The sequence below is a fragment of the Mytilus trossulus genome, chromosome 14 (assembly GCF_036588685.1).
Source record: "Mytilus trossulus isolate FHL-02 chromosome 14, PNRI_Mtr1.1.1.hap1, whole genome shotgun sequence".
Taxonomy (NCBI): domain Eukaryota; kingdom Metazoa; phylum Mollusca; class Bivalvia; order Mytilida; family Mytilidae; genus Mytilus; species Mytilus trossulus.
The window spans coordinates 12,946,411-13,018,499 of NC_086386.1; the positions used below are offsets into that span (position 1 = coordinate 12,946,411).

The window sequence follows — 72,089 nt, forward strand, 5'->3', positions numbered from 1 at the left end:
TTTATGTGTCATTTTGGTCTCTTGTGTACAGTTGTCTCATTGGCAATCAAACCACATCTTCTTCTTTATATATAAAATAGCAATTGCCATTTTCCGGACTTGGTACAGAATATTTTAAGAAACAAATGTGGTTGAACTTGGGTTTTTGTCTAGCCAAGCTTCCCGCTTAAATAACAATGTCAAATATAACACTAAAATAACATCACATGACAGGACTGCAATACAAACGAACGAAAAAAACATTCATGATAGAGGAATACACACATTAACAATATTATAGAACATATCGACAGTCTTATAATTATTAAAGGTACCAGGTGTATATGAAACATATATGTAACCTTAGGTACTATACCTGTACAGCAATGGGGACCAACCTCACAAAACCCTCACCTTTTGCTTCATGTTAGAGTCTTTTATAGCTAAATATATGATATGGGTCTTTGCTCCTTGCTCAAGTCCTCACGGTTACTTGTAATTGATAGCATCAACATTTATTAATTTGGTAGAATCATACACAGGCTTAAAGAGATTCTTTAAGCATTGTGGCGACCAAATGATTGATCCTATAGTATATCCTCCTTTATTCACCTATTGCCTGAAGGCTTTAAAATTGGAATATCAGACGTCCGAAATCAATACTTTTTGATTGAAATGAACTGTTATAAACATGATAATATTCTGGAAAGTGTTTGTAATATTTGGAACGCTATAAGGATTTGCCACCTTTATTCGTATTACATCTTTATTTCTTGTTAAATCATCTGTTACAAAGAAAGATATTTAACAGGAATACTTTAGCCTTTTTTTGTATAATGAACCACTGGACTTGCAATACAATACTTTTAAGTGGTGTGTTTGATTTAGACTTACATTTCTACTTGTATTCAATTTAAGTGGTGTTCCAATACTATATATGTATATCATTGTAGCCTTTTTTTAAGTAAAGACCATTGGAAAATACGGTGACTAAAATACTGGTACCAATTATTATGGGAATAATGAAAGAAGACAACAGAGAGATTGACAAGATCAAATGTGTACTTTTACATAAATTGAGAAGTGCCATTTATTTCGAGATCTTTGTTAAACTTTAACTATGCGGTATAAGTTTTACTCTTTGCTGAAGACCAAACGGTCATATATGATAGTTGTTAATTTTTAAGCTTCATTTGGTATATTGTTGAAAGGTGTCTGATTGGCAATCATTCCACATCTCCCTATTTTTGTATTTCTAAACTTTTCAAGTTAAAGTCCAGACCTGACAGTTTAATTAAGTACATTTCATCTGCCTGTTATAAATAACAGTCTTGAATAATTCCTATGAGGAATCGTTGTCTATACAACGTAATTATGGTTACGTTCGATATTTATATATTTTGATTTTTTTCTGTTTATTACATAAGTTGTGTCTGATTTTGTGACGTAACAGATAATACATGACAATGAATAATTATACGTAAATACCAGCAAACAAGGAATTTCAATATTTGTTCATTGTAACTATCTCTCCATATTGATAATGTGTATGATGTGTGTTACATGTATTTGATTGTTCAGTGAACTATTATTTGTATATATTTATGCAATATTCATTCTCAGTTCAAAACCCTCTGTCTGATCTTGTCTGTCTGTGCAATGCAATATGTTTCAATAATAAAGCAAACCATAAAGGAGTAGGTCCGGTAAGGATCGGTTGTGGCCTCATATTTCAAGTTCATCTGACGAAAGATTTTGACCACTATTTAAACACTTTAAAAGTGTCTATTTCATTTATTTAATGTGAACGATTTTAATTTATTTAGTCATTAAAAACGATCCGATTCAAGCTCTAATATGAAAAATCTACCAAATATGCCGAAAAACGTCACTTTTCAAAGTGGTTTTGTCAAAAATGAAAGTGGCCACATTCGTGTTTATCCTCAACCTTTATATATGGTTTACAGTATCATAAAATACAACTTCCATTTCAATATCAAGGATGAAAACGAATGTAACCACTTACGTTTTACACGAAAACCGTCTAAAATTTAACTTAAATGCCTTATTGTGAAGATTTCAGTAATGTAACATGATTAATGGTGCTAGTACCCGATATATGTGCATTGTATTGTCAAAAACAGTCCACATTTATGTACCAGAAGCATTCTAATGTCCAATAAATAACTAAAATTTTACATTTTAACATTTTTGTAAAACTGCAATATTTTAGGGCCAAAAAGAAATCGACTCCTTCGGAACAACATAACATACACGCATTAAAAAGCATATAGACAGTAATAATAACAACGTTATCTTGTAAGGTTTTGTTTTTCTTGAAATTAATAACTCATTTCAAAATTTAGAAACTTTAGATGATTAAAAGGTTGTGTTCTACCGCATCCTAGTGTGTGATTTACTCGCTGTGTTGAAGACCTGCGTGTAGCTGTTTTCTATTTACACCACTGGGTCGATGCCACTGCTAGTGGACGTTTCATCCCCGAGGGTATCACAAGCCAGTAGTCAGCACTTCGGGGTTGACATGAATATAAAAAATATGGTCATTTTTATAAATTTCCTGTTACAAAACTTAAAATATTTCGAAAAATCAAAGATTTTCTTATTCCAGAAAAAGGTTACCTTGGCTGTATTTGGCACAACGTTTTTGGAATTTTGGATACTCAATGTTCTTCAACTCTTCGTACTTGATTGGTTATAAAACTATTTTGATCTGAGCGTCACTGACGAGTCTTATGGAGACAAAAATGCGCGTCTCGCGTATTAAATCATAATCCTTGTACCGTTGATAACTATTCTGATCTTTGGTTGGGCTGTTGTCTCTTTGACACATTCGTCATGTCCATTATTAATTTTATAAGTAAGTGTTATAAAACTCACAGTGCATCACAGATTTCAGTGCGTCACTTTTAAGTTTGACATTTTTTTTGTTTGACTCTGGTGTCATTGTGTATCTTCGATCTGGAAACGAGATCACCCCCTATTTTTATTGGGGTTTGTGTTACTTAGTCTTTAGTATTTTATGTTGTGTCTCGTGTACATTTATTTGTCTGTTTTTCTTTTTCATTTTTAGCCATGGCGTTGTCAGTTTATTCTTTATCTATGAGACTCAGTTTAAATGTTCCTCTGTTATCTTTCGCCCCTCTTTTATACACATTTGCGTTTTTTCATACCTTATGTGTTATAAACATTCGTTCTATTTTCATACGTATACCGCAACCAATAAATAAAACAAAAAAACATCGTTTTTCACACTCTTGTTCGATACTTCTTCTGGTGTGTTACTTTTAGATGCCAAGGATATCATCAGTTCAGAAGTTAGTGCGTGCGTTCTTATGAAGGTATACTTTTATAAATTGTAATTTTGTTTTACTTTTATAACAAACCATATCAGTGTTCCCGTCTTTTAAGAATGCTGTCTTTTATATGTGAGTTTTATGTGTCTTTTTTATCTGCAGAAAACCATTATAACTTCAATTTTTAAGAATAAAAGTCACCATTAATTACAGACATTTTCAATTTGTTAATGGAATTCTTGTTTTTAATGAACATCTCAAAAAGCAGTTCAGATTTTTTTTTTATCAAAGATAACTTTGTTTGAAAGGATTTCCGAATCAAACTTATATTCGAGTCTTGGAGATCTTCTATTCCTTAATGATTCATAGCTTTATAATTAATAACATATTGTGAATTGTACAGTTGAACGTCACCGGCGTTTCTTTCACAGAGCATGCTTTGAAGAAGATAACAATTAATTGGATAAAAAGCGCTTTCATATTGTTCGACCATATAATTACGCTTAAAGTTCGTATCTAATTAGTACGTCCCTGGAGAATGGATCATACTTTAAATATTTATCTTTTCAGCTTTTGAATGCTTTTGCATAGACAAAAAACATCATATTTAAAACACAAAATACACAAATGAATGTGTACGTCGGGAATCTTGCTCAAAGTAACTGTCCGGTCCTTTTATAGCTTGCTATTCGATGGGGCTTATGCTTATTTTCGAAGGCCGCACGATGACTTATAACTTCTACCATCAACCTTTTCTGGTATCTCAAAATTTATTCTTTCATTCGAATCATACCATATCTTCTTATTTCTTTGTTTAGTGAGGACGCAAACCACACTCACTTTATCAAATAATAATTTGAAAACAATTCACATCATAATTAATATAATTTATAATTGTAATGGTATGAACAATGTATCTTGATATAAAACTACTTTGACCTAAAACCTTTTAATACGTTTTAAAAGAAAGACGAACAGAACATCAGACGAATGGTCAGAACTGAAATATCATGCACCTATATTATATTAGGCGGAGCATACACATTAATGTTTTCACAATCTACATATGTTTATTAGATCTACATGCTCGGCATTATACATACAGAGATATAAACATCTGGATTCAAATTAAGATTTTATTTATAAGTATACATATTTCGCTTTATAACAACAAAACAAATAAAAGGTGCACATAATTGTTAATTATTTCATGATTATTTCTTTTTTCACCGTTTTGTTTGTAACATTCAATATTTTTAATTGAGATACAGTTCAATAGTTGCATTTCCTTTCCTAAAGTTTACTGCAATTGACGGACAAAAACACATGTCTTACTGTAAAACAAAAGCTGGATGAGCACAACCTACATGTAATGTTTGTGATTGTTTTTAATAAGTTTAGTTCATGTACAGTGACTCATTATCAATGTAAAAATGACCAGCAAATGTGTATGATGTATCTGGATAAAGACACGATCTTCTAGTTGAAGCTTTTGTCAGATGACGTACCCAATGAATATTCGGTTTTCAAAAATACTTCGATAGGACTTTGTTTCTACATATAGCGGATACGTTTTCAAATTTACAAACTTGGCCAAATAATTATATCGATATCGGTCCTAATTATAAACAATCACAATCGTTCAAACTTGGTCCAATATTGATATCGGTCCTAATTATAAACAATCACAATCGTTCAAACTTGGTCCAATATTGATATCGGTCCTAATTATAAACAATCACAATCGTTCAAATTTGGTCCAATATTGATATCGGTCCTAATTATAAACAATCACAATCGTTCAAACTTGGTCCAATATTGATATCGGTCCTAATTATAAACAATCACAATCGTTCAAACTTGGTCCATTATTGATATCGGTCCTAATTATAAACAATCACAATCGTACAAACTTGGTGCAATATTGATATCGGTCCTAATTATAAACAATCACAATCGTACAAACTTGGTCCAATATTGATATCGGTCCTAATTATAAACAATCACAATCGTACAAGATTGGTCCAATATTGATATCGGTTCTTATTATAAACAATCACAATTATCGTACAAACTTTGTCCGATATTGATATCGGTCCTAATTATAAACAATCACAATCGTACAAACTTGGTCCATTATTGATATCGGTCCTAAGTATAAACAATCACAATCGTACAAATTTGGTCCAATATTGATATCGACATTTGTCCCCAACAATAATTAGTATAACTTAATCACTGAACTCTTTATACACAGTATCATCTTTCGATCTTTGTCGGTTCATAGGTGAAGTGGTTGAGTTTAACTGACTTACTTCAGTACACGATCTACTTATTGTTTTAGATTTTAATGTACAGCAACGGAAGACTCCTTTAAATGCTTTTCTAAAATTTTTGTTCATAAAACAGTAGGTAATAGGATGTATGCAGGATGATGTGTACGATAATAGCAAAACAAGGGACCAGGCTATATCAGACATGCGCATGTGTATATCTATATAGTCGACCAGTTTCCACGTGTTCAATATGTACAATGGCGACCAGCAGATGAAATATTCAAAGACCACGACAAACAACATCTTTATCACTCGTTTTCGGTTACTGTTGCTAGAACGCTGGTTTGACTGACGTAAGCTTATGTTAATTGTTCCATTAATCTTTTTGAAGTTTGATTCAGATTCGTTTTTCACGTCCAAAATTCTGTCTGTAGACTCTACAAAAAATGAACGAATTAATTGACAAGGTTTAAAAGGAAACTTTGCTTCAACAAAAATATGTTAATTTTCTTTTCCAAAATGTCCCAGTTTGTGATAAATTGGTAAAAGAATAAGTTGAATTAAGCATGCGATACATCATGATCAAGTGGGCAATATAATTAAAAGAGCGTTATAAGAATTTCCAAAATGGTATGAGACTAACTTGTTCTTACAAAGTTACGTAGTGAACTGTTTCTGTAGTGCATAAAGTTGCAATTTGTTTTTTCATTTGTATTAAAATCAATCGAGCTGCTGTCTTCAAATGTCTTAGTTTAGTAGGTGTAAAATACCACGGAAAAGAAACCTTATAAGAGATGTTTTACTTCGAGGATACTAATATAAACGGTTATCGATTGTTGATGCCTACTTCATCAAAATGTTTAAATCATCCATAAGCATTCATGCCCTCATAAATAAATGGTTTGAATTTTGAAAAGTTATTTTTGTCAATTTTCTTTACATCGACAGTCATTGTTGAATATTATGTGCTAGCATATTAAATTATAATTGTATTATCTTTGATACAAATGGTTTGATATTATTGATTTAAGGACGTTTTCCTCCGCAATGTATCATATGAAAGTGTTTAGTGTTTATGTGCCGATATCAGATATAATTTGTAATACTATTGTATGCAAATAATTTGTTTTAAGCTGATTTTGTCATTCAAATTATTTTTGATTCGAGCGTCAAACATGAGTCTTATGTGGTGAAGCGTATTTTACTTCGAGACTTTTTTCTTTGTTTTTTTTTTTATTTGAATCAATAAAGCTGACAAAAACTAAGTCTTCCAATCATCAAAGAGATTTGGTTTTGAAACGTATATTTTGAATTTAAATGTTAAATGATAGTGAAGAACATTACGTTATGGTTAAAACGATATTACTGTTAACCATCTATTACCTGACTTTATCTGTACTTGTTGTTTAATAGTAAACCAAAGCTTATACGATATGCCTCCATACGCTGATCCCATCACAAGAATTGGAATGAACAGTAAAATCACGACTAGGGCGATACTATATACAAAAAATAGTGATTTCAGCTTAGTCGACCATATCTCCCGGCAGGCTTCTTTCCCATTTTGAAGTGGTAAAATTTCTTGTGCAGCGGCAATTGGTATCATTAATACAAGTGCAAAAATCCATATTCCAATTATAGATTTATACGCATGGGACAGTGTCTGCCACCTTCTTGACCGGAGTGGGTAGCAAATGGCGAAGAAACGTTCCATGGAAATAGCAACAAGTGTATAGCAACTAACACAGACTGAGACAGCTGAAAAATAAAAGTAATATTAGATTGAGTTTACAATAGCATTTTAGAATAAGTAGTATAAACTCTTAAGTATGTGTTTGATACACGCTATCAATTTCAAAATCAATAGGACATATAGGAATCTAAAATGAAAGACACAAACTATTTTTCTTATAACAATATCAGTGTACCATCATATTAATCGCTCAAAGACCCCTAAACGAATTTTTTTTCGCCAACATAAACGATTTTTATTACTCTGTTCTTAAAAAATTGCAATGAGAGTATCCTTGTACTCTATATTATTAACCTGAATTATTATTGACAAATTCTGTTTAATAAATAACAATCAGTAGTAATGTTTAATTGGATAGTTAGGACCAGCAATTAATTGCTTAGTTAACACTATATAATTTCTTTCTTGTAGTACCACTGTTCTATGATTATTGCACGTAAATGTAATGGTAATGCGATCAAATGTAATATAAAAGTTTTGTTATTTGGAAAATATTTTTTGAATGTCAGCTATTCTTTGATTTTCGGTTAAATTTGAGGATTAGCAAATTCAACAGATCAAAAGTATATCCAAGGTCTTATAAACACGTACGAGCCATTTTCTAGCCGGCAATTATGAGTAGCCTTAGCGCAAATTATAATCCATTAAAGTTGTGTTACAAGAGTGAAGCAGGAATGACTTCTTTGAATAAGCGCTTGGTTCCCCTTAGATAAGAATTATGTTTGTCAACTTTTAATTTATTTTGTTGTGTTGTGTTTTGTTAGCTGATATTTTATCGTTTTAATTATGTTACATTTGTTATTTCGGGGCCTATTGTAGCTGATTATGTTGTATGGATTTTACCCGTTGTTTAAATCCTACGATGATCTATTATAGTTTTTAATTTCTATGTGATGTGGTCTCTTTCTGAGTGTTGTCTCAATGGTTATATAACCACATCTTCTTATTTTTATTGTTTTTTTTTTTTATTGGAGTTTGTTTTGAACAATATACTTTGTAAAATGAATGATGGGTTTTAGCAAAAAATCATGTTTAAGATATTATCTCTCTGATTTTAATAAATTCTTAATCGGGAGCAAAATGATCTATGGTAAATATAATGGTTTATATCAATTCTATCTTATGGTTACATATTTGTCATTAATAAGGATGATGTTGAGAAAGTTGATTGCCGTATTCTTAGAAAGGGATCATGAAATGGTAACATAATATCCAAATTAATTGAACTGTCATTTTTATTCTATAAAATTGATAAATGACAATAATTTCCATTTGTAGTATAACATCAAGAGGACTAAAACAATTAGACAATTAACATAGGAATATCTAGGTGAAATACCAGGTGTAACACGGATGTAGACCGCCTGACATCAAGACAAACAACTAAAGGACTAAAACAAATAGACGATAAACATAGGAATATCGTGGTGAAATACCAGGTGTAACACGGATGTTGACCTTCTTACATCAAGACAGACAACTAAACGACTGAACAATTAGACGATAAACATAGGAATATCGTGATAAAATACCAGTTGTAACACGAATGTTGACCTCCTAAAATCAAGACAAACAACCAAAGGACTGAATAAATGGGCGATTAACATAGGAGTATCGTGGTGAAATACCAGGTGCACCACGGATGTTGACCTCCTGATATCAAGACAGACAACCAAAAGACTGAACAATAAGACGATTAACATAAGAATATCGTGGTGAAATACCAGTTGTAACACGGATATTGACCTCCTGACATCTTTAATAATTTACGGAATTCTTCAAAAAGATAAATTTGACCAGTGATCAAATACTTTACTAAGAATATTGCTATTGTACACTTATTTGCAATTGTATTTGTATGGTTCATTGTTGTAATACATTCTTACTTTAATGAACAGAAAGAGTTAGAATTGTAGTCTATGTTCGTAGCATTTGGAACAGAGAATCATCAAACGTTCTGATTCAAAGTGTTGTTAAATCACTAATTCATTTCCGTCGACCCGGAACTGCGAGAACACAGACGTTAATTAACATAGAGACGTTAATTTATGGCCGAAGTTCTGATTTGCCTCTTCCTTGTTACATTTTATGGATCTTTTACAATCTTACAAATTGATTTCAAGATCATACGTATAATATTAACATTAGCTGAACTTACTTTTTTCCTGCAGTAATCTATTTTAACTCTTTTGAATATAAAGAATGTTTACTATCAAGAACTTTCTTTATATTTCATTTGAAAATCAAGTTTCCTAATGTTCATGCTATTTTCACATTTCTCAATTAATGTGAGAAAAATATTTTTAATCTCTTGAGAAGACTTTGTTCTCGGCAAATGATAAGTCGAAATTATATATCATCATGCAACATCGCTTGTAAAGTTGATTTTGATTGGATAACGTCACCAATTTCATGGCATCAATTCCAAAGCAAGTAAGCGCAGACGACCTTTGCCAGATTTGGATGACGTATATGATTTGACGTTATTTTCTGTCAGTTTCATTATAATGCAGATGGTCGCAAATAACCCGTAGCCAGTGAACTTAATTGTCCACCATCAAATCACCAATTGATGCCGTCGGAGCTTAATATGTAATACAGTTTTCGGTTTTTTTTTCTTCTGAATTTACTATTGTGACGTCATGAAAAATATGATAATTTCTAATGACGCCCCAATTACAGAACATAACTCCCTGTACATCGATTAAAGTGAAGGGTAATCTTTATTTAGATATTGTCTCAAAATTATTAGAAAAGTATATTTCACAACTACATGTATATTTCGTGAATAACGATATTTATCAACTCAACTCAGTAGAATTTTGAATACACACTCGATGCAGTGGTAGAATCTATATATATCGTTAAAAGATGATAACAAAATATACAATATTCTATAGTTCAAATATAACATTTTTTGGCAAATTTAACGTGGACTAACGTTATGCACTGCATTTGTAATTGCTAAAAGCGAATTAAAAAGCATCCTTCAACTTCAGAAAGATACCATGTTTCAATATATCGTTTAAAGATAAAAACAAAATGTACAATATTCCATAGTTCAAATATAACAATATTCGCAAATTGAACGTGAATTCACGTTAGGTAATGCATTTTATGAATAACCAAAATTGCGCATACAAGAGCTTCCTCTAACTTCAGAAATATACCATTTACGGAAGGGATACTAATAATGTTTTCCATGTTTCAAAATATCGTTAAGAAAGAAAACAAAATCAACAACATTCCATCGGTCAAATATAACAATATTTGCAAATTTAACGTGTACTAACGTTATGGCCTGCATTTTTTTACTAGTAATAACTAAAGTTTGCGCATACAAGAGGTTCATTTAACTTCAGAAAGATATTATATGATGGAAAGGGATACTAATAATGTTTTCCATGTTTCCATTAGGAATGCAACATGCAAGACATTTTGACGTCAAAATGTAACAAATATGTGTGGTTTTGTCATAATAATATATCAGGCTTTTATAATTATGTAGAATGAAATTGTATTATTTATTATATTCCATGTGGGATAATGAAGATAAGAGCTCTAAGTCATTTTAAATTGAAATTAATAGTAGTGTATTTTGTACCTCTAATGTTTACTTGTTTATTCCCGAAACACCTGTCGCTGACACAACCGTCAAATCATAGCCTACACTTATTTATCATATTATAATGTTACGTTATGTCACAAAGGTATAATTAATATTTCAAATATAAAAAGCAAGAGCTCGTCATTTGTGAACATAAAGTAATCGAAGGAAACAAATGACTATCACTTAATATAACAATAATTTCATAATTCCCAAACCAATAGTATCATAAAAAGGCAAATGTTAAACATTTGGATTTGCCTCTGACATTACAAAATGATTATTGTCTCAATTTTAACAACAGGTGTGAGCGAATATATATATTAGTCATGGGTAAAAACAAATCATCTAGACAGTTATAATCTGTATACAGGGATATTCTGGTTATGTCTACAGGGAAAAAAACGAAAACAACACTTCATATCTTACATGCGTCCGCAGCGCTTTTCTGGATTCACCTGCATCAAAGACAACCAAGGCCGATTATCTAAAAGCTGAGTGTATAGGAATCTAAAAGCCAATTAACCTTCGAAGAACTATATAACCTAAAAGGAAATAATATAGGCAAATGTATCAAAATTATAACCCAAGTAACTTGTTAAGGAACACTTAAGTAGCACTTACAATCAGGAACATCTAATGGTCGTACATTCTTTTTTGTACTTAAAGCAAGATGTTGACAGAAATATAATGATCAGTGTTTGGATAACAACGACATCTTTTTGAAACCTACATGGTCAAACGAAGTCAAAATAATGTTAAAATAACTTAGGGGCCAGCTAAAGCACGCCTCTGGCTACGGAGTTTTCTCGCTGTATTGAAGACCCATTGGTGGCCTTTTGCTGCCTTACGCCCTTTGGTCGGGTTGTTGTCTGTTTGACACATTCCCAATTTCTACTCTCAATTGTATTGGTAAAATAGCAGATTCAAAAGTCGAAATGATTTTTCATCTTTAAACAGTTAAGTTCAGTGTAACAAAAGAATAACAGTCATCAAAAATCTAAAAAAAAAAATAAGGTGATGTGGTATAATTGCCGATGACACATAAATTAACACCTATAGGTCACCATACAATCATTAGGTAACGCGCTTATGCCAGACCATACAAAGTTGCTTACTGTTGTGGGTGTTTGTCTTCTTACACAAACTATATTATATGTGAATTGTGAAACACATAAACCACTTTAAGTCTAATTTCTATGGATTATTTAGATTAAAGGCAACAGTAGTATACCGCTGTTAGATAGCTTTTAATCAATTTAGCAAAAACAAATCTGAGTCACAAACCAAATCTAAGAGAAACACATCAACTTTAATAGGAAAATAACAGAACAACAAAAGAAACACTGAATTGGTACAAAAAACAAAACATACAGATCATATCTATTCCTTGTTGTAAGTCGGTATGTACATTGTGGTAGTTAATGTATGGAATAAAAACAGCTTTATGAATATAAAACTTTTGTTTTCAAAAAAAGTTGCGTTTGAATGTGTATAATTTACAAAATAACAAAGAGGTGTTTAAATCTGTAAAGATATTCATGATAAACATCTAAGGTATAATATAAAAAAAAACTTTTACTATGAATAAAAAATGTGGCGGAAATGAATAGAATTTGTAGTAAAGCGGCATATATATTTTTCTTCACCTACATCTGAAGACAAAACAGCAAAGTTCTAAAAAATCAAACTTTATCAGACGAATATACGCACTATGTCTGAGAGTTTTAACTTAATACACATTGGTATTGCCTGAAATCATATAAAGCTGTTACGTAATTTGATACCAAAACTAATAAACTATTGCTATATTGCCATAAAGACAATCTTCATTGACATTCTAACGTAGAAACGATGTTTTATATCGTCAGATATCAAATAACGTCATAATGATATACAGAAACAGTGTTATTTTTATTCTGATATAATTAAAAAGTACAGATGAATATTGCTCTTTGTTTAACGATAATTTAGGCACGCTTATCAAATATAAAAACTGAATTTTCTGTTTCTTTCTATGCAAACGCTTTTAAAACGTGTTAATGTATAGAACAGGAGAACTTTCAGAAGAGGGACATACATACCATAAATTGTAAAAAAACAAAACAAACATGAATTTAAAGATTATTAATAGAGAGGTACATTTAGATCTTCTTATATTTTAGATCGTTTCTCAGAACCGTACTTAATTTCGTTTTGTTACAGAGAGGTGTACGTACACTGTATCTTCCACTCTGTGTTTCGGTACATTTTCGTATGTTGAACTGATACACAACTGTCCAAGTTAAAGGAGGAGACACCTGCAAATACGTCCAACCCTATCATATGTATATGTGCTTGTTCCAAGTTCAAGGCTTGTAATTTAGTAGTTTTCGTTTGTTGCTGTATATCTTATCTGTTTATTATTGTTCATGTTTTTACACACTGTAGATTTTTCAAATGGACAATAGCTAGAAATGTTAGCGGATCGTATAATGCAAAGGGAAAATTATTTGCTCTAAATGTAAACACCATATATTGTACACTGCCATCGCAACACACTTCCTGTTTTTTAGGATTAAATCCATTTGTCTAATGTGACCACTTAAGTCGAAAACGAATAACAATTTAAGGCTGTGAGTTAATTCGTACAGTTTATATGACCATAAACTTTTCAAAATGCGTTTTGTCTAACAAGAAATTGATTTATCAAAGACCATCAATGTAATTATTTTCTAAAAGATTTCAAACTTGCATAGCTTTTTTACAAAGTACAAGTACACCGCAGATTTATGTAATGATCTTAAATGTTTCGTTTTTGTAAATGAATGTGTAAGAAATCAAATTTCTTAAATTGGAAATGAATCAAACTAGACAAACACTTTGCATTCAGAAAGAGACTTTGACAGCATAGTTAATTTTTTAACAGCTGAGGCACATTTTATTATTCATTACACTGACAGCTGTAACATATCAGCTCAGAATTCTTATTTGACACACTCACATAATTCGTATTGAAACGAAATATGCAAAAACTAAAATCAGATTCAGAAGATACTCGCATTCTGCTGTACTAACTTTGTAATGATATTTGAATAAAGGTAAAAATAAAAATCACGAAAGCATCATATATTGCACTTGAAGAAGCAAAATTTCTGTCATTAACATCACGAAGAAGTAACATTTTGTTTAAATTAGTTTTCTTTTGAGATTGAATTTTGTTTTGTGTAATAAGTAATTAAACATTACAAATGAAAAGTGAAAATAGAAAGCACACACCATCCCAAAACCTTTGCCGTTAAAATCATTGTTGTGTTTATATTATAAAAAGTAAAATAGCAAATAAATTTAACTCTAAGGTAAATTCAAAACTGAGAGTTCATGTAAAATGGCAAAACCAAAAGCTAAAACACGCCAAACGGACATTGGTGAAAACTGACTGCATAAGAGGGGTCCCGCTCCTATCATGCTTCAGTTATTTCTTATATAATCAACAGCAAAGAGACGGTCCTCCTATCCCCTCTAAATTCGCCTCTGAACAACTGTCATTTTACTGACTTGGTACATTGCATAAACACGTAAGCGTTTTGATCACTTGAACATGTTCTAGTAAAATAAAACTTTATATGTCTGCATAAACTGTAAAATTATTGTCTTGCACAAAGCAGAACACAACAATAACAGTCTGACGTATTGCTGACTCAGACCGCCTACATCGTAGATATATGGTTATCAAACCATCCGTTATACGACTCATAATGTGTTAGATTTAGGTGTGTATTTAATGTATCAATGTATGGATACTCGCGTTGTTGTGGTCTATAATTGTAACGAGTTTTGATGCCTGTACTATATTATCCTCAAGTCATATCATATGTTTCAACAATTTGCTTTTACGTAACTCTAAATAAACAGTGGTTGTAATGCATCAAATAACTAATGACGTCATTGAAATAAACAAAAGAAATGTTTTTATAATAGTCCTGACGGCTCAATAAAGATGTAAAGATAAATGCCATGATGATTTTTATGACAATCAAGGAATACATTAGACTTTATTGAACTCGTGCCTTAATGTGCTTGAAGAACAGAATATATTGGCTGTTTTCCTGTCATTACAAAGGTTTTTTTTTCTAGACGTTTACACATAACCGCTGATTATCAGAATTTCTTTTAATCATTTCGCTAATTCACGGTTTGACAAATATACGCATAGACTTCAACACAAATATTGAAGTGTTTGAGTACCTGAAGTCAAAGAGAAAATTTGAAAAAAAACAATCAGACGGAAGATTTTTACAATTTATCTGTAAATATTGAGGACAAAATTCTGAGAAAGACATTGTTTCGAGCAACCACAAAGTTAAAGATCGTTAGATTTTTATCAGTTGTTAAAATGTATATTAAAATGTCCTCAAATTCTTCAAATAAACAAATATTAAAAACAATTGTTTAGAGAAATGAATAGAATTGAATGTAAAGTCTTTCTACATTACATTTTTCGATAACTGATCAGAAGATACTTTTGTTTTATTCATAGTTGCTGTTAGCATTCTATCATTGATTTATTTGCATTGATTGCACTAAATTAAGGAAAGTGTGTGATTGTATAATACATTTTTCACTTTTGTCGTTTTAAAAAATGAAATTTCCATTTTAATCCAATACAGTTCTGATGTTAATAATGTCGTAACTACCATCCTGTCCCCTTTTCCACAAATGTGACCAACCGTATACAATGGGAGACGTATCACCAGGTAAAAGTCCGGGTTTGTACTAACATAATCAACACGACGGTTGCTACATGGGGAGCAGAATCTTCCTACCTTTTCTGGGAACTTTCGATCACTCCATTAATGTTACTCAGTTTTCTGTGTTTTGTGTTGTGTTATGTGTGCTATTCTACTATTTTACCGTTATGTCTTTGTGTATTGTGTATTGTTGTTTGTCTGGTGGTCTTAATTATTTGTAGCCATGGTGTTGTCAGTTATTTTTTCATATGCGTGTGACTGTTGCTTTTTTATCATTTGTCACTTTTTTACATGTGTTTTACCCTTTTCGAGATGTTTTTACCTGTCTCTGAATTACATATTATATTGGCCAATATATATTTTGAGGCGTTGAAACGACCTTGCATTTAACCATGTTACCAGTGCTATCTAAATATAGCACATGTTTTCATTTAACCAAAACAACCTTATGAGGGTTTACTTTTTATTTTAGGATTAATCATGTTTATATTGTGAAATATTAAGATTATACAATGACAGTTGTGAAATTCTCCGGAATATTGTTAACATAGTTGCTGGTTTTTCTTACTAACGCCTCTGGTAGCCTTGTAACTGCCTTTGCATGTGTCATTGACTTTTAGGTCCGACTTTTAACATTGTTTTGTACTTCTGGGACTGTTTGTTTTAGAAATAAAAACTGACACAAAGAAAAGTGCACGTTTTTTAGGTATTTAAGGCTGTCAGTGTGAAAAGGCAATCTGTCTCAACTGTTTTGATAATTACCTGGTACAATTTAAATAATTTACGAACTGTAGGCTAAAGAAGGATCAAAATCCTCACGTATTTGCCAATTCAGAAGAAAACATAATGAACCACATATGTTTGATGTCTCTAACAAGGATCCTCGACTCATTATGATACAACCTCTATTCTGCTGACCGCAGGATACAAATTAAAGTTGTGTCCTTCATCTGCAAGGCATAACAATTTTTTTTTCTAAATTAAACCACATTAATTATCACTATATCAAATTACCGTCACCCTTGATAAACAATTAAACGTATATCCGGCAGTTGCCCGACTATTTCAATTGCATCTCTCTGGCATTTTAAGGATGATCAGTTTTTGTTGGCTATACCTTTGTCATTTTGTTTTTTTTTAAACAATTAAATCATCTTCATTGCATTTTTTTTTGCTATACCTTTGGTGTGTTGTCGTAAGACCAGCATAGTTGTAATGAGTGTTTGCTTTTCAAAAGTTTTTCCCCAATATTCATTGAAATCTTTGTTTTTTGTGGTAAAATTGGTCTGTTTGAGGTTATGATTACAAACAGGTCGATATTTGTGCTAGAAAAAAGACTGCATTGAGGGTGTCATGACCGAAGTTATCCACATCTGCTGTAATCAACACAGTAAAATTAATAAAATAAAGAAATGAATCTCGACAACGCATAGCTCCAATTTCTCATATAAAATTACGGTGTACTTTTAGTGATATTCGGTTACACCAGCATGTCATTGTTCGTATAAGAAGTTATGATATGTTCAATTATTTTGGCTTCGAGTATCGCTGGCGAGAAATAATTTGTTAAACATAGAACCGTCTATAAACATTGTGATAGTAGTACAAGTGAAACCAGACATGTTACTGTTTAAAATTGGCAAATTAAAAAATTCATAAAACTTTCTACATTAATGCTCAGAAAAAAAATATATATATAAAGAACAAATAAAGTAAGAAATTGAAGAGCATTAAAGAACAACAATTCCATTACTAATATTAACTATTCCTATGTAAAAATTCCTTTGGATTTTTTTAAAATATAGCTTTACACAACAGGACTCTACTGTTAATATAAGTACAAATAAACCACATACTTATGGTTGTTGCAATTTGATGGATTTCTTTCGTTTTCTTGAGTAAATAATTTTTATGAGGCAAACAAACGTATTTTCATTCTTCAAATATATATGCATGGCATGTCCCTTCGTGTATGTAAAATCACTTTGTGAAGTTGGAAAGAAAAAAAGAAAAGAATGATCATGATTCATCGTTTTAGAATCTTGTGCATTCTTGGTCTGAAGAATACATTATTATTTCAGAATAACTGAAGACTAAATCCCAACACATATCCTAATCTAACGAAAACAAGAGTTAAAACTTGTAACGCATTGTTCGCCTTCATTACTATACACTCACTTGTTGGTGACCATTGCAAGCCAAACATTTCGAAAAATTATGTCAGTAACAGCAACAGTAGTTTGCCGGTGTTAAAAAGTCATAAATCAGTTGAGATTAAAAATTAAGGAAACAAACCAAAACTGAGGAAATCACATCAACCATAAGAGGAAAATAAAGGATCACTAAAGTTTAACAAATACTAAGGGCAACACATGTAGAAACGAACTATTTGATAACAACTGAAATATTCCTGGCTTAGTAAAGGCCATTTTAAGAACAAAAATGGTGGATTGAACTTAGTTTAATGCAAAACATAAAGACTAAGTCCAGCTACTTGATATGCATTGGAGCTTGTAGAGTGTATTAAATATTTCAAATACTGAAATTTGATAGAAACAGTATCAAAACATATTTCAGGTCAACACAGTGTATTATTAAAAACTATATTATTATCTTTTTGTCGTAAAGTTATGTTCCCAATCTACCGCCATCGTCATTTTGTTTTTACCAAGAAGTCTTAAATTTGTCCGTAGCATTCTTTGCTTCAGGTTTGATGGAATTGAAACTTATATTGTAACTAAATGCTCAGATTGCAACATTTGATGATAAGGATATCAGCCAATAGTTTTACAGTTCATATATATTAAACAATTTCATTTTTAAAGGTTTTGTTACCCTTTTGTTGATTTGTATTATTGTCCTGATTTCTCAATATGTATTTATACTAATTTTCATTAATTGCTATGCAAGTTGCAGAACACGTGTATATTTTCTAAGTCTATTCGGCACAAACTTCCGTATCACTTATTTCTGCTGTAAGTTGAATCAATTCAATTGCAAGGAAACGTGATTTGATAAAAACCAGCAAACATTAAAAGTCCTCTTCTTATGCAACATCGTTTGTAAAGTTCATTTTAATTGGATAACATCACTAGTAATAATGCATCATTTGATTATATAAAAACGTACCCGCATACGCACACAACGTATGACAGCTTTAGAATATATGAATTGACTTAATTTTCTGTCAGTTTCATTAAAGTTAAGATACCAATGTTGTATTTGAAGCTTCTAAAGCATCAATTCGGGCTTTTATGGTCTCAAATACCTGTTTATTTAGTTCAGAAAACATTTATGGTGAAAATCGTATTTATGATACAGTTAGGTTGCAGTAATATTTAACGGAATTGAAAACAAAAAGATCGAATTATAATTATTTTTTCACTAAACTCAAATTAAAACAATTACCACGTATTTCAATTTATTGATTTTTTCAAAGATTTCTCTTTACCAACATCATAATAATATAATTCAAAATGTTCAGTACAATTTTAAACTGAACGACTAACATTAACGCAAACAAAACAATATTAATTCTGTTGAAAACGATGACGTCAGAAACTATAGTACACTTTTGAAAACTGTTGTTTTCCCTTCATGTGACACGATTTTCACATATGAAGGTATATCAATAACAGTACGCTCTGGGTGTTCATAGAAGACGTGTCCTTCATTTTCCAATGAATGAAATCTTGTCTCTATTACAAGATATTTCAATACGGCGATTGTTAACATTAGTATAATTAGTGTTACAAACAGAAATAGATTGAAACTAAATAAGCCTCAGTTTACAACATATATATTTAATTGCAAATGTCATGTCTCATAATAGGCATAACAAGTAAGCGTCCAATACACCAAAACATCATAGCATGTACATTGCATGTTGCAACATACCATCGACAATTTAGGATATTAACTTTAGGCCAATGTTTGACCTATTAAAATGGACAAAGTTAATCATTAAATTTTACCACGTATTATGTTCAAGAAGTTCAAAAACTGTTCAATGCAAGTCCATATTTCACGAGCGATATTTTACTTTTCTATCTGTTTTGAATGAAATTAAACTAAACTGAATGCTAAAAAAGTTATATTGTTTTATGCCCAATAAAGGTAACATTAGTATACCGCTGTTCGAAATTCAGAAATCGATGAGAAAAAAGAACAAATCTAAAACTCGTTCGTACGTCCGACTGTTCCGCTTCAAGTTTAAGTTTTGGGTCGAGGAAGTTTTTGATGAAGTTGAAGTCAAATCAACTTGAAACTTAGTTCATGTGTGCACTATGGCATGATCGTTCTAATTTAATGCCAAACAAGGATTTTGTCACTAATTTCACGGTCCACTGAACATAGAAAATGATAATGTAAGTGGGACGTCCATGTACTAGGGACACATTAAATAGAATCCTATTCAAAAGTTAATGACACTTTTATGCTTATGATCCTTTCACACGGTTAGGACTAAAATGAAAAACAAAACACTATAAAAAGTGAATTATGTGTTGCCTACGCGTATAGAAAGCCTAGATTCACGAATACGTTTTGTTTATTGATATTATACAAATAACAGTTTTCGCGAAATCAATATTTTAACCAAAAACAATGTTGCTTTAATTTTTAATTTCAAAACAACACATACTATTTTCGTTATAATCTAACCCAAACTACCTCTTCTGATATAATTACGTTCAAATATATAACTTTTATCCTTATGGGAAATGTTAAACGCTAAGTGTACAGCTGTGCATTAATCTGAATGATCCTTTACATGCATCTATTTATCAAACCTTCATTTCGGAAGCATTCAGTCTATGATTATCATTTGAAGCTTTAGATTAAAGGAAAATTATAAGTAATTGTGATGCACTTAGTGACAACTAACACACGGATTAAAACAAAAAGAGAAAAAAAAACACACGAACTAATTCAACAAACAAATTAAATAAGAATGAAAAAAGAGTTTATACATTTTATGAATGCACGTTTTTTGTTGTTGAAACATTGGAAGTTCATGATACTTCAGCCAGCACAGTTTTTATGATTCGACAAGAAACGACATAGCACAATTTTCGTTCTACTTGTGTAGTCAATTCAAATTATAACAAAGACTTGCAGATAACATTATGATATAAATTGCTAAAGGTATATGATAATGCATAAGGTATTTGATTTTTTTTTAAATAGTAAATAGCATATAGGAAATATGATATGTTGAGTCTTTTGTGAGGAAAAAAGTCTCTCGAACGTATTTGAGACGCGTCCCGTTCGTATCTGGGACGATAATGCGTGCTTTCGGTGTGTCTGGTACGATTTGTTATTGGTTACGACATATCTGCATACGTTGTAGTTAAAATTGAACTATGCGTTTTTAATTGCCGAAATTTGGACCTTTGTAAATCTAACTTTTTTGATAGTTGTCTTAATGTCACATGATAATTCAGATTCAATCTTGGCTTTTTCGGTGACGGTTTTATTATCAGAATAACCTAAATCAATTTAAAATTAAATATTACAACTATTGAAACAATGGGTTTACTCATCATTTTCTATTCAAAACGTTTAATACTCGTTTTAAATTGTGACTGTCATTACTAGCCCATCAGTATAATAACTATAAATCGTTTAAGTGTTTATTACAAAAGTAATATAAAAAAACAATAACATGCCATACAAATTAAGAAATAACTATAGTGCAAAATATGTAACTGTCCATTCATTCTTATATATCATCTTGTTATAAACAACACAGTTAAACTTTTACTAAAATGTTTGTGTTGCTTAGAAATCCGTACTTACGTTTTTTCTGCATATGATAATTTTTTTTAACAGTTGATTAAAATATTTGTAAGCCAAATGATTTCATATATTAATATATTATTGTATCCATCGTTGTGGGATCGGTCACGATATATGAATAAATACATTCAGCTAACCGTTTCATAACTTAACCTATGCAAATCTTATGGAAGACATTATCATGTTAACGAGAAGAAGCATGATTTAATTAATAAATACTGCAAATAGGCTTTTTCTATATCAAATAATAAACGGAAATAAAAATTAGATAGATCTTGGTTTCTAACATGCAATTAATGGTTACAGTTTACACATTAATCCACATGGTATTCAATTAGTAAATACAATATAAATTGAATTCATAAAAAGTGTAATTTGGAGATATAACGGTATAATTTATAATATGCTAAATTAAGGCAACAGCAGTTTAGCGGTGTACAAACCGAATAAATCAATTGAAATGAGACAAAGCAAGCTAACAAAAACAAAACTCCAGAGGGAACAAGAAAAAGCAAGTTACGTAGACAAAGAGCTAACAAAGCTTTAACTAAAACTTAATCAACGAAAATGTATATTTCGACAAATGTCGTCAAATAGCATCTGAACGATTAATTTCAATGGAAAATATATCTAACTGTTTTTAAATTGTTCAAATATTGGTGATTAATATATACTTCGAAATCATGAAATAGCGCATTTGACGTCACCAGTTAGAATCTTGAACTTTTTAACTTCTAAATTAATACAAAATTGAAAAGCATTTCAAACCGAAAATTCCCCAATGTTGTGCAAAATGGTACCAAAACAATCTATACTTGGTGAAGAAAACACAACTGTGATGTAAATGTAACATTATAATGCGTTCGGTCAGCATGCATAATATTAGAGGTTTATTAAGTATCGGCAAGTTACGATACTTTAGTTTCATTAGTTTGAACATAAAAAAATTATGTTAAAACCTTTCCTTAATGTTTACAATGTATAGCAGTTATTTATGTTCCGTCATATGGTATGTTAAAACTTATGATCTAATCACGTGTCTCAGTGTTGTTTGTAGACGTTTGAAGTATCGCAGAGTTTATTAGGTTTCTTTTAATACTAATTTCCAAATTGTACACAAGAAACTAATATCAAAATAATACGAGACTAACAAAGGCCAGAGGCTCCTGACTTGGAACAGGCGCAAAAATGCGGCGGGGTTAAACATGTTTGTGAGATCTCAACCCTCCCCCTATACATCTAACCAATGTAGAAAAGTAAAAGCATAACAATACGCACATTAAAATTCAGTTAAGAGTAATCATACAATCATCATGACACGAAACAGTATTAATACAATCAGATTGGATTGAAAAAAGACAAAACTAAACTACCGAGAGTTATGACAGATCAAGATGAAATATAGAAGGAAATGTATTGGTTAAGAAATAACACTAATTGTTTTACGTATCTTTCGTTTGAACATCTGTGGTAACCACTTATAGGCAATATCTTATCTGTTAATGATAGCTTGATTATCGGAATGAGATGATTAAACTGTTTCACTAAGTTCTCCTTTTGGTATTATGCTATTCAAAGAGAAAAAGGGTGAAACCCCGAACTTATCACATACTTCACCTTATGTGTATATTTGAAGTCTCAGATTTGATGCATTTTCATACTTTTATTTAATTTTTCTTATCGTTTAAAATTTGTGCCTCAGGTTTCTTTCCCTCTTTTTTTTACAAGAGATACCTGACCATTCGTCATCTACTAGATTTCCGTTATATTTTTATCATATTGGGTAAAATTTGAGTTTGACATATTGTTAAAACACATGTCCGTATGGTAATTTAAAGATGTTGATCTTTTGATTTAGTTGATTTTGCTGTCTGACTTGTTAATTGCCATACTATTGCAATAACTGCAAAACTGTTATCAAAGAACTAGACCGATTGTGATCTGCTAGATTGCAATCCAAGATGGTGGTTTACAGGTATTCTACCTTGGTCCAAAATAAGAAACAACCGGTAAACCAACAGATTAAACAACTAGTATTGTATCTAAAGATCCAACACTGCGAAGATAAGTCGAAAATAAGTTAAGACACAAACATCATGTGGTCGACAAATTCGTTATGTTGACGATTGCAGTTGTTTTTTCTCATAGTTCTATTGGAGTATTTTTTTCTGTGAGTACATCTCGGTTTAATGATGAGCGTAGCACATTTAAATATATTTGTAAATTTTTCTGTGGTATGTTACTACTATGAAATTGGTGGTTATCAATTTAAAATTTGGAATCATCCTATTTGGTCATGATATTCTTGCTTTAAATGGCAATCTGTGTCAATCTTGTGAAAAGAATATGGATATCAAATCAGGATATTTATTTAACAACAAATACAAATATCAAGGGACTTGACATCAAACAGCTTATAACAATGATAATGATATTTTAAGAAATTGTTGCAATATTTGATTAGGAAAGCATATTATTTTGTGGTATCTTTCTTACAGAAAAAAATTCTGTTTGATATGGTTAATCGTTCATCCTATGTACTTTATTAATAGAATTACTGATTTATACTTTTACATTTAAGGTTCCAATATTCTTTAATTACGAAACAAAGATCCGGTGATTTGAATAATGTGTTTTGACGTAAGTTGTACTCACAATTGTTGTTTTTACGTTTTCAATTTACTGATTGTCATGCCATCATTTCTCATAAGAATACAAATCAACGATTATACAAGTTTTATAGCGATTTAAACAAAATAACAATAAGTTTATCAATAATTAATAAGTAAAAATAGGTTTGCCTTACTTTCTGATAAATACGGGAATAGAAAACATTTGCTAATTGTTAGTGATAGGAATCTATCATCCATCTTTTGGGTTCAAAACTTAAATAAGCAACATTCAAATAACAAAATAGGTTTGTCTTTTTGGTCTTCGGATAAACAATCTCGCATCGAGTGTAGGAAGTTGAGGATTCGATCTTAGGCTGTGTTATGGTTAGACTTGTGCATTGGTATGAGTTACGACTCTGCTGATAATGCAACAAAGATAGTTGGATTTGTTGAACAAAAATAATGTGTCCGATACAAGTCGTCCTGTTGACTGGAACCTTGTCTAGCATTTATACACCAACGACTCTTTTCATAAACAAGCTTACGATTAAAATTAATCGTAAGTTATACTGAAATGTGTATGACTTATGAGTATTTTTACTCTGAAGATTTGTTTGTAAAAAGAGCTGCAGTCTGGTAAAATTAATATATTATTGTGCATGTAATGTTTACTTCTGAATTCACACATCTATTCATCATCATCTTATCAATAAAATCATTTTTATAGAAGGAAATACTTGACAGGTATATCCTGGAGCATGTATCGTGTTTGATAACTAATACAGTTGATTATTCTTTATAGTTTTCCATATCTGAACATAAAATCATAATCATTTTAACACTTCCCTGTACTATTCATCATTGGAAAAAATACAATTTTTGATATTTTTTTATTCTTTTCCCAAATCAAAATTGTTTCTACATAATACCAAACTTCAAGGTGAGTAAAAAAAAAGATGACGTCCATAAAATCTAAAAATATCAAATGCTCGACTATATCAATCAATGAAAAGATTAAAATCATTTTCCGAAGCTTAGTAATAAAACCTCCTTCTTCTATGAAATGGTTTAACCATCGTCATTGTTTCGTCTGAAAAAAAATTGTTTCAGCAACTAAAACAAAACATAATTGGTTAACGTGACAATCCAGGGGCCACAAATATGTAAACAAACATAGATATGTAATACATTTTTGTAAGAATCAAAACAAACGAATAATTAATTGAACAAAGCGACAACGAAAATCGATTATGTAGTTGATAGCAAAATATAGTAAAACTTCATGACATATTATTACTCGTGCAATGTTTCATTTTTTTTGTCAGTTGACAAGAGGTGTTCCGTTTTAAATTTTCTTTAAATCTCGTTTTTTGTTGTTGTTGATTTATTTTGTATACATAAGTTCTCAAAAATATATATATATATATAAACCAATTTCAAACATCCAATTTGCCTCCCTGGACCCATTCACAACGATCCTAAAAAAAGCAGCTAGGTAGACATATTTGTCAAGAAATGATATCTCGTACAGCAATTTGTAACATAACGAAACATTCCACAATCCCGTCGTCTTTCTCTGGAGTGTAAAATCACCGAATATTACTTATCATAATTTATGTCTACTTTAATAATAGCTTTATGAGATTTGTTTATCGTTTATAAACAACTATTGCCTTGAATGTATAACATGTTTTGGTCTGTCATTAGAAAACATCGGGTGCCTCGTAGTAACCTGATAATGATTACTCTCCTACATCGCCTTTTGATGAGACTTGGGATGCTAAGTATTAAACTTGAATACTATTTATTTCAAAATGATAATAACTGTACATAAGATAGATAGTGAATTGAATAAATGATAATAAAAGTTCTACATACAATTATCAAGATACAAAAGGACCATTAAACATAACATAAGCAAAGCGACTGTTACTGGTCTTTCTAGTATCTGTTGTCCCTCTTTTACTGAACAATGACATATCGAATGTAAGGAATCAATTGTAATAAGACCTATATCGACATTTCAATAGCAAGTACCTTGAAGATTGATCAGTTATGAGACGAAAGCGCATCGAAAGTTCTTAAATTCAAATACATTTTCCTGACAGAAACTTTGTATTCATGTTATCTCTATATGTTTCATAACTGTATATACTCTGCTACTATCATTCGACTTGAAATTTATATTTGTCTTGGTGATCACTGAAAATGTATCAAACCGTATCTTTCTGATGGATCCTAAACGATGTTACGGTTGAATACCCATACATATTATAGAAAACCACGTCTCTTTTATACTTCATTAATGAATAATGTTGTTGGAACAGTTATAAGAATGTGAAATATTAATACTAAATGAAAGTGTGTTAGTGTTTTTCAAATAGATAATTTAAAATCAAATATGATTCCTTTTAATTGAGAGCAATGCAGTTTTATGGGACATAAAACTATACTAACTGCTTGAAATAATAACTTACCAGACGAATCTTTTTGAAAAGTAATAATTAGTTATTTGAATGACTTGTATTAAGGCGTTGATGCATTCAAAATTGTCTACTAATTGTACAAATAACTGCGTGTTCAAATATTAAAAAAAAAATGCTTTCAAAATACGAAACAGTATTTGCATGCACATGATTTTAAACAATTCAATTCAATTAAGGTTATAGGCTATTAAGATTATCTACTCAACATTATGTATGGTTTGAATTATATGACTTTCATATTTAACAATACTAGTTCCACTATACAGACAATTGTAAGAAAACAATCAACATTATAATTAAGGCTGTAGAACTACCACATTTAGATCAACCTTGAGGACGTAATTATGGAATTACATTATGGTCAGCCGTCATACTGTATACGTTCAATTAAAGTATGTGTCACAAAATAGGATAAAAGTGACAAAATATACCAAAGGGACATTCAAACTCATAAGTCGAGAATAAACTGACAATGACATTCATATCCACAAATACCCCTATAGTAATCTCGATGGAAACATATTTAGGACATCTACTACTTTTGTTGCTCCTACTTTTTCAACATTAAAAAAAGCGTGATATGGTGCACTCAACTACTTGGTTTTAATGAAATGTGGATTCTTGCAAATATCTGAGGTATACTCTAAAAACGTTCACCAACATCGTAAGTTAAATCAGAGTTGTACATATTTCTACAATTTATAACGTCAATATTTCCAATGAATGTTGAATTGAAAGCTCAAATTCATCTACTCATTAAACAGTGCTTTTATACAACATATTGGACTTGTAAACACAGATGCCTTGCTTACGATCTTTAAAATAATTTTTTTCTGTCTATGAAGAAATAACATCAAAAATGTAGTGCATAATGAACAACTTGCGTTATGATTTAATTCTTAATTTCATTTTAAAGCGGAGTAAATCTTGTAAAAACGTTGATGACGTCACGGTCATATGACAAAATCATATATTTGAACTGGTAATCAAAGACGTGTTACCCCGTTCCATCCAAAATTAAATTATTGATATATATCTGTTTTTTGGATAAACCACACTGATTCAAGCAATACATACACAGAAGATGTAATCAATAATTTTGGTCAAAAATAAATGTTAATGATGTACAAATGTAATGGTGAAGCAGGATATACCATGTTCATAGTTCTGACACGATGGCCATTTGTTCTAGATAATGTGTATTTTTAAATTTAAATTAACCTTGCCAAAGAGAACAGGTTTATTTCACAAATATAGCAGTTAGTTCAACGAAATTATCTCTGAACCATCTACAAACATTTGAAAATCAATTTAAAATCTCAAATATGCACTTTTGAAATATCTTCTGTTCGTTTTCACATTTTTTGTTATCATTTTCAGTAACGGTTTCGACTGTAGACAAATGAAACATGCGTGTCTTGTTTGTCGGAATATCTGAATGTATTTTCCAGAAAAATGCATGACGTCATTTACATTGACACCATTACATATGGATTTTCTAGATAATTTATACTTTTCTACAATTTAAATACCATACAAGAATGATGTGACAAAATGTGAGAAAATGTTTGTCTTGATATCCATTTAAAAGATAAACTAGGACAATAGCTTAAGCATATATAACAAAAGTCAAATAACAAAAATACCAATCTCCGAGGAAAATTCAAAACGAAAAGTCCCTAATTAAATGATAAAATCAAAAGCTCAAACACATCATTCAAATGGATAACAACTGTATTTTCCTGACTTGGCACACGCATTTAGGTGGAATGAACCTGGTTTTACAGCAATCTAAACCTGTATATAACAGACATAATAGGCCAAAATGCCACAAATACGGGTACATCAGTACTCATTTTGTTATAATCCTAATCACTAGAAAAAAACACATAACACATTGACTTGCATTGGTGTATGAATACCGAGATTATTCAATTTGATATTATCATAAATAGACCAATCAGTTAAAGTGATACAATGTAATTTACAAATACGAATACATTATAACACGTATTTTAGATGATAAACAACGTCAGTACCGTGTTTCAAGACCATTAATATGTAAAATGTGAAGTTGATACGGAATATTTATCAACACTGTCTTGGTAACTGTAGAGAATATTTCAACTTATAATTATGCTATTTCTCTGTTATATTCCAGGATGCAGTTTTCGATATTTGTTTCATTACGAGATCTTATTCCTGTACAAGCAGGACCATGTCTCATTACTTAATATGTGATGTTAGGAATTTTGCTATTCTTCAGAAATATTTTACTCGGCAAACAGTTGCTTTTGTTGCAATATGAATCTTTTAACTAGATACTTTAAAATTAATCTTTAATCGCTGGGCCCTTTTTAGCTAGCGGTTCGGTGTGAGCCATTGAGACTCCATCTTAAAGGCCGTACTTTGACCAATAATTGTTTTTACTTTTATATATTGTGACTTTAATGGAGAGTTGTCTCATCGGCACTCTTTTAATATTTTTATATTGACTTCATTAACAAAAAACACATAAAAGCAAATTTTGATCCTATTGAATCATTGACAAGTTACATTAGGCAATTTTATCAGTAAAGCATATACAAATTATGAAACAGCCCCGAGCATGTTTTTGTTAACTTTAAGGAAATCATCCATTATATGTTTTAACAGTTGATTTCTTCAACAAATCCTAATATCTGCTCGAGAAAATGTTTAATGTGGTTCATTTCTTTAGTTTCTTATGCTTTCTAACTGTTCTTATGTAATAAGATTATTTAACGAATATGGATTAACATATTACTAATTATCTCGGCGCAATACATAATTTCATATTTTGGTGTCACGTGATTTCAAAACGTATAAGGATTTCTGCATTCAGTTGTGGATGCAGGATTACTTTGAAATGGGGTACCATTAGGGCAACGTTAGACATACGCATGTACAAAATATGCAGCTTTACTAAAGGTGCGGTAGGCATGGGAACTGATTTTGTATACACAAAATAAGCAACAACGTTATTTTTGTATACTTTTTAGTTAAGCACATAATTTTGGATATGAACGACTAACATTTCTTGTTATTGCAAAAGATCTTAAACTGAGACTACGGATAGGGTATGTTTTCCCAAAGTTCTCCAATTTTTAAAGGAAGAGACAAAATTGAAATGCAAATTAAAATTCACTAAACACTAATTTCTCAAAAACAAATGTCTTAGACTAGTAAACATCTAAAAAAAATGTGTTTTTTATTCTAGATATATGACGCTATCTGATTTTCAAATAAAAAGGTCACAACAAGTGAGTGGGACCCAAATATTTCTAATGGTTAAAACAAAAATCTAAAAGAACAAGCATCACTAGACGTTAAGACACCAACGACCATGCACCTTAAGACAACAATGGTTAGGTTATAACATTTTCTCTTTTACAATGCACCATACATAGCAGACTACTGGTGATGCACTTAACAAACTACTGAAAGTTTCATTAGAACAACCAGTTCAAATGCAATGAAAGCGTTACTAACCAAGACATCAGGACTCGCAGACAGCATGTACTTTTACAATATGGGGTTTACTAAAGAAAACTTTTATTTTCTTTTATATTATAAAAAAATCGATATTCATAAGTATAATGTTTACATGTTTACTAGTAACACACATATACATTCATTACTTTTCATATGAATTCCTTGTTCAGGAAGGAAACGTGTATGATGTTAAAATTCATTTACACATAGTAGTTTAAATTGGTTTGTAAACAGTTTCTGTATTTTAGTCTGCAATCACTTCATCTTTTTTTATCATTATTATTACAATTGCCTGAGATTGATACAAGGTTTGCTTCGTATCAATTTTGCGAAAGTAAGGGGCATTGAAATTGGGTTTAATTCATATCTCCATTTATGTGGTGTTCAATCTTGATCATTTGTTTTTATCTTTTCGATATTTAGAATATATTTATACGAATTTGAAAATAAGTTATAGAATATCATATTTGTATTTCGTGCATTGTTTTTTTTTTTATTGACATTAATCGTGCCGTTAGTTTTGTCGTTTGAATTGTTTGACATTTGTCATTTCGGAGCCTTTGAAAGATGGCTATGGGTTTCCTGGTTGTGAAAGGCCGTGTGGTTGATTACATTTGATAACTTTTATGTCATTTGGTCGTTTGCGGATGGTAATGTTATCGGCAAGTATACCCTTCTTCGTATTTTTATATACCTTGGAAATACAAATGTAAACAAAAAACACAATTGATAAGTGCACACTCCTATGAAATGAAAACGGATTTTGATCACATCTTTTTAAGGGTTAATGTTAACAGTGTCACGATAAAAAAAGAGAAATTTCCTAATGACTTTTGTATGTGTTAAATCCCTTGACAAATACTTGACCTTTAATAGTTTACTTTTTTAAATTGTTTTTTGAGAGTTGTCTCATTGGCACTCACAACTCATCTTCCTATATCTATTGTTTGCATCTAACAATTCAAATGTATGCATTTATGTGCTCAATTTTTAGATTATTAAACTATACTTTTATTTTTCTTGCTTTTTCCTTTCATAAACATACGTATTTGGTACATTAATGCAGAAGAAATAGTTCCACTTGTACCTATATTCACAGGGTCTTTTAAACAAAACATTCGGTATACAAGACAAAAAGGGTAACTCTAGCACTTCTGACTAGCTTGATTTCACGATGAACATAGAAAGGTTTATCTAGGATATCAAACTCCAAGTTAAATTCGATTGGCTGTATATATCCTTCATAACATTTAATTTTACTCGAAGATTTGTATCAGAATAACCAAACATCGTTGGTAGCTTTAAAACCACGTACTTTTTCTGAATTTCACGACAAAAAAATCCAATTATTTTCACAAATGAAATGAGAATAAACGTATATGCAGAATATAGTCATAAAAATATAGACATAGTCATAAAAAAGGAAGATAAGTAACGATAACATACCTTGCAAGTAACGAATAAGGACACACATTACTTCTCCAAACATGAAATTCCTCAAGAGTGATGGAATCAGAGTAAACGGCATACAAAAGACGGCCAACAACAGGTCACTGATGGACAAATTTAATAGAAACACATTTGTCACTGTTCTCATCCGACGATTCTGAATTAAAGTCAAAATAACCAACACATTTCCTATGACTGATAACAGGAATATAATAACATAAAGGGGTATCCTTATCTCTCCGCTCGCATCAAAACGTATTGGTCTCGGCCGGTACGGTGGAGTAGTCATTGATATGTTTAGTGTTATGCCTAGGTCTTCAACTGTAATGTTCGTCGCAGTCATAACTTTTGAAATTTTCTCGCTTTCTTTTCGTTGTTATTTACTCACTTATATACTGCGAAATGTGTTGCTCCAAGAAGTACCTTCAAATTAATGAGATTTTTTCAGATCGATAACTTCTCATTTTCCTCATTCATTGATTTGCATTGTTTATATCATTCTATGAATATTCATTCAAATTAATTATCAATTGTCAAACGGAAAATGTAAATATAAATATAGAAAAACAATAATTTTCTTTTACTTTTGAGATAATGTAAACGTTTGTTAGGCTTAAAGAGTAGCAACCGGATTATTAACCGTTCGATGAGTTTATGGAGCGTAGACCTGGAAGTTCGCAATATTTGTGTCAATTATAACCGGACTTCTGTCGTGTCAGTCCTAGGATATTGTTGTCTTTCATTGTATTGAACAAATATAATAATAGTATTCCCCGAACAAATGTATCACTGATATATATATTAAGACCGTTTCCAATAAGGCTGACGAAGTTAATATAGGAAAGTAATGATAAACTCTCGTTGTTGGTGTTACTACGTTGTGGGAATGTAACGTATTCTAGATTCCCCGTGTCGGTTCTATCACGTTTGTGGGAATGTTATGTATCTGTGAAATCATAAACACTTCTGTGTATTGGTCATGCAATTGACGAAAGGTCGAGTTAATCGTCACTTAAAAGTAAATTATCATGATTAGCAAGTACTGCATTTATATCTTAAATCCAATAGCTAGTAAATCATTATAATATAGATAACAGTTTTGATTTCTAATCTAAATTGACAGACTGGGATAGGGTTATAGTGCACGTGAAATTAAGTTTGCAATGTCATGTTTTCATTCCAGCTGATTTAACTATATAATAAACATGTCATCGACGACATATTTCAGTTTTAAATTTGAAATAAATATTGCTTATTTTATAACAGTATAGGAATAAACACCGTAGTTCCTTGACTTATGTTTTACATGAAAAATGCATGTGTACTTGTTATTTAATAACTTTTTGCTTGCATGAAATTTTTTCACATGTAGGTCTGTTAAAAACTGTTATGAATAAAACGAGAATCATTTAAAATCGTCAGTTCATGAAGATAAATTATGAAACATATGTCTATGATTTATGTTCGATATAACGATTTGAGGATATCAACAAATCTTTTGTCAGCGTTGGTCTTATATATTTGACAATTAACCAGTATTGAAAAAATAATGATTGGCAATTTTACTTCCAACATATTGTTTCATGTTATTGTGCAGTTTATTTCAACATCTTGGTAACAAATATGTGCTAATTAGTATTTACGTAATATTTTACTGTCCATGGTATCGAAACCAGTATTGAAGAAATATTTAATGATTAATAGTCAGTCTTCTTTCGGTATTTATTTTTATTGTTATTTTATTTCAATACCATCATACAATAGGATTTTTAACAAATATGTGATAAATATGCGTAATGTCTCACTGTTCACGATCCCAAAAGAACGTATGTGTTTACAAATCTGTTAGCCAGAGTCGTTTGCATAGAATGATTTTCCGTCTGTTTTCAGTACGCAATTTCATGTTTTTGTTCAACTTTTCCCACAAAGCATTCAATTTACGGCAATATGTCGTTAAATGAAACTGAATACCCTTTATTTATCATCATCAAATCTCTGAAATACATGCACTTCTCTTTAACTATCATAAACTATCACTCTGTATTGACAATAAAATCTTAATTGGTGTTAATGGGCCATTCCAGTTAATTTCTGACAGGTGAGGATGGATGTGGAGATTTGTTTATCGTATCAAAAGAAAAGATAACATCATTAAAAACTACCTATCAGATCTAAAAATTAAGACCTACATGTATTAGATGTAGAGTTTCTGTTTATATTGGGTGGATTGGATTTCATGGGAAAACAATACCTATCAGAATGTATTAATGCAAGGATTTTACCCATAAGAATTGTAAATACAGTACCAGATAATGCATGATACGAAACTGTTTACATTCCAAAGTAACCCTTAAATCTGACATACATGTAGGCATTTATGTTAACCCTAAAATGTTATTATTTTTTAATTATATACTGCTGCAAGATCCTCAAACGTTTTTTTGTGTATAAGTGTACGGGTTAGATGAAAACACCCAAAATTTCACCCCTAAGATGTATAAATTTTACACCCCTCGGAAAGGACCATTCATCCCCCTTTAGCAGATATCAACTGGAATTAAATACATCCTTTAGGGCGACATCCTCAAGGTGTACCTAATACCTACATGTCTAATTATCTCCCTACTTGTATAATCTGTCAATTATTATGTACATTGTATTTTCGAGTTGCCAATATAGTGCTGTAAATAAGCGGTTTATAATCAAGGTTAATAAAAACTAAATTATAAATGTTTAGTCCACCATTTTATTCGGAAAAAGCCTATACCAAGTCAGAAATACGACGGTCCTTCCATTGCTTGATATAATCGAGCGTTTGGTTTTGTTGATTTTTTTACGGAATTTGAACATCCTAAAATTGACCTTTGAGTTCGGTATTGTTGTCCCATTGGTATGTTGTACATCTTAAATAATAAAACTTCATATAAGAATAATCAGTAACATGAACAAGAAAATCAGTTTAATATCATTTGATGAAATTATATACTTATGGAAGTGGTTTATTTTCTCAATTTTTGTGGGGTGAGGGGTTCCGAAAATCATTTTCTACGTAATTAATCATTGGTCATCTTGAAACTTGTATTGCATCAATTGCGTTATGGTCCTTGCTTTTAAATTATATTTATTGTATCTAAGCCGTCCCTGTTGGGTTTTATTGTATCTGAAACAATTATGCTTTTAAAATAAAGTTTGCATAAAATTTTATTTACTAGTATAATTCAGGGGAGGCAATATTAGAAATTTCATATTTTGGGGTGACAAATTAATATTCTGATTTTTGACTTATCTAGCGCACGCCGGGATTTGAAGCCGTAATTTACCATGACGACTTTTGGGGTAAATAGTTAGTCAAGCTCTTCAAAAGAAATATGCTCAAGCCACTTTTATTAAAAACAATTTTATTGTATGCCTCCGTTATTATGGATGCATTGCTTTATAGCATTTTAACCCACCTTTTGTTTAAGAAGCTGCATTGTAGCACTTGCATATGGATTACATATAAAGAACGCCATTTTTGTTTTTTATGCTGACTTTATAAATACAGGTTATCGGGTTGCCTGCAAAATATCATTGCCAAATATCAGCGGCGACTCATAATATAAAGTTTTTGTCGAGTAAGCCAGCAAACGAGATCTTAAAGGCATCATGGTGTGTCCTATCGAATTGTAACATTTGCACGTTATATAATTAGTTCCTCTGAGACCATTTGACAGAAAACTCTCATGTTTTCTATCACATGTAGTTGACCATTTTATATCGCCATTCTTGTTGAAAAATTTTTTGCGGGAACTATCATGGACTTTGTTCATATTTTTACTATCATACTGACACAAACTATCTTTTTCAGCATTTACATAGCGGTGGGGGACATTTTGACAGCAATAATAGTTTCATGCGTTATACATTTAAAACCTTGTCTTTCCTTGGTTTATCACTAATAAAAAGTGCTGGTTATTATAAAAAAAAAAAAGAAGATTTGATATGATTGCCAATGAGACAATTATTCACAGGAGACAAAATGACACAAAAATTAACAACTATAGGTCACCATACGGCTTCCAATAGTGAGTATATTCAACACACTGCATAGTCAGCTATGAAAGGCCCTAGATGACAAATGTAAAATAATTCAAACAAGAGAACTAACGGCCTTATTTGTGTACAAAATGATGAACAAAACAAATACATGTATATAACACAGCAACAAACGACAACCACTTAATAACAGGCTCCATGTGGGACAGGAACATACAAAATGTGGTGGTGGTGGTGGTGGTGGTGGGGGGGGGGGGGGGGGGGTAAACATGCTTGTTGGCGCCCAAACCTTCGTCTATATAATCCTGAAACAGTGGTACGACATAACAATACCAGAACTGAACAAAACAATGAATAAACAACGCGTAATGATCAATAGCAACAAACAACAACTACTTAATTACAGGCTTCTGACTTTGGTCAAGCGAGAAGCACATATAGAATGTGGCGGGATTAAACATGTAGGGGCATCCAACCCTCCCCTTAATCTGGGACAGCGGTGTAACTGTTACAGGTCGAGCTAAAAGGAAATAAGAACAAGCTATAAAAAAAGATTTCAGTCACCAGATGGATACAAATAGAAAAACATCTAACAAAACACAGAATAGCCGTGGCCGTGTACTTGTACATCCTTACAACAAAAAGACACTATGTACATATTTGAGAGTACTCACAATTACTGACAGCTAGTTCGAAGCCACTAACAACTAATACAAAAATCATGCATCCATTAAAGACTAGTTCTTTGGTTTTTTTTTTTTCTTTTTACCCATTCTTTCCAAAAATTGTTGTTCAAAATCTGAGACCCTTTTGTTAGCAACAAAACATTGTTATTTTTGTTAATGTATTAAAAATCAAAACGTGGTTACAAAACAATACAACAGAAAAAACAAAACAAAACAAAACAAAATAATTAAAATGCCACCAAAATCACAAGCTAAGCAAGCAACCAACCAAATCAAAACAAATAAAATGCCAGCCTCCCTTTCCCCGTTTAAAAGAAAAGAAGGAATCCAAATAGAATACAGGTCTAACTTGGTTCAACGATTTACATGTAGTCAAATGTTAACGACTATAGCGTACTAATTAAAGTTGCAAGTAAGATCGAGCCAAATCCTGGCTGTCTTCTTTTGAACCAGAAAAAGGGAGAATGCGTTTACGATCGAGATTTGGGAGTTTTATCACGATTTTATTGTTATTTTTATTCTTTACTATAGAAACTACTTTTTAGAAAATACTAAAACATTACCCCTTTTCCCTCGAGAAATTGCGTCAAAATTTCTTTTTTTTTATAATGCATGTAAAAATGACCCAAGGTGTTTGCAGTGATAATTGTAAATTGTAGCTAGAACTTTCTCGCAGTTTGATTTCGACATAGACCATAAACAATAGTCACCATAAACAATAGTATGTGCAAAAATGTCCCATAAAACAAGTATCTAATAGTTCATATAGTATTATAAACCAATCTTGATCTTAGGTTAATATGAAAATTATTTAATCTTGAAAAAAGATATTTAAAAATATATTTTGCCACGGTCTGGCGAATTTGATTTGTTTTTGCAAATTGTTCCATTATTAGATGGTAAAATATTTCAAGTTATTCAGCACTTTTAATAATAAAGGTTTTATTCTATAATAATAAAGGGTACACAAAACTGAGAATAAGCCATGATTGATAGGAGCATAACAGAATAATACGCTTGAGTACTCATTTCATCTTTTCCATCCATGTGTACAAAGTATACCTACATAATCTGTTGCAAAACGGTCAAGATATCATTATTTCATTTAAGGAAAATGACATATTTTGATTCAATTGTAATTTCCCGCTTCATTCTTAAACAATGACCTTTAAAACTAACAGTGTACTAGATGAGAATATTACGTTTTGGTTTGATATTGCAGATAGTAATCATTTCTTTGTCTTTTTTCAAAAATACACTACGCATAAAAAATGTCACGCAAAGGCTTTACAAGCTTTGTGAAAACTTTATTTTTAAACATAACTGTTTATTTTCGGAGACTTTAAGCTTTTGAATTGATAAAATCTCCCAATGTTCAAATATGTTCAAGATTTTTTTATTAGTTCAACCCGTCCGTCCGTCAGTCAGTCAGTCCGTCAGTCTTTCAGTCCTGTTCTTGTCATCGCATCTCCTCTAAAACCACACAACAGAATTTCATGAAACCTTTTTAGATAATAAGGACATACTATATAGATGTTCATATCGATAGAAAATTGTGATTCAAATTTTTTAGGAGTTATGCCCCTTTGAACTTATTTGTCCCACTATGCTTCTGCAACAGTTTGTCATCGCAACTCATCTGAAACCACACACCATAATTTCATGAATCTTTTGGATAAGGACATATACTATGTAGATGTGCATATCAACAGGAAATTATGATTCATGTTTTTTTTAGGAGTTACGCTCCTTTGAACTTATTTGCATCAATATACCACTGCAATAGTTTGTCATCGCAACTCCTCTGAAACCCCTCAAAATTTCATGAACTTTGTAGATAATAATAACATACTATTTAGATGTGCATATCATTAGAAAATCATGATTCAGGTTTTTTTCTATGAGTTACGCCCCTTTGATCTTATTTGCCTCAATATACCGCTGCAACAGTTTGTCATCGCAACTCCTCTGAAACCCCTCAAAATTTCATGAAACTTTGTAGATAATAATGACATACTATATAGATGTGTATATCGACAGGAAATTATGATTCAATTTTTTTTCTTATTATTATTTATTAATCCAGTGACAATGTGGGGCCATGGGGTATGTGAGCGTGCCCACTTAGGTTCTTTAATAGATACTTGCACGGAACATCAACATCAGAACCCAAGTCATCAGAATAACATTGGCTCTCAATCGTTGCTTCTTTTTATTCTTAATTTGGTTTTAAAATGTATCCAATTAATTTGTTCGGATTACACGCATACTCATATTATTATTATTTTTATTTATGCATAAGACTATTTAGTTTAATTGAGTTATCATGGCTTATTCATTTTGCTTAGACTTAGAATATATTACATAGTGTGAATGTGTCTGCAGTAGAAATTGAGAAGTCATTCGTATGTGCTTACATCTCTTTAACTTATTTGCACTGCATTCGGCTGTAATGTTTAATTTGATTCCTATCATATGTTGATTAGAACGTAAAGAAAAACTCTATTTTTCAAATAAAAGAATAGTTAGAATGTACGAAATTGAACCTGCATCGCGACAAAATTAGTTCAATTAGTTCATAAGGACAGTTAGAGGTCACCTATGCCATGACAACAAATATTCAAACGTCTGTTATTGAGCTATGATCATTAATTTACTTTCAGAGCCAGTTTCTCTAAAAGGCTATGCTTATCAAAATGTTCCAAGAGTTCTCATTTCGGTTGTAAATGTTTTCCGTCTTCGTGTATTACAATGTTAAGATACACGATACATGAAACATAAGGGAACATTAGACTTTTATTTTGTAATTACGGTGGTACCTAACACTACAGGGAGATAACTCTGTACAATCAACAGTTTAATTTTTTTTATTTTTGTCAATGGCTCAAAGTAAATACTTTGTCAACATTTTAAGAAACTTAAACGAACCAAGTAAATTTTCGTTTAGGTACCACTTTAACAGCGAAGTATATATAATTTTGACACATTTTGTGATCTCAATATAACTGCAATAAATTTTTGTCTTTTGTTTTGGTTTATTAGGGGTCTTTTGTTTGTTTTTTAGACTACCAAACAAAACCTGGGAGCGGATGCAATACAAACATTCCTCTAGCAGACACAGTGTAAACACAGTGCACGGTCTACCAGCGGAATAGCGCTGCTCTGAATCTGTAAGGGATTATTGTATCAATGAATAGCGCTGCTCTAAATCTGTAAGGGATTATTGTATCAATGAATAGCGCTGCTCTAAATCTGCAAGGGATTATTGTATCAATGAATAGCGCTGCTCTAAATCTGTAAGGGAGTGTTGTATCAATGAGGTGTAAACACAGTGCATCGTTCTAGCAGCGGAATAGCGCTGTTCTGAATCTGTAAGGGATTGTTGTATCAAGGAAGTGTAAACACGGTGCACCGGTCTATCAGCGGAATAGCGCTGTTCTTAATCTGTAAGGGATTGTTGTATCAGTGACAGTGCACCGGTCTACCAGCGGAATAGCGCTGCTCTGAATCTGTAAGAGATTGGTGTATCAATGAAGTATAACTACAGTGCACCGGTTTACCAGCGGAATAGCGCTGCTCTAAATCTGAAAGGGATTGTTGTATCAATGAAATGTTGACTGTGTGTCTATTCATTAAAGTCTTTCTGATCTGTGCTTTTGATATAATCAATTTAAATGATGCTGTCCTTTGTTACAGGTTTACAGTTATACTTGATCACCTCGTAGACTTTAAATCATCGAGAATTCTTTTGTTATTTAAATACATGAACATTTCTGTGACTTCATTAATTGAATGGTTATTTATTTGCCAATAGTATGTTTTCAGATAATTTCCACAGAAGCCCATTAAATGGCAATTTATTCACTGTTTTTTAACAGTAAAAAGTCAAATAACAAAAATACAGGAAAACGGAAATTCCCTAAAATTGTCAAAAGAAAAAGACAAAGACAAAAATGAGAATGACAGTTCCAATGCAATCAGCCTATATAGTGCTTTGAATGAAGTATTTTTTTGTTAAGCACTAATGAATATGTGACACCATCACCAACTACCTCAAATACAATATACAGTTAAACTAAACCAAACTGCTACAATTATTTGCTTTATTTTCTGGTGTCTTCTTAAAATTTTAGCAAAAAGTGTAATAAAATACTAAAAGTAGAGATCAGTAGCGAATCCAGAACTGTTCAAGCTTTTCATAAGGGGATGACTGAACTAAACCCAGTAAAGGGGACACTCCCGTCATTCGTCAGTGATTTCCTATATAATCAACCACATTGTTTCCACGAAAGGGAACCAGGCTCCCCAGGCCCACCCCCTTAGATCCTCCTTAGGAGATCGAATATTACATGATGATCATATATTGCAATACATGTACATGTACATGTAGGTTTATTTGTCATAGCCACGAGATGGAATGGTTTATATATGTATTCAGTATATCATTGGTAGTCATTTATAAGAGATAGTGCTATTTATTGACAAAGATTTATATAATTTATTGTTTTGCAAGAATAAATCATTCCATGTTGACTTCATTTGTCGAATTTTCGCCGCTTTATTAATTAGCATTCATTGTGTGCAGCTTCGTTCCATCTTGAAAGACTACAAGACTTTTCACTTATATGATCTGTTGTTTTCCTAGCTGACATCAGTACATTAAGGCGGGAGATTTATAAGAGGATTAGATATTTCCATGGTCATCCATTATAGGAGCATGTTATCTTGTTTCCCGGAGGTTCTTCTATTCCGGAAGAGAACAAATAAAACATAATGAATAAGATCTTGTTTATCATCGCTAATATCTGTACTATTATTCCTGATTAAGATTCACAAGATAAATGGATTCTTTGGACTTCCAGGCATATCAATTCCGTATTGTCTTCTGATAAAAAGAAAATGTGCTAATGGCATGATAGTTAAGAAACACAAATGTATGAATAATTTGAATTAAAGAAATATTTATGAGCTCGTATAGGTAAAATAACGGTTTCAAACTCAATATAATATGCAACACCTTTATATGTTTATACATTCATAATATATAACAGAGAATGTGTCAAAGAAACAAAAACCCGACCAAAGAGCAAAACAACTGCCTCAAAGCCACCAATGCAATGAGTCTTCAATGCAGCGAGAAAATCATCAACGCATCCACTTGCAGGCTACAACTTCCCCCTTAACAATAATATAAACTATTTTAGCGAAATGGCCGCCTCAGAAAACTCCCGAGACTAACAAAAGCTAGAATTTCGTTGTTTAATAATGCACGTGAGGATTGAAAACAGAAATTGGAATGGTTCTGATGTGACATTATTTCAAGGGAAAATTACCCTACCTCAGATTAATCTAGTTATGTATATTTGTCTTTCTACTTCATCATCAACCCCGTGGTGTTAAAATCTGTCATTTTACTTGAAAACACACGACCATATTGAAGTATTTGTCACCATTTCAATGATTAACCAAAAAATACACGAATAACAATAATAGTAAATTGTATGTTTACAAAAAGCGTTCAAATTTTTCTTCATATTAAACATTTATTTTTAATCATGTTTACTATTAATGTTAGACTTTGACGCAGATTATGTGCGGTTTTCACAATACGGCATTATAGATTAATATGTTTTCCATATATACAACAGAACTGCTTCAAGCAAACTTACATAATCTGCATTCTTTTTTCAATTGTATTGCTAATGTAAATATTATGTACTTTGCAGAATACATAACCAAAAACAGGGATGCGTGTACAAATTTCAATAACAATATTGTTATTAGTTCTCGCAGTGATATATATATATATGCACTGTCCATATTATTGAAGAAAAAAATGTCACGTTTAGACAAACAATTTTGAAATTCATTTCAAAAATATGTGGTATGTTCCTTAATTTTTTTTTGTCATTTAACATGTCATAATGTAAAATATCCAAATGTTATACTGTTATGATAATACATGTGCAGCTAAAAAGAATAGGGAAACTATTTTCAGCTTATATCACGTACATGTATTATACATTCCTTTCCCCTTATAGTTATTAAATGTGAATAATGCTAGCCTGTATTTCAGCGGTTGTCGTTTGCAGCTGTATATCATACGTGTATCTCTTTTTCGTTCATTATTTTGTACATAAATTAGGCCGTTAGTTTTTTCTTCGAACTGCTTAATATTTCTCATTTCGGGGCCTTTTATAGCTGACTATATAGGTAGTATCGCTTATTTTTTTATTTAAGGTGATCAATAATTGTTAATTTAAGTCAGCCGAGTCTTTACCTCAATAAACTCCTCCAACATATTAACTATAATTTTGAAAACAAACAGCATGTACATGCATGCCTATTGTCATTATTTTCAATTTAATGATTTTAGTTGTATTGTGTTATAAGTATAAAAGCAAGAACCTAGTTTAACGCCAATAAAATACTTATATTCATCGGTAGTTCAGTATTGCAATTTACTTGACGTACTCTATTTTTTTTGTAATCTCGTTTTCTCTCGTTATATTGATGTTTTCGTATGTCAGTGGTCAATCTCCTTATAATACTAACTTAATGAAATAACGAAGCCTTTCAAATTAAAACATTGTCAATGTCGTCTTTTTAATATTGTTCGTTAATCAGACAGATTAATTGTTTATCCTTCCGTTTCTTGACGTTTTACGGAAATTTAAACAAGATGGAAATATTAGTCTTTATAGGTTATTTTCGGAAATTGACGTTACTGGTACGTTTTATCGGAAAGATGTGGCATATATTTTATGTTGTATCAAGATTTACTATGAGTATGTTGTTTAACAGGACTTCGATTTTTATGACACAGAGGGCTTTAATTATTTGTTTAGAACGAGAAGTAATGTATACGAGTGAGCTATTATACATGTTTTCTTACCATTAACAAGAGTGCTTAGATTTGTAAATGTTTTATCTTGCATATTAAAACAGCTATAAAAAACGTAAAAAGAACTAAATAAATTTTTAAACAAAAGTTTAAAGAAAACTTCGGATTGTACTCTTAACGACTGTGTTTCAATTTCATTGGTGATGAAATAACGCAAACAATGTTTTAAAACTGTCCCCAGTAGAATTTTAGAATAGCATTTAGATAAAACGGTAAATACTTTTATTCTTTTCCACATCTTTTCGTTTACAATGTTATGTAAGACAATGTGATATAGAAATCGACTCCAATATAATTTGTGCTTTACAATGTGGACAATACTTATGTCTAGACAAAAGTAAAACACAACTGTGGTGCTTCTACGCTTTGTTTAAAGAGAAATCATAGGAAAATCAGTTTGTTGATTGTAAAGATATAAGGTATCATTATCAAGTAGGTTTATAAATTACTAGTATATGAAAAGAAGGTGATTTGGTACGAGTAGAAATGAAACACTTATTGACCTAAGCAATAATAGATCACAGTACGGTCTCCAATAATGAGCTTATGCATACCGTACTGTAAAAAGCAAATCAATACAAAAACGAACCTGAAAGAAAATTCAAATACGGAAAGTCCTTTTTTGAATGGCAAACGCAATAGCTCAAACACATCAAAAGAACTATATTACTGACTTGGTACAGGCATTTCCTTACGGATTATGGAAGGAGAGTTTAAATGATAAACTAAATTCAACTGAATTTTCGGCTTTCCCTCGACACCATTTGGTCTTGTGAACTGATGATATAGTGTCAGAAGAGGGCGATAAATGGCTGACCATTGTTAAGAGAGAGACATATCTCTTGCACGTAAAAGACCCTCATAGATTTCGAAAAAGAGTATGCTGATGCCGTTTCAAGGAAGCACTCGCACCCACAAGAAGGTGAGGGATTAATATAAGTTGAAATAATTTGTTTTCCAATCCACTATAAATAGATATATTTAAACTAGTTTTCTGATGTTACAGCAGACATTAAACACCAGTACATGTATTCCTGTACAATTTTGACAATGAAATGACCTTAACTGATAAAATGTCTGACAAAAACTAAATATTTATGTTCCTATTTGACGCCAAGAAATCCGTTCTGTGGCTATACATGTAATATGCAGTTTTTATGAATTCGGAGGCCCCTTGTAAAAGTCTATGTCTGGTATTCACAATTAATTTATAACTGTTTCTGTCTGCCTTTTTGTTCGGTAACCTGTTTAATTTTGTGTTTGTTTGGATGTTTTTTGTGTTGGTAAGACTTGGGGTTGATAAATAACTGAAGCATATATCCTGTCTTGTGTTTCATATAGGTAAGACCATCAACGTTATTAGATAAAAAAAAAATACATTTAATCATAGTTAAAATTGCAAGATTTGAAAAGTGAACATTTTGAGTTAAAGTCGATTTTGAGTTAAAGTCGAAAAAAGTTTAAGACTGCAAATGTAAACATTTTGAGATTGAAAGAACAATAGTCATGGTAGTTTAAATTTCCTTTTTCCCTAATACGTCTCCATACTATACTGATACTCACTGCCGCTGAATCAACGGTTTTTTGGGTTGGTTTTTTTTTTGTTAACTCTAACCATGTCGTGTAATTTGACAAATTTAATAACTTCCTGTCAAGTATTTTTCCTTATCAGGATTATTTTAATAGCTTGTTTGATTTTGAATCTTGATTAATGTCTTCAAAAATATTCGTCTTATTTCCCTAAAATAAAAACAAGAGTGTTTAAAGGTATGATACTTCAGACTATTTGGTATATTGTCACACAGATGGAGTAGGTCATAATAATAGTCGTATCACAAATTGTCTTTTGTGATATTGAAGAACAGACAGATCATTAATTGTTATTGATTCAGGGGTCTCTAATGTCATGTCTGACTATAAATTACACAAAACAATTTAATAAATTTAAACAACACATCGATCCCCACAACACAATTATATTAGTTTAATGAAATGGTTTTGGCTTTCTTCATCTTCTATGGCAATGCAGTTCTATAACTACATATGATAATTATGATGAATGATTAACAGTTAACTTGAAAAATGAAAAACATATAACACCCATTTTCATTGGATTGGAATTGTCAAAAAAGTAAAGACGTATTGGTGTCATACATTTTATATTTGACTTTTCAAGTAGTACTACGTAAGTTATGGCGTACAGATTATCGCAAAACCAACAAACTATCTTCATTTTATTATTATACCATAGCCAATATTTACCATTCTAGCTGAGCTCAGCTGGTAGAACATAAAAATTGTAAGCAGTTTTTGAACAAAACAATGTTTTGTACTAGTCTTGATCACGATTCCATTGTTTTAGAAGGGTTTTAGAGATATTTTTTTTTTTAACCTGATAGCAAGGTAAAATTAATCCGTATGTCTTAGTGAAGATGTGTCCCTTGGTTGATGTCTGAGCACATATTTTAAAAGAAGATATTCAATAAGATACGAATAATTATTTTTTAACTATAACTATCGTTACAACTTAAGATAACTAAACTAAACATAGTCGTTTTAATCGGTTTACTTTTTGTGTATCGTCAGCAAAACACATATCAATTTTATTTTATTCAGATATTCCAATTATGACCATTCAAAAAAGATATCAACATAGAAGGAACAGTCTCCCTGATTTCTGTGTAAATCATATTTAAATTATTTACCATCTTATATTCCGTGTTTTGCTACAACAAGATGATTGATTATCAATCGGCACACATACTCCATAACGGTCAATCAAATCATGATGGTGTGCGTGAAAGCTTCTTAAGGATATCTACATATTTACTATTGAAAACCCTTAGTTTAATAGATTTTTTTAAAACTAGAAACCCTCTATTATAACAAAAGGAGTTGAAAGGCAAGAATTGGAATGTCAATGTTTAATTTAAAATACAGAATCATGCTTCAAAGAATTATAACAATTGCTTGATATGTGAGATAAAACATTTTAATTGACTCAATTATACATTTATGGAATGTTCGATTGTTAAATTAAAGTCATGAAGCTAATCATTTAATAGAGTAAACGAAACTGATTTTTACACTAGAAGGATTTCTTGTTTTGCTACGTTGATTCAGTTTATTAAACTATACACAAAAAAAAACACAATTAACGCACTATATTTTACTATACATGTACATAGCTATTTTGATATATAATTTCTAGTCTTTTGGAAACCTGGAGAAAGTCTATGATGACACACAGAAAGTGGTGGTTTGTTGGCGACAATTGAGATTTCAACCACAACATCCAAAAAGTCAAACGAATGGCATAAGTCATTTCAAATGTGTCGTAGGACAATGATTAGACTTAGGAAACTGAAATTCAAAGTAACTTGTGTAGTGTTCTCGTGAAAAGATACACACGACTCAATAGTTTCCACAAATGTTTTGATATTTTTTTGGTTAAAAATGTGTTTTGTCAGATAACATACAGACTAAAATTCTTAGTTATACAGAATTTTGTGTTTATGACTGTCAAAACGTAGCAAACCAGTTCAACAATTTGAAATGATATGTTCGACACTGTTAAATTAGTTATAATATATTAATTATATTTATAATCTATTTATGAGAAGCCAAATCCATACACACTGACACGGTTTGTGTCAAAATGTCACACTATACACATTTGAATGTATCTCCCTCATGCAAAGCTCTGATTCCTTTAAAGGATTTGGCTATACTTTTTGGACCTTTTGGATTATAGCTCTTCATCTTTTATATAAGCTTTGGATTTCAAATATTTTGGACACGAGCATCACTGAAGAGACATGTATTGTCGAAATGCGCATCAGGTGCAAGGAAATTGGTACTGTTAATTTTATTGTACATATGTATGGCACGCCGTTTTTATATTTATTCAAATTTGAAGATATCTTATTTATTTAACAAGATATCTTATTAAGTATTAAGATATCTTTAATTTCAGATATCTTATTTAATTTGAAAGTAAATAAAATATCTATATTAGTTTATAAGATATCTCCATAAGTTAATAAAATATCTCTATAAGATAATAAGATATCTCTATTAATTAATCAGATATCTTATAAAGTGTATAAGATATCTTACTTCTTTATAAAGATATCTTTTAAATACATGCTTTATAAGATATCTTATTAATTAATAGAGATATCTTATTAACTTATGGAGATATCTTATATATTAAATAAGATATCTTTATAACCAATTAAATAAGATATCTCTATAAGTTAATAAGATATCTCTAAAAGTTTATAAGATATCTCTATTAGTTTATAAGATATATCTATAAGTTTATAAGATATATCTATAAGTTTATAGGATATCTGTATAAGTTTATAAGATATCTGTATAAGTTTATAAGATATCTCTATAAGTTAATAAGACATATCTATAAATAAACAAGATATCTTATTAAGTATTAAGATATCTTTAATTTTTATAAGATATCTTATTTAATTTAAAAGTTAATTAGATATCTCTACTAGTTTATCAGATATTTCTATTATGTTTTAAGATATCTTATTAAGTAAATAAGATATCTCTATTAGTTTATAAGATATCTCCATTATTTTTTAAGATATCTTATTAAGTAAATAAGATATCTCTATTATTAACTATTTAAAAGATATCTTATATAGTTAATAAGATATCTCATAAATTAATAGAGATATCTTATATTTTAAATAAGATATCTTATATATTTAATAAAATATCTTATATATTTAATAAGATATCTTTACACACATTTTAATAAGATAATTATCTTATTTAATAAATCAGATATCTCAATTAATATATAAGATATCTCATTTTGTTATTAAGATATCTCAATTAGTTTTTAAGATATCTTATTTAACTAAATAAGATATCTCGAAATTGAATAAATATAATAACGGCGTGCCATACATATGTACTTCATAGTTAATATTGTTTCATATATACATTTCCATTGTGACAATCCTCTGTTTTTACACGAAAATCCTTCATCAAATAAATGTAAATAACTTGGGGAAAATAGTAAAATTACAAAACTCCGAGGAAAATTCTATATCTAATGTCCGTAAGCAAATGGGAAAATCAAAAGCTCTGACACATCAAACGATTGGATTACACATGTCATATGTGTAACTTGGTACACGCATTCTCTTATGTAGAAAATTGTAAGTATATGGTGTTTTTTTTTTGTATTCTCTATTTTTTTTATTATTTTTTCTTATTCATAGTCAAACCTACATGTGTAATAACGGTTACCAAGAAAAGCAATCGAATGTAGTATATTCAATATATGTTATATAAGATTTTTGTCTGTATAAATTATTTACTAGAATGGCATTGTCCACATAAGGGCTTTGACTATGTTAAAGGTCATTCTACTTTATTATATATATTTTACAGTCTATCTAGACAATGACATAATGATCCGATAATTACGTTTTTTGTCCCAGAGGTGTTTAAAGATTTGTACTAATAAATTGGCGTAGTTAAGTGCGTATAGTCTGAAAACGATTTATGATAGGACAATCAAATTGTTTGATCATGTCAATGTAGTACTAAGGTTTATTGCATTCTTTCAAATCAATTGAACTCCTAATGTGCGGTCAAAAAATTTACGTTTAGTTTGGAGTTCTGATCAAAAGCGCAACTTAATGCTTATTCATGGATGTAGTTGAAATTCAGAATTGATTTATTGAACTTCAGTTATATACATCACGCATATTTTTCTGCTATTAAAATGTTTTGACTTAAACACCTTTGATTGATCTCGGAGAAGAGAAAGATCAATCAATTATCTTATTAGGAACTGCAAGAATGTCACTAAATATCGTCTGATGTTTCGGAAAGGTGGGGGGGGGGGGGGGGGGGGGGGTAAAAACTGTAGTACAATCTGCACGTGGCAACTCTTTATCTAAAATGCAAATAAGTCTATGTATGTTGGTGTTTTTTTTTTTGTTGCAGTTCAATGTTTCTGTTGTTTAGTTGTTTGTTTTACTCTTATAGTAGTTGTTTTTCCTCGGTTTCAGTTTGTAAGGCGGATTATGTTTTCTATCAATCAATTTATAATTTTTAAACAGCGGTAAACTACTGTTGCTTTTTTTTTTTACATTGTCTACATTTTCCCGTGATCGTTTTAACGGAAATGAAATTATTTCATCATTGATTCGATATTCTATTTAAATTCACCATGGATATAACAATATGACTTAGAGGTAAGCAAATACAAAATGTATAACTACACAACCGTAAAACATTCCATAGGAAGAAACTAACAGCATAATTTATATATATAAAAAAGAAAGACAAATATAATTTACTGCAACAAACGACAACCCTAACCCAATATGGTCTTTGGGTACCTTCATCATTCATCCTATCCTTTAGCAATGGTGTGACAGAACAACGTCAGTCAGAACGAAAGGGAAAGTGAAAAAAGCTATTACATATCAGATCAGCATTTAGTCAACACATTCCAAAAAAATACTTGAATCTGTTCAATAGTCATCAATCGATTTAGCGAAAAACAAATCCGAGCATAAACTAAAATCGAGGGAAATGCATCAACTGTAAGAAGAAAATAACGGAACAACAGAGACACTGAACTGCAATAAATACAAATTCCAGCCGGCCTACTTGATAACTGAATATTTGGTAACAATCGTGACTTAGAACAGGACATTTTAAGAACAAATGGTAGGATGAACCTAGTTTTATGGCTAACCAGACCCATATGATCAGCGATAATGGCCCGTATACGTCTAAAATTACAACATTCCGTGACAGAAATACAGAACAAATAAACACAAGAAAACTAAGGAAAAAAACCCAATATAAAACATTAATAAAACACAACGTGCAAACCTTAGAATATCAATGAACAACTTCCATGGATTTTCGTCAATACAATAGTACACTGCGAATCAATTAAAAACAGTGGGTTACACAAGTGTATCAACGCCACAAAAGGTGACGTTCTTTGTGTGACGTTTATGTTTTCACAGGTAAAAGAGAGACTGAGAAACGATACATTTAGGGTACAAAATAGTAATAACAACAGAAGCCATACCAGGAGTTTTAAAATTTGGTTTTCACTGATAAAACTTATACCCGTCAGAACAAGAAAACATCAACATTGATTCCCCTGGGTAACAAAATAATTGTGATGAAAGAAAACGAAAAAAAAGAGATAAATGCTTGTATATGTTATCTAATGCATACAAATCACTATGGAATATAAAGACGACATAATCTGACACTTGTGAAATCAAGTTCTGCTGTATCAAGCAGCAATATAAACTAAAAACTACTCTGTTTTATTGTCAAGACGATCTTGTATTGAAGAGGGACGAAAGACACAAGAGGGACAGTCAAACGCATAGATTGAAAACAAACTGACAACGTCATGGTCAAAAATAAAATGACAAACAGACAAACAAATGTACAGAAGACAAAACATAGAAAACTAAAAACTTAGCAAACGTATCCCACCAAGAAATTCGGATAATCGCAGGTGCTCCGGAAGGGTAAGCAGATCGTAGTCCATAGCATGGCATTCATCACCATCAGTTCGTGAAAACCTGATGACTGCATTTTTTTTTTATTATTTCCAAAGCATGTTGCAGTCAGTATATTTTGATCAAAAGAAGCAAAGCCATGTAGATAACCATACAAGTCAACAATTTTTTTTTGTACACGAACAAGCTTTGATACAATGCATTTCCTAACTGTATTCATTTAAAACAAAAGAACAAAAGTACACATCGAATAAACAACTCGTGACTATCACAAGCTTCCATATATATCCGACCCACTTGATGAGGTCACACTATGTAATTGAATAATCTGTTCTATTTTAGTAGTTTGTAATATGGAATGTCTAAATGTCTGATATCAGTTTGACAAAAGCATTTCTATTTAAACCTTATTTGCTGACATTATGTAACTTCCATGGTATGTCAATTTTGAAAACAAATCACCAATCTAATAGACTTTAAGATTATATGTTAAATGCATTAAAAAATAAATAGCATGAACTAGTAAAAATTATTGAAGCTATTAAAAATTGTGCAATAGTTATACAACTGTTCACGTGATTTTAATTGTAAATTATATCATTACAACTTACCTTCCCATATTTTAAAGTATCAATTTAATTCATTATAAGTAAATGTGAACTTCGATTTAAGGACAGAGAGACAAATCAGCAATTATATTCAAATTAAGGCAACGGTAGTTTTCCGCTGTTCTAAAACATTGATATTTCAGATCTAAGTGATATAATTTAGGAAGGAACTGGGATTTTATAACATTAATTGTACGTCTATCAACTTACCGGAGACAGATCATCAGTGGGTACTTTAATATCTATGTTATCCCAATTACATAAAAAAAATATGAATTGAGATTCAGTAATTTAATACATGTCAATATATGTTAAAGTATCTTAGAAATGTAATTAGAAAGCGAAAATGCCTCGAAAACGCAGCATATGTTGTCAATTTGATTTTTATTTCCAATTTCAGTGAAGTAAGTAAGTAAGTAAATTTTATAATTTAGTGACATGTGTAATCACATTTCAGTAAAGTACAATATATTACATACACAATAAAATACACCCGACCAATTGTGTCTATAAGTCACTTTCAAATCATAAAACGTAATTCTTTTATCACGGATTTCATACAAAATAATGAAAAGTAAAATTATGGTAAGTTCAAAAAGTGAAAAATTCAAACTTATATATAAGAAAAAAAAGTTATTAGAAGATCGATTTAGTAAATGTCCAGTTGAATGTATAATTAATTATATATTCAGATTGACCACGAAGTAACATTTTAATAATCATCAATAAATTAAAGATTTAGATAATTAATTAAACTTGTCCGAATACAACTTGACGTCGTTTCCTAATGGCGTCCACCAAATATTAAGCAGTGAATGTACTTCACGTTGTGAAATACTAAGGCTTTTCTACCTCAGGAATAGATTACCTTAGTCATATTTGGCAAAACTTTGAGAAATATTTGATCCTCAATGCTCTTCAACTTCGTACTTTATTTGGCTTTTTTTAACATTTTTGATTCGAGCGTCCCTGTTGAGTCTTTTATAGACGAAACGCGCATCAGACGAAACGCGGGTCTAGCGTAGATATAAAATTTTAATCATTGTGTCTATGATGAGTTTATGGGGTAATTGTGAGCAAATAAATGCATATTTAAGACGCGATCATATTAATTTGATATACAAATAATATTAATGTGGAGATGCTCTATTATATTGTATCTTGAGCTGTAGGTTCACAAAAGAACAATTCGCTGGACGACCGTGGCTGGCAGAACACATATTATTGACTCTAAACCCCCAGTCTTCAATATAACTGCGAAGTTCTCGATTAAGCGAGGAAGCAACAGGTATACGCGACTTCACGGTAATACAACATGCACATTTGACCTAGTGGGGAAACAATACGTTTTAAGCAACTTGTATACGGGACAAACATGGAATATTGTCGTAATCGTGGACGACAAAATATGAAAGAGATTTATATGTTTACAATATAGTTAATAATTTGACCATTTGTAATATCGATATCCATGATTTTGTGAGTTCTGCTAAATAAATTATATGCTAAACCTAAAAAACCAACAGGGAAATGAAAATCGATAAGAAGGTGTTAATAAAATATTATCATATTGAAGCAAAATAGGATAAAGTCCGATGGGTGATAAATTCAAGGAAGAAAAAAAAATGTGAAAGATAACAAAGGGATGTTCAAGGTCGATGACAACTCGATGACAAAAAAAACCAAAAACCGGCAATAAGACTAACATTTCTTATTTTTTGAAGACATAGCAATAAATGCAATATTAACCCCAGCTAACACCTATACTTTGTCTAAACTTCAAATGCAAATTTTGATATCAAGGTCAACAGAATGAAAACAATGTTATGTTTTGGTTATATGCTTTAATGGCGATAAAGTTTGCTCACAAATGAAAAAATAAAGGTCGCACTATATCAATACTTCTTTTTCACAAGTCCGCCACGCTTCTTTCGGGAAAATAAATAATATTCATATTTTTTTTTTTTTTTGTTACGTACTGGTTCCAAGATATAATCTCTATGCATCATCTCATAAAGTTATAACTTGCAAGTTGGGAATGTAACAAGTATAAAAAAAAAGAAGCATGGTAGCGGCGAAAGACCCAAAGGTAGTACAAACTTTTAGTAGAATAATATATATGCAGCACAGCTTTTCTTTTGACCTATGAATACAAAGTTCAGCATATAAACATTCCATTCTAGGAGATATTTTTTAAAGGAACATCATAGTGAAAGTGACACAGCTTTATCCGAAAAGGGATTTCTTATACGAAATTGCATTTTGTATATTTACAGAAGTGCAACCTATAATTATGTCATCAAAGCAGTCATATTATATGTGTCATTTATTTTTACTAATTGCATTGCATTCAAACACTGTGAAAACCATAGTTGATTTCAAGGACTGTAACACTTTCTAAAATTGTAAATTATTATATAACATCATTAGGCATTTCATTCACGAAACCATTATCAAATCGTGTTAGAAATCTTCAAATAAACAATTCAATGCTAAATGACGAATAAACATGTCAATTGTTTTTGTTTTTTGTTTATTCGTGATGTAATAAAGTACTTGATATTTTGTCCCCTGACTACTAAATTTCATGATTGATTTGATTCCTGAAATTTGTTATTATTCTTCGACAAAGTCGGTCAGTTTCCGATTTAGAAGAAATGATTTATTACAGTCCTTAACTATTTGTTCTGTTTATGAAGACTGCAAAGGGATTAAATGCAATATATTTTTTTAAAATGCAATACTGTCCAAATTAGATATTACCCCATCATTGACATTAAACTCATTTCAAAATGTTTTAAGTTATGTCTCGCTATGTCTTTGTCTTTTTTTTCAATCCCCATTTTTTCTCAGATCAAGTGTTGTGGTGCTAACGTTTCAAAAGTTAAACATTATAATTAAAAGACAAAGACATAGTATTGAATTCGTCTATGTAAAGACAGTCATTCCATAGACGAATTCAATACAGAAAAAAATAATGAACCTCGTTCTCTAAAACACTACAAAAAAAACACACGTAAGATTGGGCACTAGGCAAGCCATAAAAATCTGGCGTTGCATTTTTGTGATCCGAATGAGTACGCAGTCAGATTATCACTGTACATTTTCGTCGTGGTGTAATCCAAATTATTTATTCAGTATACTCCGTTGTTTTATGACGTCTACTTCAAAGAGACATGAGGTTTCAAACTGTCTGTGTGCTATTCCTTATCTCATGTTCAGTTGGGATAAGTATTAATAGATGACATGTGCTTATATATGTTGCTAAGTGTGGGTAAAAGTGAGAACTTAATAGTTATTACATGCACAAGCTTCTCCATTGTTTAAAATATTTAGTTTTCAAAAATTAATTCTCGAGGTTACACTTAAACGGTTTTCACGAAATCGGTTCATACATTTTAAATAGTTCTAATCATCAAGACTGTGCCTTTTCTGGATAATGGGTCACATCCTTTTGTAAACCATTGTCAAAATGTTGTCATCTAGAATGGTGTTCAAATCTATGGGTTCCGCCATCGTTTGCAGCGGCGACGTTGTTGTATGGCGTTATTGAATTGTGACGTTATATGTTAGATCTGCCATAGATTTTGAGAAAACAAAAATCTGCCATAGATTTGAGTTTTTTGGCGTTTGTAACGTCACATTTTCCATCGATTAGGAATCTGCCATAGATTTGGAACCCGCCATATATTTGAGTCCTACATATATATTACCCAGTGGTTGGAATAGACACTTATTCTACAACTTTAATCGTTACTGTCTTTCTATCGCAAAATAGAGTGTACTTAAAACATTTCAAAAGTATGCAGTTAAAATTATTCTAATTCTCTAGTCTATAATAACTTTATTTATTGGTGTATTAGCGTAATTTATTCAGTACTGTCGGGTATCGTCGATAAATATACAATTTATAACAATACCTTGATAAAAGTGAAGTCATGTTATTAACCGTTTTAAAAAGTCTACCTACAGCGATTGTGTAAGATGTTTGTTATGTAATGCAATACTTTTGTTGTGTAATAGTTGTTGTTAATTTCCTGCTTAATTTCGAATGAACAAGTACGCTGCTAATTCCCAAAAAGGAAAACGTCGGATGTGTTTGAACATCAAAACCTACTACAGGATATTTTCTCTCTTTGTTATTCCACGGATTTTCGTATTACTTTTTTTTGAAAATCTATTCCTAAGTTATAATCCTGATTAAACGCAATACGTTCATGTTTTCAATACGACTAAATTAAATGTTGCATTAAAAGTAAAATCACAAGCATACTGAACTCCGAGGAAAATTCAATCGGAAAGTCCATAATCACATGGCAAAATCAATTGAAAAAACACATCAAATGAATGGACGACAACTGTTATATATGTCAGCATCTACCATTGTGTTTTATATTTATGATTGCAAAAGCATATATCAAAATTGAAATCAAAAGGAGAAGTTGGATAACTTCCATCGAAACGGCAACTTTTCAGTTCAAACAATTTCAAATTTACCATTACAAACATCGAAATGCCAATAGAAGTTCTTTTAGTTTTAGCACAGACTGCTCGGTAGCGTTGTAGTGTTTATATACTTAAAAAACACCTTATATACCATTAGGTTTGTTCTGCCACATAAACATATATTATTTTTAAGCAAATTACATAAACTGCTATGAATTGTCAGAAGAAACTCAACATTTTATACCTGATTCACAAAAGAGGGACGAAAGATACCAAAGGGACAGTCACGGTGATGGTCGCCCTTCTATATTGTTTTCATTTGAGTCAATAGAAATTAAAGCGCTAAAAAGTATAAAGTCGAAGAGCATTGAGGACTTATAGTCGAGTATCACTAGGTCACTTAAGATGCCATTAAAGCTTAAAACTTCTTTCCTTCCCGAGGTTTTGCTCTGATTTTCCCTGGTAACAGAGGAGTGTATAAAGCAAACAATTGTTGACTTGCAATCATTGAATAGTACTTAAGCCTGATATCGTCATTATTGTTATAAACATTGTTTTTTTTTGATTTTTTTTTGATTATTTTATACATTTTTTTTATTATGTTGTGATGCCGTACCTGTGCCCACAGGAGGTTTAGAAAGAGTTCGATGTTATCTAGCATGATTAATCCCATCCCATATGCACCTGTTATAAGTCGGAAGTTCGTTGTTGTTGTTGTCCTGCTCGCTCTTCGTTTATTGTTTTATATATAAATCAATTCGTATGTTTTCAAGTCTGAATTGTTACATTTTTGTCATTTTGATGCCTTATATAGCCGACTGTTATGGATTCTTTGGAATATGCAATAGAAACACAACCACGTTTAACTGTATCAACCGTTGAAGTCTGAGATACTTAATTTGACGATATCTCAGAATTCCCATCATGACAATAAGCTTACACATAGATTCTAAAATCAAATTTGTTTACCCTACTCCTGACAGTTTGTACAAATGAAAGTAATCTATATGCAACGTGCATGATGATTAAATCTCAGGAAAGAGGGGACATAATATTGAAATGTCTACGAGATAAAGCAAAATTAATCTGCATTAAGATGATTCAATTAACTAGTGAAATACTGATGTTCTAGATGTAGTATCTATATGATTGACATGAGTCTCTGTCTCATTTCATTTCTTCAGATTTCTAAAGGACATCAAAATTGTTCTTGACTTAAATTTCGAAACCTTTAGGCAGATGTTCATTTTAGCTTCAATGCTGCGAACGATTTATCATTTTGGTCACATACTTGTTTCTAAAATAATGTACATGATGTATAAGACGACAAAAAACTAATTGACATGCGAACAATTAGTTGGGTCTATTTCTATTGATAACGAACAATAAGTTAACAATACTACTTTCGGTTATAAAACGCAAACAAAAAATAAATGACCTTATATTGAATCTAAAAATATAAAGTTTAAAATAATTTCATATGAAAAAGGATATCATAGCGAATCATTATCCATTTCAGATTAAGTCTTTTTTGTCGTCAAATAATTTGTCGGTTGCCAGAAATTACTTCTTCTTGGTTAATCTATATAGTTTCAATGATTCTGAAATTATATGGTTGCCAGGCACTTTTTCGTAAAATTTATTAAAAAAGAAAACTATTTTTAGCTTTTAATAGAAACCTCATTGTTGCAAAAAATTCAATGTATTATTTCTACAGCAGAAGAACATAACAATTTTATATCAATATAAATGGGCTAAAATAGTCAATGAAATTTTAGTTAAATTAATTGTATGTTTCTCAGGTGATTTTTATGATTTATAGTCTTATAGAACGCTTATTCCAAGCATGTACAAGTACCTACACTAATGAAGAACTACATGACTAAAAGGGACCTTGATCCAAATATTTTTACGTTCAAGGTAAATAATTCCTATAAAATGTCTTCTTTTTGCTGGTGTCAATACTTTGGGTTTTTGTGAATTCCAAATTTTAATGTAGATAAAATAGGATCAGATACCAGAAACGACAATTGGAACATATCAGTCGTCATCTTTGAACCAGATATTACATAACAGTTATTCAACTTGTGATTGGATTAAAACGTTAGACGGTGAGATAATCATGAACATTGCCACCTTGAACTCTTTGTTTATTAACAGCATTGTAAGCAACAACTCTTTTTCAAGGAAATCATCGATAGGAACTACAATCTTGGAAATTCATACCACCTGAGATCTTTATAGCGGAAAGCAAGGTTAATTGATAATATTTACTTCTTTTCATCCTTCCTACGAAACTCTTGTATATAGCCGGCTAAAAATATAATAAAGAAACAAGTCCGAAAGAATAAAAGCACAGTTAATTCCAATTGGATTGATGATTGCTTGTTGAAAAACACGTTCTCTAACTGCTTACCATTCTGGAGTATATGAGAACACTTCTGTGTGGGTTGGTGTTTGTGTTGTCTTTAGCGTTCTTTGTTGTGGTTTGTGTAGTTTTTTTTTTCTGTTGGTTATTTTTGTTTTTAGCAATGACTTTTTCACTAAATTTTCTACGTTTGCGTTGTTGGAATGTTCTTTTGGTATTGTTTTCTTTTCTTGACATCTTGATGATATTATTTTCAGAGTAAAATTTTGTTTTAATCAGAGTAATCTTTTACAAAGTACGATTTATTTCTAACAAAGGCATACATACTTGTTTTATTTTATGATATAAAAGAGGACTTACTTTTACAGTCTGTCTAATCGTTCGTAACTCTTACAACGGACTCGATCAAAAGTTCTTTAACAAATACACAACAGACAGCAAGGAAAACATATATATAGCGCATGTTCAGTATGTGAAAAAAAATCTCCTATTGCTTTACCAATTCGTTCAAACACATCAATATATATGATATATATTTAAAACAAATGTATTTGTTTTCTTCATCAACCTATTTCAATGATTTCTTAATGTCTTGTTTATATCGTCTGACACAGATTAAAAACCACATACAACGTATCCTTAGGCAAACCTACGGAGTGAACGTCGTCATCTGGGAAACATATATTGCATAACAGTTAACCTACTTGTGACGTGGTCAAAACGATGTACGATGAGATACATATTATGAAATTCCTTGTTTATTAGCAGCATAGTGAGCAACAACTCGACATTAAGGAAATCATGATATGAACTACAGCCCTTAAAAATTATACTACCTGAGAGATAAAAACTTTGTCGTAAATTCTTGTCTGTAACCTACTTTTGGTCATGATATGAGGCAGTCTTTCTGTATTTTTTTATTTCAAGTTCGATGGGATAGATGCGTTCCACAAAATTTAGTGAGAGGACACAATCTTTAACTTTGACTGTCCCTTTGGTATCTTTCGTCCCTCTTTTAAAGTGGAAAGCAAAGTTAATTGATAATGCTTAATTATTTTCTGTTTTCCTTAGGAGCTTTTGTATAAAGTGTGTCTCAAATAAATAATGAAAAAAGTCGGCAAGAAGAGCAGCGCAATCAATTTCCATAGGAATGACGATTGCTTACCCTTTTGGAGTATCTGAGATCAACTCTGTCTGTGTTGTTGTTTGTGTTGCTCTATATTAATTGTGCTCTGTTGTGTTTTGTGTACTGTTGTTTTTCTGTTGGCCTTTATTTCTGTTTGTAGCAACGGCTTTGCCACTTTATTTTCGACGTGTGAATGTTTTTTTGTATCATTTGCATTTCTTGTCAATATAAAATCAAGCATCTTGATTATATTAGTTTCAGAGAATATATTTGTTTTTTTTGTTCACTAGTAATTTTTTACGATTTATCTCTCATGAAGTCAAAAGACTTTGTTTTACTTTTAAAATAAAAGAGGACTTACTTCTTCAAACTGTCTTTTATCTATTTGTCCATCACTCTTACAAAAAAATCGATCAAAAGTGCAATAACAAATATGTTAAAATCATCTTGCAAAACATATATATATATAGCGCATGTTCGGTCTGTTCAAAGATTTTGTGTCATATAGTTTTACAATTCGTTCAAACAAATCGATATATATGATATATGTTTAACATAAATATATTTCTTTTCTTCATAAACTTATTTCAATGATTTCTCAATGCCTTATTTCTATCGTCTGACACAGATTAAAAACCATATAAAACGTATCCTTATGCAAAACAACGCAGGGAACGTTCTATGTTTTAATTGCCTTGTTAAGCAAAGATCCCAGACAAGGGAAAGGCGTATATAACTATCTCATTGCCTATATCGGTCAAAAATAACATACAAAAGTTTACAATAGATTGAATGGTGATAGTATATTAAATTACCAACTAACACAGAACAGAACGCTGGTAGAGAAAACAGGAGTGTCAATGCTAGATTGAATGACATTATTCTCAAAATTTAAACACAACGAATGATGCACACGTTTTGTAAACCAATTGCTGGAAGATAATTAACAAACAAACAACGACGTTGTCTGTGGAATTATCTGCCTTTGAATATCGTGAATAGAAATTGTAGACAATAAACATTTAGATGTACACGCAATTTCTTTAATGTTCAACTCGATACATTATTTTTTGCATTGAGTATAACCTGTTAGAAAAAAAACAATCTTTTTTCTTCTATTAGGTGAGTATTTAAAAGAGGGACGAAAGATACCAAAGGGACAGTCAAACTCATAAATCTAAAACAAACTGACAACGCCATGGGTAAAAATGGAAAAGACAAACATACAAACAATAGTACACATGACATAATATCGAAAACTAAAGAATAAAAAAACCAACAAAAACTAGGGGTGATCTCAGGTGCTCCGGAAGGGTCAGCAAATCCTGCTCCACATGTGGCACCCGTCGTGTTGCTTATGTGATAACAAATCCGGTAAATAGTCTAATTCAGTAGGTCACATTCCCGAAAGGAAAGGGGATTGTAGATACGACGTAAGGAACATATACGATATATTTTGTGAAACTGTTATTCCATAACGGTCAACCAACTCGTGATGGCGTCCGTAAAATTTCGAAGGGATTTAAGGTGATTTAAGGTGGTACCTAACACTACAGGGAGATAACTCTGTAAAGTCAGCTAAAATGATCAAAATTGGTGTTTGTCAAATTGCTATATAACCAGTGTAATTTTTCTGACAAAACGGTTGGTTCAAAATTTTTAAAACTTTAAATATTTTTGTTAAAGTGTTAAAGTAAATACTTTGACAAAATTTTATGAAAATTAAACGAGCCAAATTAATTTTAGTGAAAGTGTTAGGTACCAGAATTAAGTAAAATGAAAAATATTTTACCAAATCTACTCTCCCGTTGTTATAAAAGGCTGGTATGTGGGGAAACAATCGTCTAAAGTTTTTTAGTATGTACAAACTGATTTAAGTGACAGGATTGTCGTCTCAGTACCTATTCCACTAAACACATAAATGTCATTACTATGTTTTCTCTACACACAATTTAAATTTCACCGATTAATGTCAGCTTGTGGGTGACTTGAATTTCTTATGCAATTTCAGTTACCAAGGATTGTCAAAGATAGTACATGATCTCGTTTTTTTATTATCTAAATAGCTAAGCAATACGTATTATACGTTGCATAGGCATTTAATTAATCATACCTGACATTATAATATTTCAAATTTGTCAGTGCTTTGTCACCCTGGGAAAATATTTGTTCTCATTCTTTAGAAAGCTATTGATGATGTGTATTGATAAAATCAAATCAAATATCAAAGCGTCTTGAGTGAATATAGTTCCTAATGGATAGGAAAGACATCTAAAAGCATAGTGTTAATAAAACGAGGTAAAAACACAATTTATACATCATTAGATACGCTCAATTCATTTAGACATGCAATGATAAATTGCATTTTACTTAAAAGAGCGAAACACAATACTAATAAGTCGATTAGTCAAACAAACCTTTTGCAGCGTCAACTGAAATTTTGAAATTTATAAGATTGTTCTTCCCTGATATAGTTTTGATGATTTTAAAAATGAAATGTGTTTATCTGTATATCAGCTAAGCTACATTAATGTAATTTTGAGGATTTCAAAATTAAGTTTTTAATTGTTTATTTCCGATTCAAAACTTTCCACATTAGCTTGAGGTATTATGGGAAAGTTGAGAACTCACACAACATTTTTAATGTTGCGTTGAAGACTCATTGGTGGCATAGTGCTCTAGTATGGCTCAGGTCGGCTTGTTGTGTCCCTGAAACATTTCAAGTTTTCATTTGCAATTTTATCTACAACAAAAAAACAAGAATGGTCCATTTTTTGTTTTCTCATATAACAGAATCTCCAACATACATACACAGATCACAGATCTCGTACAAAACAATCTAATTCAATAAAATTGAGAATGGAAAAGAGACAATAACCCGACCAAATAAAAAACAACAGCAGAAGGTCACCTACAGGTCTTCAATGTAGCGTCTTCAATGTTCATTAAGATATGTTTACATTTATTTTACTTGCACGTCGATTTGTTTCACTATTAACAATTTCCATTCAGGATTGTTTTGAAATTGAATTTGATTCGGATTTGTCCATGATTGAGACCAGACACAAATGTTGGTATTATGATTTAAGTTCAAATTAGGTTTATTTTCGATTCCATCTAGTCTCGTCTTCAGTAATTCCTACTCGAAGATGTCAAACATTTTGTAATTAAAATGCATTTCCTATGCTTTCAATTACTACTACATAATTATGTAACATAATATATGCATAGCAAGTCTATTAGACAAAAACAGGTCCCCAATATTCATAATGTATGCCATTAGAGAAAAATAGACATTACAACATTAAAGACTTTTGTTAATGTGCTACCAGAGACATATAATACAATTGTATTATATGTCTTTGGTGTTACATATTTGTTTTTTTTTGTCATTTTTTGTTACATAAATTAGCCGTTAGTTTTCTCGTTTGAATTTTTTTACATTATCATGTCGGGGCTGTTTATTGCTGACTATGCAGCATAAGCTTTGTTCATTGTTGAAGGCCATACGGTAACATATAGATGTGTTAATTGCTGTGTAATTTTGGTCTTTTGTGGAGAGTTGTTTCATTGGCAAGCATACCACATCTTTTTTTTTACATAAACAACGCTATGTGTTGCTTTACCAGTCGAGTACTAAAACATATTTATTCCGGGGTACGGCAAGTGCTTTGTAACATTTCTGTCTTGAATATCGGTTTAGCATGTGTTTTAATTGAGTGTATTCGTTTTGAGTTGTATCAATGACCGCAATGACTTAAGAAATCAGAAATAGTACTGGAAAATAGACATTACAACATTTGTCACTTTTGTTTTTATGAAATTAATATATTACGTCAAGATAATAAGAAATTCAAATAAAGTCATATCGCTAACTACAGAGGTGTTATACTAGTATACAATTGAGAATGGAAATGGGGAATGTATTAAAGAGACAACAACCCGACCATAGAAAAAACAACAGCAGAAGGTCACCAACCGGTCTTCAATGTAGCGAGAAATTCCCGCACCCGGAGTATACTAGTATACATATACTAGTATATAAAGGACAACCTAGCTAAGATAATCGTCAGATAGCTGGGATGTAAATGCTGAGACAAGTCTGTCCTAACTTTATCATAATTACTTTGCTAAGATTATATTAAAGGACTAATCTTAGGACAGTTTCGATAAACAGGCACAAGTTCTAATAATGTTATTATGTAACAAATATATTTTTATTTAAATGACTAAATGTATTTCCTTTGCTCAAATTCATATTTTAGGCATTAAGCCTAATGCCTGAACACATTTGTCATGAGTTATGCTTAAATCAAAGGATTTAAAACTAATGCCTAACATCATTTAGGCAATAGACTTACTGTCTAGGCATTATATTATTGCCTATGATTTAAAAGCGTAATGCCTTATTTCACGTATTGCCGTTATCACATATATATACAATACTGTTACATTTTCATCCAGACAAAGAAAAGTGCACTAGATCTTTGCAAACTGATAATACTTAGAAATACTTGAAATGTGTGAATAGAAAAATAATATGATTGTTTATTGTATTTTACGTAAACAACTTATAAAATAATAAGTTTTGATAGGATTTCTTTTTAAAATCAGACTGTAGAAAGAACATCAATGTTCTATTACTGATTAGAATCCTATTCAATGAGTGTAAATACTGTAGTTCAAACGCTATTCCGATCTCAAAAACAACTGACGACTGAAGAGTACTGAATTTACACTATTTCCCTTTATCTCTGTTGTTAGTTTATATGTTATAACTGTTTTGTTTCAATAATATTAAAAAGAAAATATGCAGCCTTCCTTTAATTCCTAGAAGTAATTAGTTTTCGATTGTAGGATTGTAACCATTGACAACAACTACTGTTTATAAATTGGTTTGATTTGAGAGTCTGAAGTTCAATTCTGTCAAAAGTCTTATCAAGTTTAGTTTAATTTTCATAAAATAAGCGATACACTTTTAAACATAAACAAGAGTGAAAAATATTAAAGGGACATTCAAAACTCATGATTAGACAAAAATGAAAACGCCATGGCAAAAAAAGAAAGATCACCAAACATTCAATTTGACTAACGAAAAACAAAATACAAAGCCTTTAGTATATTATTAATTTCGGAGCAATAGGTTACCAAATTCAATCAATCACTGTCTGCGAATATTTCAGTTACGAGACATCTTACTAACTTCTCGGACTGCCAATTTAAGAGACAACTAAAAGAAATGTGGGCGACAGCAGTTCCTAGAGCAACTTCATTTAATCAGAATTTAAGTATATTGATTATTGATCATTATTGCCAATTTTATTTTTCATTTATTTTGTTTATTAGTCTCTTTATAAATCATGTATTATACTTTGAAAATATGTTGCATATTGTTTTCAATAGATGTGAATGACTTAAACAAAATCTGTGTTTCAAAGTTGCTAGGGAAACGATGGCGTTTCTTAATATAATTAAGAAAAGAACCACAAAAATTTCAAGTAGAACTTTAAAGAAGGTGTAGCAAAACTTAAATTGCATGAACTTACGAAGATCAAACAGGAAACTGACTCGGACGTCGCCAAGTATAAAAAGGTCCGAAACAGACGTCACCATAGATACGGTGTCGTCTGATATGGCATGTGTCCCCTCATCACCAGACATGACAAATATCTCAAACATGACTCATTCAGATCATCGTACTAGTGAAAATTGCAAAATTACACATAAACAACCATGTTTAGTTCTCTTTAAAGACATTTTGGATTTTGATGACTCAAAACAACACTGTCGCATTTCGAAATGTGAGACCAAAGGCTGCAAAACTTTTAAGTAGTATGCTGAATTCACTGGCAACTTAACGAAGACTTCATATTTTACCAGAAGTTACGATGATCTGAATTGTAAATCGATTAATGTCGTCTATGGATTAGAATGCAACCTTTACGGATTGGTATACGTCGGTGAAACGAAAGGAATACCAAACAAACGTATGTGCGGTCATAGATCAGACATTAAGCTCAATGCTGACGAAATTTTTTACCAGAATTTCAATCAGCCCGATCATTCCATCGTTTCTATGACAGTACGCATTATCGAAAAAATATACCATAGTTCTAACAATCCTAATCTTGCAACGCCTCTCCGTAGACACAAAGAGGACGACTGGATTAGACAATTGGGAACAGCGACGCCATATGGTTGCAATGACAAATTGATGGTATAGGTATTCTATCTAGACCTTCGCGAAGCTCGGTGAATGTGGTGAATATTTTCAACTCTACTCCTCGACGAAGTCATGGTCATCGTCATTATACATCACCTACTCTGCATGTTGTCTCTATCAATGACTTCCTGTCATTTATATAAAAACCGTTAGGTATTCATCACATTCGCACGAACTTTATTCATTACCCCTTTCAAAACTTCATTCTCTGTACACTTTATGTTTGGAAACCAATGTTACAAGCCCTCATTCAAATCAATACAAACTTACAGCTATAATATCGGATATTGCAAGTCACAGACGTTTCAAGCCAGTCCGCATTGTAAAAGATGAAAAAGAGAAAAGATGTTTCCTTAAAATTCCCTTGCCAAGAAAGGTCTCAGTGGCGTCAACTTAGGCAATATCCTTCATCATAAATTAGTTCAATCGAAAATACCTCCTTATTTTAAAGATTAGTCTCTACCAATCATTTTTTATACCTATACCAAACGTATTGCAACTAAAAATTTCAATTACAAGCACGTTTTGCAGGATTTCAAAATTGACGACTTCAAGTCTAAACCTCCTGATTGCACTTGTGCTAGTTCCCAATTCACATATAATCCGGCTGGCCACATTATTACCGGTGACATCAACATTGTTAATAACACTTCCCTACGAAATGTGTTATTGAATGGTCCAAAATATCGTGAGCCGAAATCCATCAATTGAAAATACAAGTTAAAAATTTTGATGGATTCAGTCGAGGATTGTACCAGGCAATGGGCTAAACGTGAGAAGGAAGACGAAGACACTGTTTCCGTATAGATTAAAGCAGTGAGGTCGTTGATACAAATCAGATTTAAGATTTAGAATGGGTATATCAATGCCTATGCTCCGTCAATTGTTAAAGACCATAATCTTGCAAAACACTTATCCTACCTTCATGACAAAATTGTTGTTGTCCCCGCAGATAAAGCCCCAAACAACATCGTTTTTGTGTGTAAAACTCATTACATTAACTGCTTGATAAACGAATTTGTTATTGACGCTTCACTTGGAAACTCATCATATATCCTCACGACACTTACCAAAGAGGAAATCCTGGATAATCATAGGTCTGTTCTATGTTCCTTTGGAATTTCAACCACATATGATGAACTGGATCTTCCATCACTGTATTGGATACCTAAACTGCACAAGTGTCCTTACAAACAACGGTATATTGCTGGGTATTCCAAACGCTCAACGAAAACTCTTTCTACATTATTAACATCTATTTTTATTAGCAAATATCTTTTAGAGTACATACAATCTAACTCTCTTTCATCTTGTAATAGTATTAAAACATTTGACTTTCCTACACTTTATACAAGTATTCCACATTCCAAACTAAAAGACAAATTGAAAGAGTTGGTATTGCTTTTGTTTCATAAAAAGGAATGGCCAACGAAGATACAAGTATCATGTCTTAGGAAGTGATAAATCCTACTTTGTAAAGGATCACTCTGATTCAAACAAAACAATTCTCTGAAACTGACATTATCAAGATGCTTGATTTTTTGGTTGACAACATACTTGTTACGTTCGGGGCGTGTTTTTCAACAGACTATCGGCATTAAAATGAGAATGAATTGTGCCCCTCTTTTTGTCGACTTGTTTCTTTAATATTATGAGGCTGGCTACATACAGGAACTTCTTAGGAAGAAAGATAAGAAGTTAGCACTGTCCTTTAAATTTACATTCCGCTATATAGATGATGTTCTTTCACCAAATAATTCAAAATTTGGTGACTATGTCGAACGCATCTATCCCATTGAACTAGAGACGAAGGATACAACATATACAGTCAAGTCGGCCTCATATCTTGACTTACATCTAGAAATTGACAATGATGGTTCATTAAAAACAAAACTTTACGACAAAAGAGATGATTTCCGCTTTCGAATTGTGAAATTTCCATTTCTAAGTAGCAACATTCCAGCAACGTCGTTGCTACAATCCCTTTCCCTTTCATAAATGTGACATACCGAATTAAACCATTTACCGGATTTATTATCACATAAGCAACACGACGGGTGCCACATGTGGAGCAGGATCTGCTCATCATTCCTGAGATCACCCCTAGTTTTTGGTGGGGTTCGTGTTGTTTATTCTTTAGTTTTGTCATGTGCCATTTGTACTTTTGTTTGTCTGTTTGTCTTTTTCATTTTTAGTTATGGCGTTGTCAGTTTATTTTCGATTTATGAGTTTGGCTGTCCCTCTTATATCTTTCGTCTCTCTTTTGTTTGGTAGAATGTTTTTATTTTGAGGTATTAAATTTAAATCGATTTCTTTATATTCATCAGAACTAATCATTTGAAGCATTCTTTTTTGTTTGCTGGTTTGTTTTAGCGCCACTTTTAAGCATCGCTATTTCGTGGCGGTCAGTTTTATTGCAGTTATTATAGTTTTCTTTTTTTCGGAGTTATTTTTTGAAGCACCATTCCAGTCAGCTATAATGTATTTTTGAAAAATAATTATGTGTTGCCATTATATTTATGAATGTGTGCGTTGCATTATTTATACGTAACTATATTTTACCTTGTTTTATGGAAACGGCTGTACCAAGCCACCAAGTCAGGAATGTGACAGCTGTTATCAATTCTTTTAATGTGTTTGAACTTTTGATTTTGCCTTTTGATTATGTACTTTCCGATTTGAATTTTGAGTTCAGTATTTTTGTGATTTTACTCTTCACATAAGTTTTGCCTATTGTCTAGTCCAATTCAATTCATTTGAATAAAATACTGTTTAAACTAAACTAAACATTGAAAATCAAAAAAGTATCCTAATCATGTTTTTTATACTGACCAATTGAAATAAATTATAATTTCAACCAATAATTTGAATTTACAGTCTACTGCTGGTCATCCATATATTAAAAGTCCTAAAGTGATAATGCACCAAAAGGAACAAATGAAAAAAGTTTCAAAACACATAGACAGATAAAAGTGAGCATATAAAAAGAAGATGTGGTATGATTGCCAATGAGACAACTATCGACAAAAGACCAAAATGACACAACAGTAACAACTGTAGGTCACCGTACGGCCTTTAACAATGAGCAAAGCCCATACCGCATAGTCAGCTATAAAATACCCCAATAAGACAATGTAAAACAATTCAAACGAGAAAACTAACGGCCTTATTTATGTAAAAAAATGAGAGAAAAAACAAATATGTAACACACAGACATGTACATCATACATCACGACACAAAAAGACACAATGAACAGATCTGAGAGTACTCGCAGTTATATGACAGCAAGTTTAAAGCCACAAACAACAATGAACAATCTGAGAGTACTCGCAGTGATATGACAGCTAGTTCAAAGCCACAAACAACTAATAAAAAAAAATCATGCGTCTAAGACTAAACAATCAACCCGTACACATCCAACATACAATGGATTTAGTGTAAAGACGTCATAAACAGCCAGAGAAAAACTTGACCTTGTGCAATGCCAAGTTACAGGTATCGACAGATTGTAGATCCATAAAAATGTATATGCATATAACATACTAGTAATATTTAGTTAGTTTTTAATCTGCTGATAACAAAATCAATAATTATACCAATAAAAACAATTTTCAATGATCTTATTACAGTGTTGAATAGGTAACCTTTTAGAATAAGTTTATTAAAAGGAGCAACAAGTTTACATGGATCTTTTCTAAATTTCCGGGCACGGTTAACAACATTTCCATAAAAATGAGGATGTGCTATTCCGTTTGAATAGGTTTTCTACAGGTACAACCAAACTTCAAAACCAAATCTTTATATCTATGGAAAAATTTAGTAAAGGTTTTAAGTAAGTTATGGTAACGATATCCCTGGTTTAATAATTTACCAGTAATACATAGGTTGTGTTCGTTAAAATCAAAAACGTCACAACAGACACGGGCATAGCGAACAAGTTTTGAAATAAAAACACCGTAAGATGGTGCCAAATGAACATCACAATCTAAAAAGGGAAAATTAACAATAGGGAATGAAAAATCGTCTCTTTTGTCGTAAATTTTAGTGTGTAGTTTCCCGTTTAAAACCGAAATATCTAAATCCAGGAGAGGACAGTTATAACGGAATACATTTGATTAATTTAAAGTAAGTTCCTTGGGGTAAATTGCAGCAGTATATTGAGAAAATGCTTGATTATTTAACGAAAAAATATCATAAAGATAACGGTAAGTGTTGTTGAATTTATCAATTAAATGCAATTTCGACGGGTCTTTACTGAGTTTAGTCATAAACTGTGATTCGTCTACAGTACAAACACAAGTCTGCTATTAAAGGGGCACAATAAGTGGCCATTGGGATGCCTAAAACATGTCGATAAACTTTTTTGACGAAACGTACGTAAATATTAGGAGAAAATTAACAGCTTCAATCATCTCATCACACCTCCAGTAAGTATATCTAGCATATTTACCTTTCTCATTATAGAAGAAGGCTTTAAATGAGTTGCAGCAAATAAATCTACATCCAGTTTTACCAAACGACCATTTAATTAAATAGGAAAACTTTTGTTTAATAAGATAATGCGGAAGTGTAGTGTAAACAAATATTCAAAAAAATAGCCACTAAAGTAACTCCCGTTTAATTTATAATTGTGACCTGTTCTGATGTGAACCAATTACTGCCTTTAGATACAGGCAACAGTTGTATGTCACTGTTCAAACACTAACCTATGCACTCGACGGCTATGGTTACAAAGTGAGTGTTATTTGCCTTTGATATTTTTTGTTTTATAGTAATGAAGGTTTCTTTTTTTTAACCTTCTTCTGGTGATTGCTGATAGTGGATTGTTAGTCTAAAAAGGTACATCAGTCCTGCAGTCACTTTGGTTTCATTCAAAACTCCCTCAGATAAAGTTGACCTACGATGGTATTTTATATGGTCTTTTATTGTGCATACAGCTCGTCGCGTGTTCAGGAAACAAAACTCTTATTTTTCATTTTTTTTTGTTAGAAATTTGTCGCTCCTGAAAAAAGGAAATCCAGTAAAGCATTTCGGACGCACCAAGTTTACCCCTAGTTTGGTGAGGTTCGTGTTGCTCAGTCTTTAATTTCTATGTTGTTTTTTGTGTACTATTATTTGTCTGTTTGTCTTTTACATTTTTAGCTAAAGCGTTTTCAGTTTATTTTCGATTTATGAGTTTGACTGTTTCTATGGTATTTTTCGCCCCTCTTTTATAAAGTACTACATGTATTTTCATTTTCAAACTCATTTTTAATAATGAATTTTACTAGGTCTATGTATATTTCGATAAATAGCTGTTTGATTATTAAATCAATTATATGATATGTAAAAAAAAAAAAAAATGAAAAATGAAAAATAAGTAGCGGGGTTTTGCATTTGAAATAAGTTCTTGTGTATGCTTATTGGCAAATGATATGTAGTAATGTTGCCTTTGATAGTCGACTCGTTTCGTGGTTTTTTTTAAACTGAACGAATATCCTAGGAACATAATTATATAATACGGTGTACTATCATGGCTATCTCATTGTTATTGATAATGGATCCATCATTATCTAATTTGATATAGTCTGTCAACTATCTTTGTTTTAATAAAATCAATCAATCATGATATGTATATAGTGTCCTCATAATGAATTTATCAAATCAGTTTTGTTTTTATATCTTCCAAACATTATCAGTTTATTGTACTTCTTATGGTTGATTTCCTGAACATTTTGATATACTTATTTACAAACTATGGTTTATTTATTATTTTAGGCAATAGTACCAGGATTATAATTTAGTACGTTAGACGTGCATTTCGTCTTCATAAGACTCATCAGTGACGTTCATATCAAAATATTTATAAAGCCAAACAAGTACAAAGTTGAAGAGCATTGAGGATCCAAAATTCCAAAAATGTGTGCCAAATACAGCTAGGGTAAATCTATAAAAAAAAAAAAAAAATGAGCTTTATTTAGAGTCGGCATGGTATATAAAACATAGAAAAGCATAAGCTCTAATGAGCTTTAACCCGACATAAATCTATGCCTTACAATGCTTAGCATGTTTGCCTGTTATTTTCTATTTGAAAAAAATGTGCGATGTAGTATTGCTGCGAATGAGACAATTGTCCTCCAGAGTTAAAATGACATGGACACACGCAAGTATATCGCACCGTATGGTTACAATCATATCAAATCAAAGCAGGCACATTATATCAACTCTGATCTAAAAGCTTTGTTCTTTTATAAAAAATATAAATACTAGTGTTTGTACTCCTGGCTTGTAACTTTTGTAACCTCTCTCGCTTGTTTTGTACATATTGTAAATATTTATAGTTGTATTTGTTATCTCTGTACCGATGTAATGCATTGGCTTTATGAGAATAAAGATATATAGTAATCTACGTGGTGCCATCCCTTGTCAACAGCACGGATCTCCAAGGTATACTCAAAAGGGAGATGTATATTCCTCTCTCTATACAGGCATTCTCTGAAGAAGGTGGTTGGGTTGAACATTTATTTATAGCTGGTTAATTCTCCTCCTTGTAAAACATATGTTTATAGTGGCATTATAATGACCATTAGTGAGCAATCCGAATAGGTGCACTTGGTAAACGTGAAAATTGATTTATATCCAACAGCCAAATAC

At 31.2% G+C, this 72,089-nt stretch overlaps 1 protein-coding gene across 1 annotated transcript; it reads right to left on the reverse strand.

Annotated features, from left to right (window-relative positions):
- Positions 1-4,415: 4,415 nt before the first annotated feature.
- Positions 4,416-32,616, reverse strand: LOC134696231 (cholecystokinin receptor-like). Its single transcript, XM_063557912.1, has 3 exons — positions 31,516-32,616; positions 6,953-7,327; positions 4,416-6,006 (listed from the first exon to the last, which is right to left on the reverse strand). Exons 1-3 carry the CDS (start codon positions 31,859-31,861, stop codon positions 5,525-5,527), a joined length of 1,203 nt encoding a protein of 400 aa, XP_063413982.1. The 5' UTR covers positions 31,862-32,616; the 3' UTR covers positions 4,416-5,524.
- Positions 32,617-72,089: the final 39,473 nt, after the last annotated feature.

Bases quoted from the DNA above. Each gene is read 5' to 3' on its own strand.
- LOC134696231 (XM_063557912.1), bottom strand. From the start codon at position 31,861: ATGACTGCGACGAACATTACAGTTGAAGACCTAGGCATAACACTAAAC. The intron at 7,328-31,515 runs GTATGTTATCGT...TTTATTTTTCAG, and splicing joins CCTTATTCGTTACTTGCAAG to CTGTCTCAGTCTGTGTTAGT. The intron at 6,007-6,952 runs GTAATAGATGGT...CATTTTTTGTAG, and splicing joins ACAAGTACAGATAAAGTCAG to AGTCTACAGACAGAATTTTG.